This window comes from Chelonoidis abingdonii, chromosome 3 (genome assembly GCF_003597395.2).
Source record: "Chelonoidis abingdonii isolate Lonesome George chromosome 3, CheloAbing_2.0, whole genome shotgun sequence".
Lineage (NCBI taxonomy): Eukaryota > Metazoa > Chordata > Testudines > Testudinidae > Chelonoidis > Chelonoidis abingdonii.
This window is the reverse complement of record NC_133771.1, coordinates 151,411,104-151,483,192: the sequence shown is the minus strand read 5'-3', so window position 1 is coordinate 151,483,192 and position 72,089 is coordinate 151,411,104. Positions and strand designations below refer to the sequence as shown.

Genomic DNA, 72,089 nt, shown 5'->3' with positions numbered 1-72,089 from the left:
CCCAGGAGGTCCATCCGCCTAGCCTCCTTGGACTTCGGGGCAGGCGCCTGCTGACCATGGCGCTCCCTTTCGTTGACCGACTGGACAACTAATGAGGAGGGAGGAGGGTGAACGTACAAATACTCATACCCCCGAGAGGGTACCATGTACTTCCTCTCAACTCCCTTCGCCGTTGGTGGAATGGAGGCTGGCGACTGCCAGAGAGTGTCGGCAGTGGCCTGGATAGTTTTAATGAACGGAAGTGCCACCCAGATAGGGGCATCCGCGGCCAGGATGCTCACGACAGGGTCCTTGACTTCCGGGACTTCCTCCACCGGGAGGTTGAAATTAAGAGCCACCCTTCGAAGGAGGTCCTGATGGGCCCTGAGGTCTATCGGCAGAGGCCCTGAAGATGAGGTCCCCACCACAGCCTCATCCAGGGAGGAGGAGGATGATACCCCGGGAATGAGGGGGTCCTGGATAGCCCCATGCTCCTGGGGTGGTTCCTGCTCCAGCTGCCCTGGGGAGTCCGGAGGATGGGCCACGTGCTCTTCTGACTCATCCGCGGGGGGGCGGGAGATGGTGGCCTCTGGAGCCCGATGCTCTGAGGCAGCAGAGCGGGCCTGGACTAGGGGAGCACCCTGGGCTTGATGCTATGCCCAGGGTGTCCAAAAGGACCACTGTTGAAGCCCGACGTCCTGAGGACGTGTGTCCTGAAAGACCCCTGTGGGCACCTCCGTGTCACAGTCACGGTCGTAGTAGCTGTCTGCATGGGAGGAGACGGACGTCTGTCTGGACGGCCATGGAGGAGCAGAAAACCCGGGAGCTGAAGTGCCAACTGATCTTGCACCCCGGGAACGTGGGGACCGGTGCCGGTACGCAGAGCGATACTGAGAGCGAGACCGGGACCTGCGACCAGCCCGGTGCCGGGAGGTCGACCGAGATCTCGAGTCCCTGTGGCGTGATCTGCTCCGGGAGGAATGGTGCCTGGGATGCTGCCGGGAGCCGGAGCGGTACCGGGAGTAGCGGGATGAGGAATGAGAGACTGATCGGTGCCGCGAGCTCGACCGGTGCCGTGGAGGTGACCGGTGCCGGGATTGGGAGCGGTGCCAAGAGCAGGAACGCCGCCTTGATCTGGAGCGTCTGCGGGATCGTGACCTTGTGCGGTGCCGCTCCGCCACGCTGACAGACGACGGTCTGGCCAGGGTTGACTTGCCCATAGAAGATGGTACCCGCACCGGCGGTGCCGGGGGTAAGGGCGGTGCCGAATCAGTCATGGCGATCAAGTCTCTCGCCGCAGAGAACGTCTCCGGAGTCGACGGCAAAGTAAGCTCTACCACAGCAAATGCCGGGGAGCTGCCAGGCGCCGGACTCGACGGCCCTCGCGGGGCTGGAGTCAACGGTGCCGGCTTAGGCGGTGCCGCGACAGGTGCTGGTGCCGGGCGGTCTGACCTAGGCGCAGTCTCTGGCTGCGACGCGGGTGTTGTCGAGCCCGTCTGAGCCTTCGCCGTCTTCGACCTCGGGGAGAGGGAGCAGTGCGGAGTTGACTTCAGTGCCGGCGGTGGCCGGTGTCGGGAGTCCTTAGGCGTACTGATGGTGCCCGGTGCTGTAGGGGTAGTCTTGCTCACCTGCTGGCTCGTGCTCGGTGCCGAAGGTGAGGGCGTCAGTACCGCTTCCATTAGGAGCTGCCTTAACCTAATGTCCCGCTCCTTTTTGGTTCATGGCTTGAAAGCCTTGCAAATTGGGCACTTAGAGGATAAGTGCGATTCCCCGAGGCACTTCAAGCAGGAGTCGTGGGGATCTCCTGTCGGCATCGGCCTGTGGCAGGCCGCACATTGCTTGAAACCCGGTGAGCCAGGCATGAGCTCCTGCACCAGGTGCGGGGAAGGGGCTACCCCCAAACCCCGCTGACACTTAAAACTAACAACTACAACTATGAACTATGGTGCTTCAGTCATCGGTCAAGCTTTAAGAGGCAAGCATACAACCATGGCAGCAGAATCCGCAAATGTATAAAGGAGCAGCGAATTGCTTGAAATGGATGGCACTTGGTGCTAGCACGAACAATGATGTTCTCCCAGAAGATTAGATGAGACTCAGTTTGGAGAAAGCTCAAACATTCAATGAAACATTTGAAGATGTGGAGCAGGCACACAGAGAAAAAGAGAATGGAAGCACAGAATGGTCTGGCAGATGTCATGAATGGCACCCAATCACCCCACCATTATTTGCTAAAGCTTGTTTAGGGGTCTTCTCACAGATGGAAGGGGTGAGGAGAGGCCCCCCAATGTGCTCGGGTCCAGGGCTCCCGGAAACCTTAATCCACCTCTGCACATCACTGAGAGCAGGTGTGTTTTGTGAATGCCACAAGCACTGAGAACCACTAAGTGGGGACTGCAGAACAGGTATCAGTGCATCCCAGAGCCTCACACCCAAAACCATGGTGAAATTGTCTGTCTGTACACATAATCCAACATTATGCCAGACACTACTGCCTAAGTACCAAATATTGCAATAGCTGAGACCTGAGGTTTTTTTTTTTTTAATTAAAGCAATATCTATTGGTAAGTGTTGGAGCCTGGCAGTCAAGATGCTAACTAACAGTGATACTTGATTCACTTTTTGCTTGACTGTAATCTCTCTGTGTTTCACTATACCCACGTGTAAAATCGGGGGGAGGGGCTGCGGAGGGCAGCTCCATGTGGGATGGAGGGGGGAAGAAAAAGGGGAAGGGAGGGCCAAGTTCTGCACAGGAGTGAGGAGAGGGGTTTGGGAGGGGATAGCCCCACATGGGGGGGGAAGAAGGAGAGGGGCTCGACAGGTGGGGGCAGGGACTCCACACAGTGGGTGATATGCTCAGTGCTCACTCTACCACAGCACCTGCGTCCATCTGGCCTGACCAGGGAATGGAGCCTCAAGAGGGAAGAGGAGGAGCATGGCGGCAGGCCCCTGGGGAGTGGGGGGGGGGGGGGGGGGGGGGGGGGGGGGGGGGGGGCAGGCCCCTGGGGGGGGGGGGGGGGGGGGAAGAGGAGGAGCAGTGGGCAGAGCCAGAGTTACAGCTTGCGGGGGCCCCCCAATTGGCTGGTGCCCCTGAATACAGGCCCCGTGGACCCATATGAAAATCCACCACTGGGAGGTTGGGGTGTCCAAATAGGTGTGTGAGATGCATTTTGGAGCTCCCCTTTCCCCCTGTGCTGCTGTGAGAGAGGGGCAGGGTGCAGAGTCAGAAGAATTCTAAACAAGCTTTCGCAAATAATGGTGGAGTGATTGGGCCCTGTCCATGACATCTGCCAGACCATTCTGTGCTTCCATTCTCTTTTTCTCTGTGTGCGTTCTCCACATCTTCAAATGCTTCACTGAATGTTTGAGCTTTCTCCAAGATGAGTCTCATCTAACCTTCTGGGAGAACATCATCGGTCATGCTGGCACCAAGTGCCATCCATTTCAAGAAATTCCTTGCGTCATGTATAAATTTGCAGCTTCTACTGCCATAGTTGTATGCTTGCCTCTTAGAGCATGACTGAAGAACCACAGATCAGAGGTTGTCAACCAGGAGTACGTGTACCCATGGGGGCACTCAGAGGTCTTCCAGAGGGAACTCAGATCATCTAGATTAGTGTATCTCAACTTGGGGATGTGGGGGACTCATGGGATGGGTATGGTGGGTTGCAAGTGCAGGCTTGGCATTAGCAGGAGGTAAGCAGGTCAATTACCCAGGGCTCCACTCCACAGGGGCCATGTAAAACTGAGTTATATGCTTCAGCTTCAGATGGCAGGGCTCTGGCATCAGACAAGGCTCACAAGTGAAAAAGAGGGTCAAGTATTACACTGAAATGTAAGTACAATATTTATTTTCCAATCAGTTTATTTTATAATTATATGATAAAAATGAGGAAGTAAACCATTGTTCAGTAATAGTATGCTGTGACATTTCTGTATTTTTATGTCTAGTTTTGTAAGCAATTGGTTTTTAAGTGAGGTGAAACTTGAAGTACGTTAGTCTGGAAAGGCTGAGAACCACAGGTCTATACCATCTACAGACCTGACAGAGAGTATGTCCTTTGCTGGAGACCTTTCTCTCACTACAGAAACTGCCTCTGCTCTACAAAGCTTTCATAAGGCTAGTCAGAGAAAGGCAACTGCACTGATTAGTGCAGTACTGCTGTGACACACAGCTGTGCTGATTGAATTTTATTGCATGGCTCCAGTCACCTCAGCTAGGTCAGGGTTACAAAAGGTTATATTGTGGCCACATGACAGACATCACTATTTACTGACTTCAGAGGTTCCTGTTACAGTTAGTGCCTCATACACTCTGCTGGGGTCCAGACATCTTCTGCAGGCATTTTTGAGCATGGAGACATAACCTGTATATCTCACAGTTCCCCAATGCCTCTCACGATGGAGGAGCATGTCACCTGGATTCTCTTCAGTGCCCAGAGGTGTGTACAGGAGCTAGCTACCCATTATCCACCACACACCTCTCAAGTCTCTGTGAAATCCTGAAGTAAATGGGAGTTTTGCTATTGATTTCAGTGGGGCCAGGATCTCACCTCATAGGTCCAAGAGAGGAAGGCAGGATGGGGAGGAACCCTGTGGTTCTACTGTCAGACATACAGAAGCTAAGTATAAGTATATGAGTTGGACAATATGGGGACTTCTGCAACCACCTATTCCCCCTAGTAGAGGAGAGAAGGTGATAGAAACAGGTGCAGGCTGTAAGGAGCAGAACCTCATGTTAGCGTCCATGTTTGCTTGTGGCTGGCAGACAAGAGTGAAGCTGGGAAGAGCAGTTGTTAGAGGAGATTTGGGGTTTCCTCAATACAGTACCAAACAACCCTATTGATCTGTTTAGATTTAGGAGCTAACATGACCAGAGCCCACAAGACACTCCATTACATAAGGCTGACTGGATCTGGCTCTGTCGTTGCAAGGAAAAAGACTGGTGGGCAACTTTTCAAACAGTGAAAGCTTAAATGAAGTGGAGCTGATAATGTCACAAGGCCCCTTAATTGCAAGATTTTACACTGTGAGGGTCACAGATAGAGCCACACTTACAGGAACTTGAGGCAGAGCCATGAATTTACTTGGGCAAGGCAGGCAGAGGGCGTATGTGAGTATTTGAAGGTAGTCAGAGCTATTTGCAGCTGAATATCATCAGCATCGAAATAATGATAAAATAAATACAATGTTTTAAAATGTTGAAAGGATGACACTGTACTTGTGTTCCATAAGGGCAATAGGAATAAACCTGACCATTTCCCCCCCATATCAAGACTAAATATTTTTAAAAACCAGTGCTGACATTCCTTTATTGTTGTCTAATGAGGGCTGGCTTGCCTGGCTAGGAAAAAGTTATGTAACCAATTGCTCGGATTTCATTGAAGAATCTGAAGTAGGCAGCAGTTGCAAATGTCACCATTCATCTTTAGAGTTTGTTTAATTGAAGCCCAACTTGTTTGCATGGTGTGCGGTTTTTTGTTTTCCCCGTGCCAGTGACATGTCACAGCTCTGACTATTGTGGAGTTCACAGACCAGCCACACTGCTGTCCCTGCTGAATTAACAAGGGGCCTCATTGAGCCATTGTTCAGGGAAACTGTCCACGAGGGAGGTGCTGGCTACTTAGCTATGCTATTCCCAAACATTCCCAAACATTTTTACACTCTGCTTCTTTCATTAATTGCATTATTTGTTTTTGAGCTTGTTGCTGAGCAAGTCAAATTGTCTCACGCCTGGTTAGCAAAGCCTGAAATAATTGTGACTTGGTTCAAAGTGGTTTTTTAAGGGGATGAGTACAAGCACACAGCCCAGTTTGGTTTCCTGGGCCTGCTGTGAATATTTAATTCATGCTGGCTTTATCCAGATCTCAAGGAAAGGCTTGAATGAGAACCAGTGGTTCAAAATGTGTCCACTACGCGCTTGACGGTCAACTCTCTTTTTGTTTTGTTTTAGCTAAGCCACTATAAGGATTTACTGACTGATTCAGATTAACCCATCTTTCTTGTAGAAGTCCAGCAAATATTACATTTCTTCATCTCGAAGAAATTTGCACCCTAGCATTAGTCATTCTAACAATCTTTAAATAAGTTAAATGCAACAGGAACGAGGAAGGTGAAATTGCTGGTTTAAAATGGGAACTCCCACCTCTGGGAGTCCTGGTGGCTTTTTCTGCTGAACATGCAATTGGATATAGAGTAACAGGACTTTCTGCTTTTGAGATTTGAATGATTGTATCGGGTCTGTAGATGGATCAACTGAATGACTATAGTTGCCCGTCGTGCAGCAGGTCATGGCATACTTTCAACAGGCTGGGCGCATCTGCTTTTAAAATCTCACCTTTCCAGGTCTGCCATACATAAGTTGCATATATAACTTTTACTGCTACAGTTTTAGTAGACGTGCTCAGTGCTACTCTCTTAGCAGTCAGTAGCAAAGCTCTAGTGGCTTAAATGAGAACAGGATTAGGACCATTATTAGAATCTCCATGAATGCGAATAACTCTCTTACGATACGAGATCTTGATTGGTTGTAGCTTTACATTACACTGTGGAGACACTTTTGTCCAGCAAGAGGGAGACTCTAACATTCAAAATTAAAGACAAAGCTGAAACCTGTAAAAAAAATGACAAAAGGAGGCAGGCAATATATAAATCACTTCCTTATAACAATGGTTTTCTAAGCTCAAGTAATCAGTCCCCTTTCATGGCTGCAAGTAAAGTACACTACAATTTGCTTTAATGCTGTGAAAGATCCTATACGATCCAAAACAAAAAGCCTGATTTTACACATAAACTTTGTAATGCGATAAAACCATTTCTGACCCACAAAAATGAGAGACCACACATCAGCCATCCCCATTAAATGGTTATTCATGTGATTGTGCCAAATAAATTACAGCAGCACATTCTGCATGAGGGACACATGGGAATTGTTCCAATGGAGATATTAGCAAGAAGTTCTGTGTGGTGGCTGGACAAGTTCAGCGGGTAAGACTCAGTCCTGGGGTGGAATGACAGCAAGGAGTTGTTTGGGCTATGAGCATAAGCCAAATATGCCAGCACTAACCATGACATGTATGACTGTGGTTCAGGACGGACTTTGGTGGAGAAGACTTGTGGATTTTGCAGGAGCACCTTGGGAAGAAATGTTCTTTGTGGTGGTTGATGCGCATGCTAAATCTGCATTATTTATAGCAAATAGTGTATAAACAGCCTTAAAGGAGTACTGTGCTTTTTTTAAATACAGCCAGTCATTTCACAGTTTGCATTATAGGAATTTGAAATCTTTTTCATTTCAATAAATAGGCTCAAATGTCTGGCCTGCTCCTTTATAGGTGCACCATTTCCATCACTGGTTTAGGGCAAAGAGTTTTAAGGGTTTAAACTTTATTTAAACGACAGTACAAGACAGTACTTCAACCTGGTACTCAAACTTGTTGACAGTCTGGTTGCCTACTGTAATCTTCTTCATATCAAGGCATCAGCCATGTCACTTTTTGGTAAAAATTTGACGTAAAACTGTATCAGGTATGAGCTGAAATTAAGCAAGATGTTGCAGTAAAAACAAAAGAAGTTTGGGGCACATAATGCTGGAGTAAGAATTTGAAGTTCAGACGCTTATAGTCTAGCCAGGAGCTCTGCAACCCAAGGGAGAAACAATTGGGTATTATCAAAAGTTGTGGCACAGACAGAGCCAGTATCTTACAGCATCCATTCAACTTTAATTCTGCCCCCTCGTGCCCATGCATTACAATACAGTATTCAAATATAGGATGGAAACTATTTTTCCGACAGGACCCCTTCCTGAATCAGTGCACAGGATGGACAGTGTTCTGGAAATCAGGCAGCTGTTCAATAGTTCTCTTTCTCTTCATAATTTGATGTATGGGCCCTGCCTCCTTCTTCGTGCCATGTCCAAACTCAGTACAGAATTATTAATTTCCTCATGGAATTTTTTTATGGTGCTCTCACCATATATCTACACCTCCCAGACCAGAGCTTCTTAGAAGGGGGACGAGGGGCAGTTTGACCAAGGACTCCCTCAGAAGGGCATTGCAACTTGGCGTCTCAGCATCACTTGGATTTGGCCCCTCTGGCATGAAGGAGGAATGGCCAGGCAAATTTGAGTGAGTGGCATTGTGACCTGGTGCAAACCTGAGTGGTGCTGTAATGTCGTGCACCAGGTATCAATACTTGGAGTGGGGAGCTCAGCCACAGTGGACAAGAGCCATGGCTGTGGGGTGAATGAATGGCAGGCTTATTCTCCAACCCCATCTCCCCCTGGGCTTGCCCTCATTGGTAATTTTTTTGGAAGTGTAGGGGGTTTCAGTTTCAAATTTTGCTCCAGGTCCCAAAAAAACCTCTCTGCGGCCCTGTCACATACACCAATGAATTTATCTGCACATGTCTCCTGTGAGGTACAGACATAGCATCCCCTTTTCACAAATGAAGAATTAAGATCAGAGATAATAGCCCAACATTTACAGAAGTGTACACTAATTTTAGGTGCCTAACTTGAGAGACAAACGCCTGAATTTTCAGAGCCCATTGATTTCAGCCAAACTCCCATTGACTTCTACTGGAACTGGGAGTGTTCAGCACTTTTGACAATCAGACCCTCAAATTCTCAGGCTGGGCACCCCAAAACAGTGGACACTTTTGCAAATTTTGGTCTTATTCTCTTAGGGCCAGAATTTGGAAGGTATTTAAGCACCTAGAGATACAGATGGCTGCCTAAATAGCTTTGAGGATCTGACCCCTTTGTGCCTCAATTCCCCATATGTAAAAGGGGGATAATAATTCCCTCTCTCACATGGCAGTTATGAAAATAAATCCAGTCATGTTTCCAGAGAATGAGGAACACAAAATCAGTGACTACCACTGAAAATTCTAACTGATGTGACTTACCCAACATCTCGTAGGAAGTCTGTGGCAAAGCCATGACTGAACTGGACTCTCCTCACGGTTCACTGTCTTAAGATCATCATTTTTTTTTAGGAAAACAAATTAAAGGCAAAGGAAGAAAAATAGAAACAAAAATCAGGAGTCTCAAAGACTCATTGGCTTTAAGGTCAGAAGGGACCATGGTGCTCATCTATTCTGATCTTCAGCACATCGCAGGACACAGAACCTCATCCACCCACTCCTGTAGGAGACCCCTAACCTCTGCCTACATCACCAAACTCCTCAAATCATGATTTAAAGATTTCAAATTACAGAGAATCCACCATTTACTCTAGTTCAAATTAGCAGGTGACTTGTGTCCCTCGCTGCAGAAGAAGGTGAAAAACCTCCACGGTCTCTGCCAATTTGACCTGGGGAAAAATTCCTTCCTGACTGTAAATGGCAATCAGTTAGACCCTGAGCATGTGGATCCACCTACCAGACACCTGGGAAAGAATTCACTGTAGTAACTCAGAGTCCTCCCTAGCTCTGGCAGTTGGAGATACATTTTAAAAACCCTCCATGACTGCAATTATTTCATACTTTAAATCATGAAACAAATCACTTTATGTGCACTGAAGTGATGTTACACATTTTAGACTCTCCCCAACACACACACACTCACACACTGGTATCTGTGTGCAATCAGAAAACTGCTTCTATTCAAGGCTTCTGGGTATGGTGTCTTGAGCAACACTTAGTGACAAACATGCCACTGTTTTTGCTGCCCTTGCTGCTGCTGAGCCTGTACCACATGTTTGGTGTCTGCAGTGGTATCCCTCTGCCTACCTTGCACAGCCAGATAGACTGCCTTGTTGGTGCTCTTTTAATGGGAGCCAGGGTTCTGTGGCATCACTGTGTATTGATGAAGAACCATAGCTCACTACTGCACACAGTCCTTGCAAGATGAAGTACCATTGCTGCTTGCCCAAGCTTTTGGGAGAATTGAGTACATCTTCTCATCCATCCGCTTGCATTCTGCTTCTGCTCCTTCTCCCTCCTGCTTTCCTCACTCATGTCTTCCTTTTCTGGTGTCCTCCTTTCTACCACTACCATCCCCTCCATCATCTAATTCCACTATTTGTTTATGTATATGTGATTGTGTATCTATTAAAGTGGTCAAAAGAAGTGTACATTACAGTTCAGATTGAATTGTAGCTTCCACTCTTGCAGAGTTGGAAGATGTCCATGGAAGCGGGTCTTAACTATGCAAGACTATCCTTTGGAATGTCACGTCTGTTGTGAATTGCCATAGCAATTCTGTGTATCCTAAGGGCCAACTCCTGCAGTGAGTGTATTGGGAGAAAGGCATAGGGAACCTATTCACCCCCTTTTTCATCTTCCTGTGTGCAAGGGGCAGTGTGTTTCCCTTACGAACAACAAAGCACTAGGGGGAGAGCCAGGTTAGCTGGGTGGCTGGTGATTAGACGTGATCAGCCCATGAGCTGAATAGCTAACGTGTACACTTGAAACAGCAGCGTGCGTCAGCTGGGGCTGCATGGTGCCTCACATCAAAGGAGAAGCAAGGTGTATTCAGTAGTGCATAGCACCTGCACACACTGAGCCAGCAGCATGGTTCCTGTGCTAGACGCAAGCCTTTGCACCCCGCTACTCACCCCACTGTCACCCCTGCTTCAGTCCATCCAGTCAGAGTAGGATTTTGCCTGAAATCTGCTGTGGCTTTGATTCACTCCTGTAATTGTGGAATGCAGCTTCACCCAGACACAAGCAGCTGACCTATTTGCTTTTAATTATTTATGATAATGAAATAGAAAAAAGGCAAATTCTCAAATTTTTTCCACAAAAATGAATACACTTTCAGTTCAGCTCTATGGCCATGAAAGAAATCATAGTTCACTGCCATTGCTTATAAAGTGTATTTGTTTTTAAGTTCAAATCAGATGAAAATCTCAAACCAAATATACTAAATGGAGGAAATTAAGGTGGATTTTTTTTTTGATAACTTTCCCAAGAAACACACATGGATAAGCATACTTCTGCAAAACAAATACAATGTTTATGTACTTGGACACTCAGATGTCAGAGATTCATAACTAGTAATGGGGTTTGCAAACCATTAATTATTTATCTTGTTTAATGATGGCGCATACAGATGCCAATGAATACATGCAGATACAATGTTTCAAAGGGAACGTGTTTACTGTAAACATGCCAATACATTTTTTTTTGGGTGGAAGCCTGTGAACAAGAATAGCCCCATAAGGAGGAGGAAAATGGCCATGTCTCTGTTTGTTTTCATTTTCCAAAACAAACCTGACAGAATAGGCAGATTCTGCCAATAGCATGAAAAATAAAGCCTTTTTTCTGGTTGAACCCTGCAGCTTTGCTATTTAAATCACTGCCTTGTCCTATGATTTTATAGAGTAGCTATTTCTAGCTAGTAGTTAGCAGCTTTGTATCCCTGGACAGATATGCGGACTGCCCTGAGAAGAGTCAATAAAGCCTGGTTTTGGTTTTTAAATAATTTTCAAACCATACTTTATTGATACTCTTGTGAAAACGGCATCCTGCTAGATTCATTGCCTGTGCACACAGAGCTTGCCAACTAGCCCAGTGACATGGCTGCTACTGCACTCAGTTCTAGCTAAACTTCAGGACTCTTATTTCTACACCCACCCCCACCGACTCACCCCTCTAGTTCGAGTCGCCAGAGAGTATCATGGAGGTGACAGCGTTAGTCTCCTGCAGAGAGCATGTGGCTTTTGCACACCCTCTAGTGGCCGATCATGGAGCAGCATTATAGTGATCTTAGCAGACGCCGACTTCCCTTTTGGCCTTTGACTAATGGCAGCATTGTGGAGCCAGAGGAATGGGATAAACTTGGGACTGTTAAAGGGTAGAAAAGGCTGGGAAAATGTGCTTTGGGAAATGAAATCACCCAATTAATATAATATGGATATGAAAATATAGTGATTTTGGCTAACCGATTAATTTCCTAAATAAAGTCTTTCAAATGCTGTAGTGTAGATCTAGTAGGGTGACAAGATGTCCCATTTTTAAAGGGACAGCCCCGTTTTGGGGGACTATAGGCACCTATTACCCCCTCCCCGTCCCATTTTTTCACAGTTGCTATCTGGTCACCCTAAGATCCGGAGAAGGAAAAATTCCCTCTGGCACTAGATTAGATGTCCACCATTGTAATTTGCTGCACTGCATTTTATAACCCATAAATAATAAGAATTATATCTGTTTAGCATATCCTGATTTGCTTTAAGTCATACAGCAGTCGTCATTAGTTCTATAGTAAGAGACAGATGGAATGGGAATTAGGGAGATGCTCAGAAGTGGTGAGCTGAATCTGTTCTAGTTGTACATGTAGTGGGTGGGTGCACATGGTAATTGCAGCCTTACAGTCTATCACATTCAATATCAGGGTTGGTAGATGCAGAATCAAAGGTACCAAAATACACTTCCCTGTTTTTGGGAGGTGGGGTGTTGGTTGGACTCCCTACCCCAGAATCAGGACTGGGTGCAGGCTGGACCACCGCTGCATATTTCTCGTCTCTCTGAGAAGGAGAAGGCTCCTGCTTCTGCTTGAGGTTTTTGAAGCGTTTGAGCTTCACGGGGTCCTTAGTCTCCTTAGCACAATGCAGCAAGACGAAAATATCCCTTCGGAATTTGGAGCTCATTCCAAAGTAGATAATGGGGTTGTAGAAGCTGGCAGACTTGGCAAACAGACTGGCAAAGATACTGATTAGATTGGGCACAGAGTAGCCACAGGCAGACCAGATCGAGATGACAGCATATGGAGACCATGCTATAATAAAGGCTGTGCAAATGACAATAGAAACCTAGGAGAGAGAATGAAAACATCTTTTATTTTCTTAAGACAATACAGTACATTGGATCACACTAAAGAAGCAGAGAGATGCAGTGTGGTTTGATGGCTAAGAAACACCTGGCTTGTGTTCCCAGCTGTACCACTGAACCACTGTCTGACCTTGGGCAGGTCATTTAACCTCTCTGTGCCTGTATTTTCGCTCCCACACTCCATCTTAGATGGTGAGCAATTTGAGGCAGGGACTATCTGTTACTATATGTTTGTACCGAATCTAGCACATCTTATATGGAAAATGTGGTGAATGTCTGTTTTAGATAAGGAATTAAGTGTATGTCTTCATTGTCATATGTTATTGTACATGATGGAAACCATTTTAGGTCAGGGGGTGCTCCGGCACCCCCAGTTCTGCTAGTTCCAGCACCCCTGCACTAGGACACACTATGGGCCAGATTTTGCAACTTTTACTCTTGTTCATTGGTACTTATTCATATATGTTCTCTGACTTTGTTTGGACAGCTCAGATGGGTATTTCTCAAAAGTAAATCAAAGATGTAGAATTGGGTCCACTCTAAATATTTACTAAGATAAAAATAGCTAAGATCCTTTGTAGACCCCTGGTTTTCAGAAGTGCTGAGAATCTCACAAGCCCAGTTGCAACATCAGTAAGAGTGATGGGTGATGGTCTCATCTAAAAATCAGGCTCTAGGCCAGCGGTGGGCAACCTGTGACCTGTTAGGATAATCCATTGGTGGGCTGCCAGACAGTTTGTTTAAATTTGCACAGCCAACCGCAGCTTCCAGTGGCCGCGGTTCGCTGTTCCCAGAAAATGGAAGCTGCGGGAAGCGGCAACCACCTGTTGCTCACCATTGCTCTAGGCTAATATTTTCAAACATAATACTTAAAAAGTTTGACACGTTAGGCACTAAATAAATGCCCTGGTTCTTAGAAGCATTTGGCAGAGAGCGTTTCCAATGAGTGCAATGGAGTAGTGGATATTCAGCACATCTGAAAATCAGGCCACTTACTTGAGTCCTTAAATATAGATTTAGGTGCCTAACTATAATTTATGTTTGATTTTTTTGCCACTTGTGCTTTGAAAGAATTGGGATGAAAATGCAGGGAATATGAAATAAAAACAGTCAAGTCAGGGCAGGAAAAAGACATAGGAAGGGAGACGGGAAAGAGGACCATGAAGAAGAAAGAAAAAAGATACATAGTGGAAGGACAGAGAGTGGAGGTTGGGAGAAATGAAGGAAATGTAGGATAAGAATCAAAAGGGAAAAGAAAGGAGAGCAGAAGAAAAGGAGTAGGAAGAAACAGTTTTTTATTATATCCTGGTTTAATAATTATTAGTGGGATTTTTAAAAGCACTCAGCTTTTACTAAGTCTGCTATTAACTTTGATGGAACAGGAAGCAGTGTTAGGCCAGTGATTAGCATTTTTGAGAATTCCACCATAGGTTTCTCTCTGCACTGTACTGTCACTTCAGAAAACGAAGAGGATACAATCTTTGGTGATCCATAAATGAAGTACTTCAGTTTATTTTCTCTATATTTTAATCAACTGCATGATTTTTTTCATGTTCTAGTTTAATGTTAATTTGTGATCCAATTTGATAACAAGTCTTCAATTTCTTCATTGAACTCTAACGCTATTTCTATAAAACATAGAAGATTATTTTCTGATATACTAAGCACCCAGACGTACCCGAGTGACATTTCGCTCCATTCGCCTCTGCCTATCTGTTGGATCACCCATTCCAGTTAGTGCATGGCTTGACTTGACAGTATTGATGATGGACACGTATGAGAAGACCATCACAATCACAGGTAGGAAGAAACAGCAGATAAATATAGACACAATATAGGACTTGTAGATTGTAGAGAAGTTGGCTTTTGCCCAGTCTATCTCACATGTGCCATACATGCGATCTAGAAAACAAAACAATTTGGTTAGTTTTTTTCCTTTTTAACGTATTTCCCTTTATCAATCTTAAAGCATTTGATTTATACATTTAAGACATATAGTTTTCTTCTTTTAAAAAGCAAAGGATCAAGTGATCATGGTGATGTAATGAATTATGAGGTAATGTTCTATAGACACAATTTTCTAAAACCTCATGGATTGCAACAAAATGTATTACAGGCTACTTGCCTCTGATTTAGATTTCCACTGCCTATCTAGCATGAAGAAACCATTGTTGGGGGGACAGAAAAGTGTGATGATTTTAGTTCCTACTCTCAGAAAAATGGTTATTAATTCTGTAGGTTTTATACCATTGTAAGTTATGTTCTTCCATTTGCTATTACTTGCTACACAGTAACTTTTTCTAAGATCTCGGTACCAAACAGCATAATAAGAAGTTATTGTATCAAAGATAATATCCCAAGCAATTACAAAAGTCATGTTAACTAACAGATTACAAAATAAGAAATAGGAATACAAAATACAGTAACTCCTCACTTAAAGTCATCCCAGTTAACATTGTTTCATTGCTGATCAATTTGAACATGCTCATTCAAAGTTGTGCAATGCTCCCTTCTAACGTTGTTTGGCAGCCGCCTTCTCTATCCACTGCTTGCAGAAAAAGCAGCCTGGTGGAGCTAGCTGGTAGGTGGTTGGAACCAGGGTGGACCGGCAGCCCCCCTATCAGCTCCCCACTCCCCTAAGTTCCCTGTGCAGCAGCTGCCCAGCTGGCTAGCAATTGCAGTTGTCCCTCCCCCCACTGCCATGTGCTGCTCCTGCCCTCTGCCTTGGAGCTGCTCCCTGAGACTCTTGCTTACTGAGTGGGAAGTGGAGGGGGAGGAAGAGAGGGGCTAATGTCAAGGTGTCCCCCTGCTCCTGCACCCCGCTTACCCCATCTTCCATGGGGGGGCACACTGCAGAGGGAGCTTTCAGGCAGCAGCAGCTGTGGTCTGGTCTCAGCTTGCTGATCTAATGAACAAGGCAGTGTACTTCTGACCCCACTCTTCATACTTAAAGGGGAAATGCGCATCTCTCTCTCTCTCACTTACACACACACACACAGGCACAGGGTGTGTGTCTCTGTCTCTGTCTGCCCTCCCTCTTTTCCTGCTGCCTTGTACAGTTAGAATGTGAGAGTTAACCCTTGAGGGCTCAGCCAATTGCTAGTTCATCATTTAAAAGTAAGGCATTCCCTGGGAAATATCCCACCATCTGACTCCACCACTTCAACCAAGCTTCACAATCATCATCACTGTGTACCAGTATTAAACTGTTTGTTTAAAACTTATAGAGTGTGTGTGGGGGTGTGTGTGTATATATATATATTAGTCTTTTGTCTGCTGAAAAAAATTTCCCTGGAACCTAACCCCCTCATTTACATTAATTCTTATGGGGAAACTGGATTCGCTTAACATTGTTTTGCTTAAAGTCGCATTTTTCAATGTTAAGTGAGGAGTTACTGTACAGCAAATGGCACAGATAACTGGAACACACCTGATAAAAACTGGAGTCAGACATAAATTGCAAACTAGAGCATACACAACTTTTTCAGTTATAAAGGGGCTACAGATGCTTAGATAATGGGCCAGATTTACAAAGGAATTTAGGTACCTGAAATCTCACTAGGTGCCTATCTGCATCTTAAAAGGTTCCTATGTAAGTTAGGCATTGAACAGAAGGTCAATGGGAATTAGACATCTAATGGGTGCTTTTATATATCCCACTAGGCACTTATCTGGATCTTTAAGCACCCAAACCCCTTTGTAAATCTGTCCCAGTAACAAAATATTGAGTTTGACTCATAGTGATAGAGCCTGCCTATATATTTCACACTTGAACAAAGGTTGGAATGAAGGATTCAAGGACTCCCCAAAATGAAATGAGCAGCAGGGTTTTCTATAGACTGTAAATACTTTTTAAAAAATTAAGTAGGTTGACTGCTCAAACAACCTTTGCAATAAAATATATCACAGATAAGAAAAGCATGAACCAAAGTTTTAGCTGTTTGCACAGTCAAGTATTTACAATCCCTGGAAAAGTTAAACAGGTGAAACCTGCATGATTCAGCAATGGAACTCATATTAGCATCAAATGACAAGACCTAATCCAAAATAACTTCTCTTAATTCTCCATAACTGATGACGTTTAAATGGGATGAATTAACTTTCAGAAGACAGAGATAGAAAATTGATTACTTACCCTGAGCTAAAAGACATTGGTCTTATCCATATTTAACATCAAAAAGTTCTGATGCACTTATCTGGATACATTCAGTAAGAAACTTGCAAACCAAAGGTGAAATCCTGCCTCTATTGAAATCAATGGCAAAACTCCTACTGACTTCAGTGGGGCCAGAATTTCATCCCACAAGTATATTGTATGGGGAAATATTGGAAAGGATGTATACATCTGGACAAAGTAGCACAAAAGCAGTACTTTCATCCATGTAATGTAATATCACTGATTAGTAGAAGATGTAGAGAAAGTACCATGCCCAAAACTGAGATTTGAGGAATACCCAGAGTACAATCATAAGCATTCCCTGGATAAATTATTCTTTATTAATAATACTCCCAGCTCTACCGATAATCAGTCTGCTCAACAAGATAAGAGGGAAATCATCTTTGTTCTCTTAAGAGCAAATGTGCCAATTGTGTCACTGAAGGAATGCATGAGAGGCCTTTTACCTGTATAACTGCCCCATCCAAGAATTGGAGCCACTGACCAGAAGAAAGCTGCGATCCAGATAAGAACCAGGGCCACAGTGATGCTGCTGTTGCTAATGCAATGCCCTGGAACATACAGCACAGTGAGAAAATGGCACTTAACACACTGACCCTTTCCAGATGAAATCTATTCACATTGGACTATTGTAAAGACCATGGAGGGCTAATTGGGGGAATCCTGGTACTTGAGATAATTCCCAGACTAAAAAAATGTTTTTAAATGAAAGGTAAGGTTGAGAGTATATATCAGTGACTTGAATGTTCAAGATTTTGCAAGGACATTGGAGTTAGATGAAATTAGGGTAGATTAAAAAGTGATAGATAAATTAGATATGAGAGAATTAGGAAATTCAATGTTATAGCTACAAGAAACATATATGAACTTTGCAGTTTTGTAAACCTTTAAAAAGACAGGAAATTATAACCTTAATTTAACATGAAAAAAGAAAAACGATGGAAAGAATGGAAATTCACAAGTATAGCATTCAAATAACGTTAACTCTGCCCCCACACTGGTAGCCAGAGGAAAACAAATCAGAAACTTAAACTACCTTATTCATCCAGCAGAACACTTTCATCTCATCCATGATCAGAGAAACCAGAATAACTTACTTTTAATCATACAGTGGTTGTGCCAGTTCCAGCCTTTTTTAAAGGGATAGAAAAGCCACAGAAAAAGACATCCTTTACCTGACTAGATTAGCAAAGTACTCACCTCACTTTTCATTAATTCCATATGCCATCACTTACACAAATATCATTAGGCGCATGTGCTGTGGTCTGCACATGCAAACCTCTCAGTGCCAGACAACACATAGGAAAAATATTTTAACCTATTACATTTGAAAGAAATTTCTGCTTTCCAGACAATAGGTGTAGACAACTGGCTACATATATTTTTCTGGGATTGTCTGGTTGTGACATGTGATAGGATTTAGCCCAGTGTCCAGCCCGCTCAAATATCATGAGTGCTTTCTGGAATGACCCTTACATTTAATTCTGGCACAGATATCTCAGATATGTATTTTAATAAAGTTATTGCTTTCCCCATACTTACCATTTTTCCTACAGAATTTGAGCCTCAGGTGTGTCAAAGGCAAAAGGCTTTTAATTACTCACATTTCTAATGGTTTTAATTAACGAATTCCACTCTCTTCTCTTCTTTGTCCTTGATTCCCAAGCTGTTGATGATGTCATTGGATGGGAGGGGTTCTGAATGATCCTACTTATTAAATACAGGAAATGTTTTCAGCCTGAGTCCCCCAAGTGCTCCACTGTTTCCTCCCTTATTCTCCCATACCCTCCCCTGTCAGGGATAGTTGAGCACAGTTTCCATAGAGCTCCCTGAGTATCTGGCCTGACTCCAGTGATAATGAACCTGCAGTTTCTGCAATGGCTTGGCTGCATCAATGGCCCTTGATAATGTTGCAGGCAGCAGCAGCAATAAAGGAATGGGAAAAACCATGTGGGCCAAATTCTGATTTATACGGAGGCACTTTACACTATGCAACAGTATAAAAGTGGCCTTAAAGTGAGAGTAAATTGCATTTACACCCCATTACACTACTGGAGTGGCATAAGGGGCCTTAGAATAAATGAGAATCTGGCTTATACATATGTTTAATCTTCAGTTGTGTAAGTATTCAAAGCAGGCTTTTTAAGTACTCTCCTCTAACCAGCAGAAGTTTTGGAAGCGTGGCTACAATGCGTGCAGTTCTGCTCCCTGCGTTGATGCAATTAATGTGGTTCTCATAGGAGCAGTGGTAAGTTGCTGAAGAGATATAACTCTAAAAGAGGAAGATTTCTTTAGAGCACAGAGAGCTGTCCAGGACACTAGACTACCTGTGGTTACTCAGGGCTAGATTCACAAAGGAACTCAGCCACTTTGGGCTAGATCCACAAAGATATTTAGACTCCTCATTTCCACAGAAATCAATTTCTTGGGCATGGGGTATTCTGGGGCAGATTTTTGTCAATCTCTCCCGGGCACCAGAGAGAGAATTACTGTCAGAGGTTAGGGCACTCATGAGGGATGTGAGCGAGCCAGGTTCCAGTCCCTCTGCTTCAATGCATATGTCATAAAGCATAAGTCCCAATTCTGAACCTTAGTGTCCAAAATGTGGGTGCCTACATGAAACCTCCAAGCTTAATTACCAGCTTAGATCTGATAGCGCTGCCACCAGCCAGGAATTCCAGTGCCTGGCTCACTCTGGTCTCCCCAAAACCTTCCCTGGGGGACCCCAAGACTCAGATGCCCTGATTGTCTTACAACAAAGGGAATACCCCCTCCCTGGATGACACTGGAAGATTACCACTGTTTCAGTTCCTTGAATGCAAAACCAGAGAATCAGGTTTCTCTCACCCCTCGCAGTCATCAAGCTTGCATTGTAACTCTAACAAAAAAATTTTCTTCCCCCCTGTCTTCCTCCCACCAATCCATGGTGCAGCGCAGACTCAATCCCTTGAGCCCAACTGAAAAAAAATCCAACAGTTTTAAAAAAGAAGCGTTATATAATAAAGACAGAAAAAAGACATAAAAATGGTCTCTGTATCAAGTACAATATACAGGGTATTGGCTTAAAAAAAATGAAATAAACAAGCCTTATCAAAAAAGAAATACAATTTTAAACATCCAGCAACTAATACATGTAATACAAAAAACAATATAAGCCTATTGTCTTTCTACCTTTGTACTCACAACTTGGAACAGAAAATTAAAAAGCCTGGGAGATAGAGAGATCACTCTCAGAGCCGAGAAAGCAACAGACAGAGCACACAAAAAAAACCACCCAAAAACTTCCCTCCCTTGAGATTTGAAAAATCTGGTTTCCTGATTGGTCCTCTGGTCAGGTGTCAGTTCTCTGCTTGTAAGCCCTTTGCAGGTGAAAGAACATTAACCCTTAACTATCTGTTTATGACAGCATATTTAATTGTTTATACACAGTGGAACAGCCTCAAATGGAAAGACTGAGACCGACCCCCGAATAGCCCATAGACGAATGGTTAGGGCACTCTCCTGAGATGGGTGGGAAACCAAAATTCAAATTCCTTCTCCATATTAGACAGGGCAGGGGGATTGAACCCAGATCTCCACATCCTGGGTGAGGGCCCTAACACCATTGGGCTAAAAGTTACAAAGGGGGCACGATCACATCCTCTGGCTGTTTTGTGTGGGTCTAGGTATGTCCAGAGCTTGCCTACCAAATTGGGCCCCATAGGCAAGATAGGTGGGGGAACATCTAATCTGAGGATCCTTCTGGGGCTTAGCTATGATGCCCAGGCACCTAGGCTGAGGTGGCTGTGACCTTGCTCTCTGTTAGAAACTTAGGTGAGAGAGACGTACATTTAAAATATGGCTAGATATGATACAATAAATACAAAATATGGAACACAGTGCAGCCTAATTCTGACTGCTCCAGCACCAGACTGAGTTAAAAACGGGCCTTAACAGATACATCAGTGACAAGGTGCATTGGTTCTGGTGCAAAGGTGGAACTTCCTGCGGAATATATATTGCATTGTCAGGGTTGTTATTGCCTGTGCAATTAGAAATATTTATATAACACACTAAATTTATATGGTTCTTTATATACAGAGATTGAGACAGGATCCCTGCCCCAAATCTTACAATGTAAGTCACCCAAACAAAGACAGAAGACAACACTGGAGTTGTGAGCTAGCATGGGAAACTATTGACTGGAAGAAGATAGGGAGAATTTCTGGAAAGAGTGGGTTTTAAAGAGGGATTTGAAGTAGGTGAGCAAGGGCTTTTGGTGGGAGATTTCTAACAGGATAGGAGATATGAAATAAATAATGAGAGGACATCAATGATTTGTTAAGTGGGATGATTGGAAAAAGGGTGAGGAGCACATTGGGCATAGGTGGGAATAAGAGCAGAAATGTAGATGGCAGCATGGTTATGTAGAGTTTTGTAAGTAGGTGACAACAAAGAGTATGAATTTAACAGAATAAGAGATAGGAAGCCAAAGTGTTGTAGAGCAGTTGGAGAGGGAGATAACTTTAGTAGTGGTAATTTGTATAGATTGGAGGGCATGGAAGTTAGAGAAGTATACCAGTAAACCAGCACTTGGGGTTTTAGGGGCAGGGGTCATAAGGAAAGGGTGATTTTTTGAGCTATTGAAGAGGAAGAAATGACAGGACTTAGTGAGAGAACTGGAGAAGGGAGAAATAGAGAGGAAAGCCAAAAATGGCATGCAGATTACAGGTCGAGGAGACAGGAAGGAGAGTGGCAATGTCAAGGGAGCTAGGCAAGGGGTCTGGAGGAAGGTTTAGGAAGAAAAGTTCAGTGTTGAAATAGTGGGCCTGATTCTGACCTCACATGATGTAAAAAGTACATTGTTGATCAGGTCCACTGAGTTTGAGATGGTGGTAGGGCATCCTAGAGACAATGGCAGAGAAGCTGTCTGAGATGCAAGACTGGATAGTGTTGCAGAAGTTTCAGGGAAGATCAGTAGATTTCAGTGTCTCTGGTGACACCTACTCCTATTCACAGTGCCTGTTGCAAGCAGGCAAAAGACCACAGAGCAGGCAAAACACCATTGAGAACAAAAATGCATTTGTGGAGGGAAGTGTCCCAAGTCAGGTCTATTAATGGCTGGCAACTGCCCTACACTTCATTTCTTACAAGATGAAATTCACCTCTTTGCAGAGGGACAGTGGACATATGCACCACTGAAGTGCCATTTACACTCTATTTGGAGGAACTTAAGTGATACATAAGCTTAGTGTTGGCCCTCTGCACAGAGGTGAATTCTACTCACAGTGAAGTGAATGTGCCAAGAATAATCCTTCTCTTATTTGGGTTCATTTGAAAAATGTTTGATGGAAGCTGATTTCCAACAGAAGTTATTGGGCTTGATTTTGATTTCCCCACATATCCATTTGACACTGTTACTCCACTGACTTCAGGGGAGTTACTCTTGATTTTCACCAAGGTAACTGAAGGCAGAGTCAGACCAGCGCTATTTTTAATTCCTTCAAAAGAAGACCTTACCTCTGTCTGGATGGCAGCCCTTTATGTAGCGAGTCACACTGATCACTGTAAGGGTATTAATGCTAGCCAGGCCAAACAGAAGTGTCAGAAAGCCATCAATCTGGAAAAACAAATAAAAAAGGGGTTTTGTTCCCACAACCAAACTGCAGAATGACAAGGGTGTTGGACTGAGGGGAACTGTTGGGAATGCTCCAGTGGTTTTATATTAATGTTCTTGAAAGTTTTTCCAAAAGCCCAAATGCCAGTGAAATATAAAATGTCAGGGGTCATTACCATCTCTGTGATCAGTGAACAATTAGACACTGAAAATTAGATGCGGTGTGTCATGTGGGTAATGTGAATGTAAAACAAACAAGCAAACACCTTCTGAAATACATCCTCCCAAAATACAAAGTTACGGAATGAAAGAGAAAAAAGACTGAACAGGAGAAAGGGGATTGGATGCAACAATCCTCATTATATAGAGACAAATATGTAAACTGAACACTTGAAGTTTAGGTTAAGGTGGCAGTAGCAATAGGAAGAATGCAAGCTGTAATCAATTTAGCTGAATGGAAAAAAAGATTTTGAAAACATCCAAACCTAAATTATCCAGATTATTTACCTTTGAACAATGCTAGTCATATTTATTACAGGTATTTGTAAAACTGACTCAGGTCCTGATCCTGGAATTTCATCCACACAGGTATGGCTACACAAACCCTTTTGCCTGTGTAGAGCACCAGTGAAGTCAATGACCCCACTAGCAATCTATGCACAGGATCGTTACAATTAAACTAGGTTAATTCATGGATATAAGAAAGAAGTTCCTGCTGAATCTAGCCAGCTGTTAGTGAATACTGTGTGACTGGGAGGTGATCTGCATAAAATCTTTGCAGGCTTAATCTAATTTTCAAAAGCTTGGAATCAGATGCAAACATAGTTTGAGCTAGATGGTCACTTGGAGGTATAAGTTCCACATTAAACTGAGTAGGAAAACTGATGTAAATGGTCCCACATTGTACCTTGCAAGAATTTGGTATTCAATGGTTCTATAAATAAAAACCCTGCAACTTAAACCAGTTCAATATTCTGGCTAAATATATTCAATCCTCACATAAATGGCACAACTCTCATTGAACTCATGCTCAAATTTGGCCTGAGGACATTGTGAATGAGGTGAATATAAATTAAAGTAGGTGTGATATGCTTTATCTTACACCCTTCTCTTGATTGCTTTTCTTGCAACAAGCCCCCTCGCGCTTTCTCAGAGTATTGTTTACATTCATTTTGCAGAATCACTGAATAGTAAATCAGTGCAAGATGCACTATTATGGTATTTACACAGCTCCTTATGTCAGATTTATGATCAACTTACACCTGATGTGTAACTGAAACTAATGTACATGTCACAAAAAATATGAACCAACAATTTCCATGGATGCAGCACCTGCTTACTCCAGATTGCATTTGCCTGAATTTGTCTCTCAGGATTAGTTAAACACCTGGAAATGCAAATGTACTGTACACTTCATTAAGCTGATGGAAGCAAACAGCTGCTGCTCTGCTGTGTGCTATATCTGTACTGCACCTATCCAGATAACAACATACACAAGGACTACTGTAAATCCACGCAAGTCATAAGCTTAAAAATAGTACTAGTTATTGCTCAGAACCAAACAGTGTTTCAGGAATCATGTGAACAGTGGAAAATCTGAACATAAGCCTAAGCGGTAACAATAAAATACATATAAAGTGTCAGGGCCAGATCCTCAGTGGGTGTAAACTAGTATGGCTCCACTAAAGTCATTATGTGTCTGCTGAGGATATAACAATATACCTTCTTTGCCTCCAAAGATGACAACTGTTATTCTCTCATCCCCATTTCCCCATCATTAGTAGACATGCCATCATCATTTCTCACTGAGGGACAATTATATTTCCTGATCAACTCAATCTACCAATGGAGCACACAAAAAATGGCAGGAAAATGAGACTAGTCATTCTGATTTAAAACAAAATAGTGTATCATGAAAACTAGAGCTTTGAAACATTTTCAATGAAACAGCGTTCCATCGGAGAATGCTGTTTGATTAAACTGAAACGTTTCATGAGAATGTGTCAATTTCAACTAAATTGGTGGTTTAGATAATGTGAATTTTTTCACCTTTATCATTTTGATTAATTTAATTTTGACTTTTATATGAAAACGTTATAATTCATTATTATATTTAATGTTTAGCATTATATCCTAGTATAGTGATTTGATATTATTAAAACAAAACATTTTTACCTTATCAGAATAAAACACTTCACCTTTTCTTAGCTGAAATTTTCAACATTTCTATTTGACAGGAAAATTTTTAAATTTTGATTTTTCATTCTGATTTGGAACTGCAAAAAATGTTACTTCAGAATTTCCTGCTGAACAGAAATTCTATTTTCCAATCATTTCTAATTATAAACAAGGAAGCAGGACAACACTTACCAAACAATATACAGCAAGTAAGTAATCACTACCTTTCTTTAAATATCACCTTCTTTAAATGCACATCAGCATTTAAGTTACATCAGTCTAGTCTCCTTCCAATAGCAGTTTAGGGAGACCTGGTTCCCCATTGCTACATACCAGATGTAGATATTTAAACATGTGTGGAGTGGGTGTAAAATGCTACCATTCTGAGTTGCAAAGGTATAGATGACTACACAAGGTGCATTGGATAATAAAGGAATCTATGAACCTGATCCAAAGTCCACTGAAGTCAATGGAAAGACTCCCCAATTGATTTCCATCAGCTTTGGTCTGGACCCTGCATGAGCATAAAAGATGCTTATTTATGCATTTTGCCTTCTGGATTTGGCACCTTATCTAATACCCTCTTATTCATCTTTGTTTCTGTTACATCCACAGGGATTTTACTTTGTAAGCCCCATATGTGGTTTATTGTGTTTGAATTGGGGACAGTATTTGATAGTGTCTCATGCAGCCTTCCTCTCAAAATTAATTCAACTCAGTTTGGACAGACACACACCTCATATGGACCAAAAACAGACAGCAGGCCCAAAAACAATAAGTAATGACAAATTGCAAAGTACTGAGGTCCTGGGAGGTGCTTAGTGGGGTACTGCAGAAATAGTATTGGACAGATCTTAATGTCTTCATTAACAGACTAGAAAAGAGATTAAACAGCACATTAATGAAATTGCAAGAGGATATCAAATTCAGAGGAGCTGAAACCATAAACAGGACAGTGAAAGGCTACAAAAGAGGCCTAATGGGTGGAAGCAGGGACAGTAAATAGCATCCTAAGATTCATCTTGGAAAAACAGCAACATATGTTTCAAGTACCTAAACACCAGGGTTAAAATCATATAAGACATATAGACCTTGGCTACACTGGCGCTTTACAGCGCTGCAACTTTCTCACTCAGGGATGTGAAAAAAACACACCTCTGAGCACTGTAAAGCACCAGTGTAAACAGGCTCCCAGTGCTGCAAGCTAATCCCTGTGAGGAGGTGGAGTACGTGCAGCGCTGGGAGACCTCTCTCCTAGCTCTGGCGCTGCGACTACACTCGCACTTCAAAGCGCTGCCGTGGCAGCGCTTTGAAGTTTCGAGTGTAGCCAAGCCCATAATGTCTTCAGTGTCCTCTGCTGGGGTAGAGTGCCTGCCTTGTACTCCTAACCATCCTTAGCATGGCCCAGCCTCACAAAAGGCAAAGTGGAGCCCCAAATGGGACTTCCCAAATGTGTAGTAGACGGTCACTGAAAACAACATACATTTTGCAATTTGCATACTGCAGTAACTGTACATTGTTTCTGCCTATATATTTTACCAATGAAAATACAATATTTGCTCTTTGGTTGTGAGTTAAAAGAGAAAGGGGATTAATTAAAGCACTATGCTTAGCACTAAGGAGCTGTCAGACCCACTAGCTTAGCCAGCTTTAGCCTTTTCTGCTCCTGTCTGGCTCACTCCCAGCTGCAGGTTTTAACTGTTGGTTAGCTCTAGGGGCATTGTTCCTTCTCTTCTTTATAAACTCAAGGTCAACTCAGGTTTCTCTCTCCCTATTCTTTACTCCTCCTTCCTTTCAGTGAAGTTACTGCTGGCCCCTCAGCTGCTCTCTTCTAGGGATTTACTCCAGTTTTGTCTCTCCATTCTCATTCCTCTCTCAGGAATTTGCTGTCAACATCTGTGGTGCTGGGCATGCAGGGGGCTTAGAGCTTCACAAACAGAGCTGAGTTGCAACAGGCTCTGCATAATTCTTTCATAGGTACGTATATAGCCCCCACTACCATAGCTGAGTGCCTCACTGTCTATAACACATCTATCCTCCCACTTTTACAGATGGGGAACTGAGACTAGGTGACTTGCCTGAAGTCACACAGGAAGTGTGGTAGAGCAGGGACTCAAACTCAGGTCTCCCAAGTCATAGGTCAGGGCCTTAACCAGTGAACTATCCTTTAGATTTACAAACAAGGGAGCGGCTTACACACCAGGAAGATAGACAAAACATTTAGGCTAGTACAACAAGGTATTATTAAGTGTAGCAGAATAAAATTAAGACAGGAAAAATATTAATAGGGATACAATTGGGGATCCTCCTGCACTAGGGGGAAAAGGTCCAATAGCTCTTTCCAGCCTCTCGCTTCTATAGACCTAGGAGTTAGAGCCTGATCTCAGTTACATCCATATCTATGCAGAACCAGTATACGGATTCTGCTACAGTTATTCCAGATTTACAATTGCATTACTGAGATCAAAACTGAGCCCTAGATATCCACTCCAGTGCAAGGAGAGGAAGAGGAAATAGGAGGTGTCCCTTGAGGAGAAAAAGTGTGTCCAACACTAGTTATAGTCCATGCGCTTTAGAGACTTGCCAGAAAGACCTTTCTCACCCACCTCTACCCCTAAAAAGATAGCATAGATCACAGGTAGCAACAGAGACAGATCTACAGAATCCAAAGTAACTAGCAACCCAGAAAATACTAATTATCCAACCACAGTATCTTGAGTTGATAGCTAGAAATACTAATATAAGTACTGAGAATAAAGTAATCCATTTCTTTTCCAAATGTAAAGATAATTTGGCCCACCAGCTAAGGAAATACTAAAATATGTAGGAGAATAAATAAAATGTCTCTAATCTAAAATGTTTGTGTATCTTTTCATGCTTTCCCCCTTCAGCCATTACTTTATTCTCTTTTTCTCTTCTTCTACCTCCAGCCCATTCTTTCCTTCCATGGTCATAACATTGTCTGTTATTTCAGTGTAAGGCAGTGGTCCTCATAATGTGACCTAAAGACCACTAGTGATCTGAACCCTAACGCTACCCAATTAGTAATTCCTAGTGTTGAGAGGGGACTCCAAGAACTGCAGACCCCTCACTTCATAAATTAATAGAGACAACATCAGGAAGTTTGTCTGATTTTAATTTTGACTCAACCAGATTTTATGCTAATATTTCTTAACGAGCAGGGAGATTAGCCAGTTTAAAAGCTTTTCTTTCAGGACTACACCAAAGCTGTTCCTTCTGCCACATAGATATTGACAGATTCTGCTTATCATCTTTACTGGTTGCCTACAAGCTAAGACATGAACAAAAGAAAAATGTCATCCTTATTCTACTTTCTACTTCTCATGCTTTAGTTTAAATCTCATTATGTCCACAGTACACTATTTAAAACTCACAGTGTGTAAAGCTCATAATGCCTCAAATTAGTTTCTTAAGCTTTGCTCTAAGGTAGGAGGTGTCAGGAATCTCCCATATACCAACAAGTTTTAGCAACGGACAGGATTCTCCTCTCAGTTAAACTGCTGTAGCCCTATTCACTTCAGTGGAGCTATTCTTATTGACATCACTGCGAGAGAAGAATATGTCTCAGTGGTTCTGATCTTAGATTAACAGAGATAGAATGGTATGAAAACAGATTGCTAAAGTAGCAATTGTGCGTCAATTTAGGCTGAAACACTAATCTCCCCGTTGCTGACTGCTCAAGACAGAGGACACAAATCTGATTCTGTGAATCTACTGTTCCTTCCTAAACTGCATGTGCTTCTCCATAGACTAAGCTGTCCCGTTGTTGTCCTCTAGTTAATATGATGAATCTATCAAGGAAAACCAACCAAATGACAGAGATTATTTTCCCCTGTATATATTAAGCCTGTCACAGTCTAGTCCTCAGAAATAACATTTAGAAATGCAAAAAAAGGATTCCATTTTCATATCATGTAAATAAAAAACAACGGAATCCCCAACCCAGAAACAAAAGGAGAAATCTAAATACTCCCTATTCAAACCACTTCACCAAAAGAGACTAAGGCAATAGAGAGAGTCCTCAGCGTATTCCCCAAACATCAGCATGTTCTGTTGTTGGTTTTTTTGCACCAAGTGGGGAAGTAAATTCCATTTATATCCAATAAAAACAACCTTCTCCTCACCCTCCTACCAATTCTCCATGAGTGTATCAGTTTGAGTAACATAGCTCATTTCAACTGTGCGGTCAAACAGAAGAGATCCCAAGCTACACAATCCAAACCAACAACTTGAACTGCATTTGGAAATGAATTAGAAACCACTGCTGTCTCTGACTTCCTCCATGCCCACAGCATTGCTAATCGGGGTGGTTGCATTCTGGATTAGCTGAAATGTCTGAGTGGTCGTCAAGGGCAGCCCTACATAGAGATCAGACAATAATCCAATGCATTAAGGGTCTCTAAAGCAAAAAGCACTTAGTTTAATAGTAAACCAAGTTTAAATCATTAAGTGAGAACAGGTTGTACTCAACATTTTATATTCATCAGATTAATGAATCATTCTGCCCAATGAATGTAAAAAAACTTGTTCAGTATCATTACATGCAAAAAAAGAGGATATTAATGCAGTACTGAGGATGCACAGTTAAGCACTCTAAAGTAGAGAAATACAAAATTCAAGGTTGGACAATCAACCATAAGTCTCTCCCATTGCATGTATTGCAATACAATACAGTCTTACATTCTGTGACCATACACTATTTCCAGACTAATACAATATCATATTGTACAATGGTTTCTACAACCTTAGATACTCGCATCTAAGATTAATGGTATGATCAAAAAATTAAAGGCATTATTGTAATGTATACATACACTGGGATAGAATTAAAGCTGTGCAATTATGCACAATATTCACTGATACCTGAACTCTTAAATGTTCAGCCTTGGTCTTGCATAAATACTTTTTCCATTTAATTTTTCATTTAGCTTTTTCTAGAGAAAAATGTGTCCCGTTGCATACTAGTAGTTGCCAGACATCAAAGGTCAATTGGTGTGTCTAAAAATATAATTAACAACAGAGAGCAGATTCTGATCTTCTTATTTATATTAATCAGGACTCTGCTGATTTGAATGGAGTTAGTCTAGATTTACGCTGGCGTAACTGAGATCAGAATCAGGCCCTATCAGCTAAAGGTTGACTCATAGCTATTGGTACTGCAGTTTATTCGTTTAGTTACTTGCGCATATACTGGTATATAGCCATGTAAGTGCATGAGGTCAAGTTGGTCCCAGGACGACATCATTTTAAATATGCATAACATTAAAATGACTGAACTGATTTTCTTCAAATTTCCCTTTATCTCAGTAAGAACTGGAAAAAACAAACAAACAAACCCCACATTTGAAGAAAATGTGTTCAGTATTTTGAAAGTTATGAATATGGCAAGTATTTGAAAAGTATGTTCTGGATTAGATAAAAGCATTCTGTGGGCTTGATCCTGCATAGGACATGTGTGGAAAACTGTGTGTTGAAATCCAAGGTTAAGCCTCATGAGCAGAATAGGAAGCACAGGGGAATCTTTTCCTGCATTACTGAGATATTGGTATGTGGCTGCAAAAAGGGTGTGTCCTGGTCACAGAGTCATCTTTATTTCCAGGCACCAGTCACCTGACATGGGTCAGGGTTATACAAAGTTAATTACCCTATCACATGACAGTGATCAGTATCCACGGACTCTAGCACTAGAGTTATAGTAATTACTAAGTTACTTCTGCTTAGCAGCTGGAATAAGACTAAGGGGAATGCATAGATAAAGTTTAGCAGACATGGGATTTGAGCTAAAGGAAAGGAATATTATCCACTCAAGTCCCTTGCAAGAAAGGGTAAACATCATGGACTTGAGACTGATCACCATTCAGTGTGGAGGAAATTACATAGTACTTAACTTCACCTGGGTTAATGATTAGCCTTTACTTAGCTTTGCACTGGAGGGCAACGATCTCATATACATTGTGGTGCACCATGCAATGTCTAAATGCACACTTATAAATTTTACAAATAGAGAGGATGTCACTATCAGAACTTATGGTAGAACTCACTGGCCTGATTATCTTGTCCCCATGAGCACAACTGGATACACCCAGAAGTTCTTGGTTCCCAGATCTGTGCACACATTACTAGACCATTACACATTTCTCACATCTCTCTCTCTCACACACATACACACATATGTATAACTGTTGGTAGCAGTTACACCTGAAGAAACAATATCTTTTGAGATTAAGGCAAAACACACTTTACTGGTAATCTGTTCAGCAGCTAAAAAAAGCTGCATCACAGCCAACAATAAGCATTTTTTTTAAATGTAACTCTGACAGAGTCAAATACCTTTTTATTTGTGATAGTGCCATCTAGTGACTCCTGATAGCATTACAACATACATGCGCAAAATTAGTAGAACCATGAACAATTTGGACTTCATATAGCCAAGAATAATATCATTTTCAAATAATTAAAGATTTACAGAATAAACAAATAGCCATTTGGAAACACCTTGATATCAGTGGAATAATAAAAGCATAAGAAGATAAGAACAGCCATACTGGTTCAGACCAAAGGTCCATCTAGCCCAGTATCCTGTCTTCAACAGTGGCCAATGACCAGTGCCCCAGAGGGAATGAATAGAACAGGTAATCATCAACTGATCCATCCCCTGTTGCCCATTCTCAGCTTCTGGCAAACAAAGGCTAGGGACACCATTGCTGCCCATCCTGGCTAATAGCCATCAATGAATCTATCCTCCATGAACTTATCTACTTCTTTTTTGAGCCCTGTTATAGTCTTGGCCTTCACAACATCCTCTGGCAAAGAATTCCACAGGCTGACTGGGCACTGTGTGAAAAAATACAGTCCCTACTTTCAGTATTTTCCCAATTAGACAACACACTGTAGACAATAAATACACTGTAGACAATAAATCCTTCTGAAAAAGTGGGAAAGTATTTACTACGCCCAAGATTTAATAATTATATACTCATAAAATAAGAACCACTGCTGGATGAAATATTGATAATGAAGCATACATTATTTCCAAATCTTACAAAAACTTCATTGGAATTAATATTTCAGTGGTGTGAAATCATATGAAATTCTTTGGCAAAAATTCACATAATTTTTTCACCAAAAAATTGGCTAGTGGGCCTTCAGAACACTATCCACCTCCACATGACACCTAGTAACTACTGCCGGTTGAATTTTTTTGTATGAAACTTTTTCCTCAAAGTGGGGTTGTAGTGAAAAATCAAAATTTTCATAAAAAAAATTGTTCTTGGAAAAAAAATTCAGATTTTCATTGAAAAACTGAAAAGGTTTTTTTCCCCCCCCAGTTTTTGGAAATCAGAAAACTTCCTGTTTGAAACCTTTTGGTTGTCAACAACATTTTGGTGTTTGGATTTTCACTGAAACCCTGAATTTTTTTGCAGAGATTTTTTTTGAAAAGTTCATTTTTTTTTCAAAATGCATTATGGGAAATCATTTCCTAACCAGCTGTACTAGAAATGCAATGCAACCTTGTGCGTTACACATATTTTACTCTGACAGGTGTTTTCTATGTGTTGCCGCAGTAATGGAAAATGCTGGTGAAGTGGTGTTCATTCAGACAGAAGGAACTATAGCCATTTACTATGTCTGGGCCTTGTCTCCTTGATATAAGTAAATGCTAAGTCAGCTATTCAACTATCTGACTCACAATCCCCCAAAAGTAGTAACCCTGGCCTTTACAAAGTATAAAATACCTTGAATGAAATCAGAGTAAAATTATCTGGAGTCCTAGGACCAAGAAAAATGGTGGGTGGTAGATCTTGTCACCTCTGAACCAGACACAGTGGAAATATGTCTGAGCCAGAGTGGAATGGTGTTACAACATTCAGCCTCTATGTATTACTGTAGAGAGAAATTAAGTATTAAATAGTGAACTATGGAGTTTCCCCCTGAGAACTTGCATAATACACTTCAATGGGTATTAGATCAGGTTCACTGTATTTATTATTATTATAGAATGTTAAAAAAAGAACATATCCAGATGGTTTAAAACCTTCTGTACTTTTTACACATCTATGGAAATCAGGGCTTTCCTTTGGTGCCTACATAATCCCAATAATAGGATCCTTTAAACGTCAACAGAAACACAGCTTTCATGTGAAAGTAAGGTAATTATATATATTTTTTTAGTCCTCAGAATGTGCTTTTTACTGATCTCTAGGATTATAAACTTGTCAGGTGAGTTTTCCTAAAGACCATTGGTTATTCATGGGTTCTGCCACAGATACCCATGGGGATTGCCACAGCCACTTTGTGGCCTGCAAAGCACGTGTCTATCAGTTCTCTGGGCTGATTCTTGGCTGTAGTGAAGCCATCTATGCAGTCACTGCCAGGGTTGACAGGGAGTCACTTCTGCCTGCTCGCTAAATGCCTCAGATGAGGTGATTCTTCTGCAGAGCTGCTAATGTGGCTTCTAGCCACAAGAGATCACAGCATAGCAAAGGTGTGAGCTCAGCTCCCAGCAGCTGAAGCACGGACGTGGTATGTATCTGTAAATCGGAAGGTATGAGATGGCTGTTTGGAACTCCTTTGTTACATTGATACTGCTGGCTAGTATAGATTCTACATTGAAATAACTGTAAAAGATTAACAATAACTTAAAACTCAGCAGAAAACATGAAATACTACAGTGGATGGGGGCCTAATGGCCTCAGATTACAATGTTTATTCAGAAGCAACAAAAACCTGGTAATTTCCAACTGAAGCCACATTGCCAAAGAGCCACAGTGGATTGAAGAAAGGCTGAAAAAGTACAGGGTCTTCACACAGACTGCCCTAGGCCTTTGGCAACCGTCTAGACAGAGAACTATAGGCTCCAACCCTGTTCATTATGTTCATGAGCAAACACATCCTTTTCTGTGGGAGGAATCTTGTGCAAACTCTGTGAGGCAAATAATATAGACAACCTGTGCCAAAGTCCATTGCAGTCACTGGGGATCTTTCCCTTGACTTCAGCCAGCACTGGGTCAGGCTGACTGGATCCAGTCCCCTATGTGGGCTTTTTCCCTATAAGGGACTATTTGGAGAACTGACCCTTGAACATATTTTCAAATGTTGATACTATATATAAAGTAGCTGAACTCTAGAGTCTGAAACTATAGCTTGGAAGGGTGTGAACTGCCCTTTTATTTAACTGGGTGAATTCACTCTGAAACCTACCAATGTACATTTAACTTTAGGACAGATATCCTACAGAATACATGAGGCCTGGGTTAAGAGAGAAACAGAGTTGGAATAAATGATCAATTTGCAACTTGCAAGACAGTTAACAAGGAGTGCACTAAAACTGGTGTCACTGAATATATTTGTTAAAGAATTGGAAGAGTAGACAGAGAGGTTACTAAATTGGAAGATGACACAACATTATTTAGGACAATCAAGTCAGAGAGAATTGTGAGGAACTACTGAAGGATCTAAAACAAATGGTAGTATCACATTGATTTTCAATTTTAATGGGAAGTTCTGCTTAAAAATCAGTGAGATGATCTGGCCAGACCAAGGCTAGGAGACTGGAAGACGTTATCATAGATTAAATTCTTTGGTCCAAGCGATGCACTGAAGAAACTGAAAATATTCAACACACTGATGATTTCTAAACTAAATGTAACCAGTTAGGAAAAGACACAGGCATGATAGGAATGAGACTGGTAAGCAAGTATTACCACCCTTTTACAAATGAACTTAAGAACATAAGAATGGCTGTACTGGGTCAGAACAAACGTCCTTCTAGCCCAGTATCCTGTCTACTGATAGTGGCCAATGCCAGGTGCCCCAGAGGGAGTGAACCCAACAGGCAATGATCAAGTGATCCCTCTCCTGCCATCCATCTCCATCCTCTGACAAACAGAGATAAGCGACACCATTCCTTACCCCTCCTGGCTAATAGCCATTAATGGACCTATCTTCCATGAATTTATCCAGTTCTCTTTTAAACACGGTTATAGTCCTAGCCTTCACAACTTTTTATTTGTTTTAAACTTGCTGCCCATTAATTTCATTTGGTAGCCCCTAGTTCTTGTATTATAGGAACAAGTAAATAACGTTTCCTTATTTACTTTCTCTACATCATTCATAATTTTATATGGGGAAATTGAGAAATTATGTGACAAGACAGAGCTAGGAATAGAATTTAGAAATTTTAGTTTGCTAGACCTGTGTGCACACTACTAGCCCATACCTCTCTTGTGGTTATGCTGATGTGTAGGTAGATCATCAGATTTGTTATGTGAAATAATATCTGTGCAGCACTGGAGAGGCTATCTCAGATTTGCCAAGCAACCAAACAGAACCTTCAAATTATTTCATTCTTAAGTATTAAATACATAACTTCACTGACTGTCACAAAGTCAGCAACGGCTATAGAAGTTTTTTTTAAAAAGTACAAGAAACAATGGGTCAGACCCACAGCTAGTGCAAAACTGGCATAACTCCATTGAAGTTATCCCAGCTGAGGATCTGGCCCAATATCCTCATCTGTGATGCTAAAGTTTATGCTGGTTCCGACTAACTCCTCTTCCCTCAAATCAAAGTTATTGTCTTTTCCTTCTATGTTACTTAAAGGTGAACTAGAAAGCAAAAAAAGAGGTGAGTGGGGGGAATCTTTTTCCATTTTGTTTTTTCAATCTACATTGTCTCCCTGCAGAGAGAGCTGCAGCTTAGGTTACAGCCTTATGTGACTACGCTGTTAAGGTCTTCTAAATATTGCTAAGGTCCTCCAGTCAAGAGACAGAAGTGAGGACTCTTCCTATAGTCATAATATTTCATATGTAAAATCCTCACGGAAAAAAAGTAATTTTTTGAGGGGATGGAGAAGCCACAAAAGGCCATCTTTGAACATCACACAGGAGCAGTAGAGGGCAAAGCCAGTCTTTTGGTGTTTTACTTTGTAGTTCATCTTCAACATACTCCATTTTTAGCTGAGCAGGATATAAAGGTGAGCTGAATACAGATCTAAAGTTACACAGCCTGTACTCAGCACCTTTAACACCTGCTTTATCTGTTAATGCTCTTAGTGCCAGTTCCATGATTTGGATTTAGGTTATTTTCATCTTACATAAATGTCAGAAATGATAAGCTATATATAAACAAAATCCGAGCAATATCATACTTCGACTAATTCTGTGTGAAGCTCGGCAACAGCTAGTTCTCAATCCCTTTTTACATTCAGTGTAATTCCTTGTAGGAGTTTCATATATAATTCAAACAACTGAACTGCATATACATCCAATTGTATTTCTTCATATACCTCAGGGCTGATACAATTCTGTGAAAAATCTGGTTTCTGTACTTCTTAACGAGCCACTGTCAGTTCTATTGCAAGAATCTTAAAAATTGGGCTAGGCTGGGCTGTGATCATGCCAGCTACGTGGGGTTGAGCTCAGGGCTGGTGCAACCATTTAGGCGACCGAGGTGGTCGCCTAGGGCGCTGGGATTTGGGGGGCATCATTTTCTTCAGCAGCGACTGCGGTGGCTGGATCTTCAGCCGCCCCGGTCACCGCCGGCATTTAGGCGGAGGGAGCTGGGGCAGGGGAGCATGGGGAGGGCCGCCTGCAGCAAGTAAGGTGGGGGGCAGCATGCAGGGAAACTCCCTGCCCCAGCTCATCCCTGTCCTGCCTCCTCCCCAAGCACGCCGTGGCTGCTTCACTTCTCCCGCCTCCCAGGCTTGTGGCGCCTAAGCTGATTGGTGCTGCAAGCCTGGGAGGTGGGAGAAGTGAAGCAGTGATGATGTGCTCGGGGTGCTCGTGCGCGGAGCAGGGGTGAGCTGGGTCGGGGGGGTGCCTCAGGGCGGAGGATGGGGAACTGCTGCAAGGGGGGCGCCTCAGGGCAGAGGGGGGTAGCTGCCGCTGGAGGGGGCGCCTCAGGGCGGGGGTGCGGGAGGGAGTGCAAGGTGGAAGTTTCACCTAGGGCGTGAAACATCCTTGCACTGGCCCTGGTTGAGCTGGGTCAGTTTTTGGATAAGAAACCTTCACCAATATCTGCCTGCTGCAGAAAGCATTATTTGTGATTCAGCTCCTTTTTCTGCAAGCAGAACTACATGCATAGCCTCTTACTGCAATGTTTATGAGCCCCACTGAAGCCAGTGAACATCTATCTGTTCAGGAACATAAGGGTCAGTGTAATGCTGGCAGGGGAAAGCCCCAAGGAGAGAAAGAGAACATCATCATGTGGATGCAAGGGGAGAAGATGACTGGCTCATAGATCCCTCTAGGTGCCAAAGGGACAGAATTCTGCAGTGGGTGGCTGTGTGGACCAGTGCTGGGGGGAAGTGAGTGATGTGTGCTGGGGGAGTTGCATGGAATTGATGAGTTCATCACAAGATGGAGTGAAGTGAGTGCAGGGATGATTGGGCAAATGAAAAGTGAGTGGGTGCTAACTGGGAGAATAAGACTCGGATGGGGTGAGCTTGACAGGGATTGAGACTGAGGTACATAGAGATGCTGTGCACCATTTTCTTCAGCAACTCATGAACTGAACAGTAGAAAGGAAACCCCTGAAACCTGATGTTGGCCTGTTCTACCCATTGTTCTTGCCTTAATTCCTCAGTCATTTGCCTGAAGTTCTGTCACTGCCTCAGTCACCTCACCTGGGACCATACAGGAAAACTGGGAGCACAAAAACATTATCTTGGTTAGAGAGCTATTATAAAAACAGAAAACAATGTAAAATCAAACTAATTCAATGAGCTGGTAAAAACCTCTAGGGATGTGGGAGACAGGACACAATGGGCAAAAAGGTGAGAGGGAGAGAAGATTGGGGAGCTTGTTAAAACACAGATAGGGTGGTGAGTCTTTAAAATTTTGCCCCAGGCCCTGTAAATCTTAATGAACTGTGGTATGTTTTAGATTGGTTTGGATTTTTTCTGTTATTTTCCCTGTTACCTTTGCAAGGTTCAGACGGGTTGCATGTCAGAAAAATAAAAACGATACATGAATACAGGGTCATTTTCAATTTTTTTTTCCAGGTGGAGCACTTAACAGCCAGAATGTCTCGTGGGACTGCCCTCAATTGTGAAAACAGAACATCTCTGCGGCAAGTATAGCATTTGCTCACATGAGGAACTATCATCATGAAGGTATCTAGGCCAAAACTTTCAAACCTGGCTGCCTAAAATTAGGCTCTTAATGCCATAGCTAGGCATTTAAATATAAATGGCCTGATTTTCCAGAGGGCCAAGCATCACTGAATTTAATGGGAGCTGCAAATTTTTGGCATCTTTGAACATCAGGCTACTTTTATTAAGGTGCCTAAATGTAGACTTAGGAGCATAACATTAGGCTAACCCTGGCCGTAATACACTTTTAGCTGTCTTTAATGCAGTTTAGCAGCCGTAATGAAAAAAAAAAAAAGGCCGCTAGGGCCATATAACCAATGGGCTCTCCCTGGACCACAAGCAAGTGCTTTGTAGACCACTAGTCATTATTCCATTTTAGTTATTTCAAGAGTCTACAAACCTCCCCCATTTCCCATTGGTGGCGGCAGCCTTCTGAAGCCAGCAGCTCTGTATTGGTATTATGATTATTGCACAGGGGAGGCTTTGTATGTTTGCTGGGAAGTAAGCTTTAGTAGAATTTGAAGTGCTCACACAGAGAGCTGTAGTGTTTCTTTCCCTCCCTTTGTAACATCACATTACTAAGACGTTTCACTGCCTCTTTCATACGAACATCTATTGCAGTAGAACATATGAATAGGATCTTTATAGAAAGGACAGATATGTTAATGGTTGTTAACAAGAAAGCTGGCCTATGGGGGACTTGATCGCTCAGGAGATTTTCTAGGTCACTGGCTCACATCTGGACCCAGCCACAACTATCACAGTTGATGTGAACTGACCCACTTGTTGGCACTCCCAGCAGAGGCCAAAGACTACATTTGCCAAGAGAATGAACTGCTGCCTCAAGCTCTCCAGGACAGGGTTGACGCACACTGGCAGGGCAATGAGAGGATAGAGAACTGAACTACAACAGGACAAAAAAAGTCTTCAGTTTTCTCCAGATTTTCTGAACAGAATGGGAGAATCCCAGAGGGGCTCTGGTCTGCAGCCAGACTACAACTTTGACTTCTTATCTTGGTTCAATTTGACGGCTGAGATACCTTAGCTCAGCAATTGCAACTTAGTTGGAGCAGCTAAATGTTGTACCAGGGATTAGGCACAACTAGTAGAAGTCAGCCACTGCTGCTCCAACAGGCAGAACAAGAGGCAAGGTCAATTGATTCCATGGTATCAAAGTCACCAGATTCCTGAGAAGAGAGCCTCTGTGAACCCTCAGAGAGAAAAAAAATCTCTCTCAGAGGAGAGTGGAGGTGCCTCTTTCTTCCAAGGGGGGAAGAATTGATGGAGAAACCTCTCCCCCTTCAAATGGAGATGAAAATGATAGAGATACTTCTTTTTTACCTGGAGACAAGTCTTTTGTGTATGTGTGGAAAGGGTCCAAAGGCTAGAGTGTTTTGGAACAATAAGAGAGGAGATCTCATTTCTCTGTCATGCTCTCCTCCAGGAACAGGACTAACTAGTTCTGGTAAAGCCTAAATCTTCATCTTACCATGGAGATCAAAGAAGGGCATGGGCAGAGAAAAGAAAAATAGTCAATTAGATCAAACGACATGAGTGCATGAGATAAAGGGAAATGACAACCTGACTTAGTAAAGGAAAGTTTCCTTAAACATGTCTGATAGTGACAGCTGGCTACTCAGAACTAGGACCAAAATTGTAGTCAAGCAGACCATGGTGGAAGGCCAAAGTGAGGCAGAAAACTGGCTCAGTGAAAGCAACCAAGTGCATGAAAATAGAGATTGGTCATGCCTGATGAGATAACTGTATGCATATGTGCCACCCAGCCCAAAGAGTGATCCCAGGCAGTTTCAGGACTGGCTGCCAGTGAGATGAGGACTGGCACAGATTAACCTGCCAGACAGTGACTTGACGGCGATATGCCAAAGAGCACAGCCAATCAAAATTAGTAGCACCAAGTCTAACAGCAGACCGACAGACCTGCAGCTAGACCAATGGCACCAGGGACCAGCAAACAATAATCTTCCACGGCACCCTAGGCTCAGTTTATAAATATTAAGTTACGTGGAACAATGGGACTGAAAACTGAGCAGCTCTCCTCTGTCCAGGCCGTGGGTTGGTTGTTTGTCTTAGTATTTAGTATCTATCTAGATAGTTGTTCAGCGGTCACAGTGCTTGCTATACTCCCTGCCATCGGATGAGTTCTTTGGAGTATATAATGCTGATGGCATTTCCTTTATATTCATTATTTAGTAACTTTCCATGTATTTGTGTATTCTTGATGGCCCTTCCGTTCACCCCAGAAATAATTATTTAGGAACCATTTCTCTCTCTCTTCCTAATTTTATTTCCCAATCAGTGTATCATAAAAACAGTTGACGACAAGCACCTATGTGGAGTTACAGAGAATCCTGTGGCACCTTATAGACTAACAGACGTTTTGGAGCGTGAGCTTTCGTGGGTGAATACCCAATTCGTCAGAAGCAAGTAGTGGAAATTTCCAGGGGCAGGTATATATATGCTAGCAAGCAAGCTAGAGATAACGAGGTTAGTTCAATCAGGGAGGATGAGGCCTTGTTCTAGCAGTAGAGGTGTGCTTCCTACCTCTCCCAAATGTATAGTAAAGACCCAAGGGCCTGAAGTCTTTCCAGTGATTTCAATGGAAGCTGGATCAGGCCCCAGGTGGGTGCAAATGAAGATGATTTGAGTCCTGAGGCTAGCAGATGTGGATGAGAGAGAGCTCATTCCAATATTGTTTGAATTATAAGATGTATATGAAGTTTGGGCATTAAATAGTAAGAACATTATTATTGTAATGAAGAACTGAATATTTTAAAATGAGTTTTAAAATCACACACACATATTGTGCCACTGGTCTTTTTTACACAACCCTGACTGATTTGAATGGTAGCTCATAATATGGCCATAAATTACACAATATGTTAACATGTGTTTTCTTGTTTTCACCGCATTCTGTTTTGTCAGATTTAAGAAAAGGAATATGAGCATGGGTATGAGCTTGTCCTTAGAAGCCCAAGTCCCATTAAAACTGATACAGAGATAAACCTCCATAGAAAAAAGCATACTTTCTGTCATCTGATACATATTGCTTATCACTTAACAAGTGACAGCTTGCTCAAACTGTTCCTCTTGAATAATCAATAACTTTATTCAGAGACATCTCTGCTTTTCCACTTTTAACTTAAAAGTTTACTGAGCTCTTCGATAAATAGGAAAAAATAACTTTTTGTGTGAGATACATTCTGTTTAGCTCAGTTATTTACATGCTCATATTACAAGGAAATATTTACACAATCCCTCACACAGCACATGTTTGTGTAAAACTTTGACACAGTGCCATTTGTTTACTCATCCTGCCAAGAAAATTCTGATTTTTGTTACACTAGGTTTTGAGTCTGCTGTAACTCCAGTGCAGGCCGTGGAATTGCTCTAGATTTACATGATGTAAAGCAGATCAGAATTTGATCCAATAATTTGTAAATATCTCTCTCCTTACAAGAACTATGAGCTGAATTGCTTCTGTGTTACAACTGCCATTTTGTAAAAGAGAAACAGAAATGAGGCCCTAACTGTATTTTTCCATTTAACTTTAATTATGCTTAAGTGTTGGAATCGTTTATTAAGATTTTTGCCATATACAGAGGGGAAAGTGATGTTTCAATTGATAGAGAGTAACCTGAAATACTTTTGTTCAGAATTTTTATTTTTAACTTCCTTTGCCTTTTTTAACAATAAAGAATTCCTTATAACACTTACTAACATCACAATTAGCGAACATGAGAATATACTAGTTGCACTGGGGTAAATCCAGAGTAACTTCACTCAAGTATAAATGGAGTTACTCCAGATTTATGCAAGTATAAATAAGATCAAAATCTGATCTTGAAGAGTTATTTTTAGTCATGCTGGGCCAGATTCTTCTCTCATTTACACCAGCATAAATCCAGAATAACTCCAATGACTTTTCAGCAATGTTCTTCTGGATTTCTGCATCTGTAACTGAAAGCAGTGGCTTGCCCCTGTGGCTGGTTAGGGAATGTATTACTAAACGTAAAATATAGTAGCTACACATTCTTAATTACAAAATGGATGTTGCATTCATATACGTGAAACAATAACTTGTAACTTCTAGAGCTCACACACAGAATTATCAGACCTATTCATTGCAACAATGTGTAAATTAGAGTGTTCCTTTCCTTAGAATAGGCAACAGGTTGGCTGTTAATAGAGAGGGGTCTGAACCAGATTCTCAGATCCAAACAATTCCAAACTTTGCTTGGTATCCAAATTTTACAAATGGCTCCTTGTTTAAAACAGGCAGAACCAAATCTACTTACTTACATTGGCTCCATCAACATAGCATCCGGGCACCTTGCAAACTGTAAAGAATTTATCCTCAATACTCCTGTGAGGTAGAGAAGTACTACTACTTCCTCATTACAGACAGGCAACTCAGGCGCAACAAGATCATGGATCAGATCCAGCCCCACTACACCGGGCAAAAATGCCAGAGCAACATAAAGGGGCTCTACAAGCCCTGGTTCCAGCTGGAGGAGGATTCCTCTGTGCAGGCACTGTGGAAAGTAGCTATAACGGCTGCCTTCTGAGGACCCTCTCACAAGCCATATGGAAGGAGTTGTGCCAGGGTGTAGCTGGGGACAGAGTTGCAACTTCACACTGTAGAGATCCCAGGCTGCTCTGTGGCCATACCGCAGCCCAGGGAGGCTGCCATAGCATAGACAGGTGACAAGGGCTGTTTAAGCAATGCCAGGGTCTTTCCCAGCCCCCTCAAGTAGTCCAGCCCAGCAGGACGTAAAGGTGGCTTAAATCCAACTTAGTCCTTCCCTCCCACTGGGCTGTGAGTGCCACTAACTTCAGTGGGGCCAGGATTTCAGCCTCAGTGATTTGCCCAAGCCCGAGGTCAGGAAGACTGTGACAAATCTGGGAATTGAACCTAGATCTCCTGAGTCCACTTTTAATTTCCTACCACCACCAGCCTTCCTCTGAACAAACACATTTGAAATGCTTTAAATTCTGGATCTGAATTTTTCAGCTTCAGTGTAATTTTTTATTTTATGGTTACTTCTTAGCCATGCATTAAATAAAGTAAATGAAAGAGTTCTCCTATAATTTCTCTTAAAAACACACCCAAGAATGGCAGCTGTGAATATGCATGGAAAGCAAATAGAGGAATTTTGCTAAAACAACTAGCTTTCTTTAGATAAAATCTCTTTCTACTGACATGTATGGGCACGTATTCTGAAGGAGAACAAGAATATTTTGCGGAGATCAGAACAGTAGTTTTATGGTAAGTTAACTCTCCTGTGGAGAAGAGAGCAAAGCATGCCTCCTTGACAGGCCATGACTTAGTGTGAAAGGTAGGAACAGGCGCCAGCTGTAAAAATGGGCTTCTCTCAACTGTTGTCACCACTCCCTCCTCTCCTCTGCAGCAAAACTGACAAGACAAAGGAAAAGACATAGAAAAGGGGCTTTTGTTTTTGTCACACAGCGCAGTCTTCTATTAAGTATAATGCTTCTCCCAAATGTAAATGAAAATACCAATAAGCTAGATTGTACCCTAAACACCTTCTCACGGAGGGGGTCCTATATATGCACGTCTCCCTTTTCCCAGGGGAAAGACAGGTAGGGGAGTCAGCCTCTGATGTGTCAGTTTTCCCTTACTTCCCTCAAATCCCACACAAGACTCTCCATTAGAGCTGGGCAGGAAACAGTTTCCTATCCCACAAGTATTTTCAAGAGTTGAAAAATGTTTCCTGTCTCGAATCAGGACAAAAATGAGAAATCTCAAAAATATTAGTAACCTGAGAAAACAATGTGTGTTGTCTTGTTTCAGGTCAACTGAAATCTTTCCTTTCCATAATTTCAAAACTTTTAGTTTTGATTTCATTTCCACCTTTTTGTTTCAGTCTTCTTAGCTTAAATTTCTAAACAAAACTGGAATTTTTCATTCTGAAAACGCTGAAGTGAGCCATTTTGACACTTTCAAAAACTTGTCCTCAGCATTTTTTTGAGTCAGGAAATTTCTCAAACCCAACACTTTCGATTTTGACAAAATGGCATTTTTCAATGGATAAAATTATTAGACTGCTTTACTGTCCATGAGTTCAGGGATCTGCAAGTTAGATAGGAGGAAAAGGGTGCGGTGGGTGTGATCCTGCTGAGACAAACACAATCACTGCAGGAAGAATGTTAACAGCCAAAGACAGTATTAGCTCTATCTTTCCTGAGAATCCCTTATCTAAATTGGTGAATCAGAGGGAGGTGGAACTGGGTCATAGAGGCAGCTGCTGGTTGGGAAATCACATTTCAGTTGGAATCATGACAGCATGACTTCAATGATACTCTGTTTGCAGAGTGCTAGGGTAGAGATGCAGGGAGTTGAAGACCGATGTGGAGGTGCAGGGACTTCAGGAGGATGGCACTATGTCCCTGGAGGATACCCAGAATCCATGCAGATCTAGACTCCTGGTTTCTTCCATGAGATAAGGTGGTGAAGCCAAGCCCTTCTAATGGGAGAATGCAGAAAAAAACCCACAAGAAAGTGGACCTACAGAGTTGTTTGCACATAGGAGTACGATGTAATATGAAGCAGAATCTTATAAAGCAGAATGTATTAGATAAGGATTAGGAGAAAAATCTGTAAAACATTAACACTAACACTCATCACTGAAAGATTCTGATGTAAAGCAAGAAAGCCTACACAAACTCTCCTCCCCCCTCCCCCAACATTATGTGAATTTCTACCTCCTCCCTTTCAAATGAAATGGGAGGAAGGATGCTGATGTGAGTAAGGCTTAGGCTACGTCTACACTGCACGATTATTTCGAAGTAGTTTAAACCGATATTACGAAACCGATGTTATAAAATCGGTTTTGCGCGTCCACAATGCGATCACAAAATCGATTGCTTGTGTCCATGCGTCCAAGGTACACATCGAATTTCAGGAGCGGTGCCACTGTGAGCTGTTCCTTCAGCTATCCCATAGTTCCCACTTCTCGTGTGAGAGCACAGTGCCTGAGGGGCCAGAAAAACATTGCCCCGGGTGGTGCTGTGGGTACAGCCTCACCCCTCCCTTTGTGAGGCAGCAGACAACCCTTTGGCGCGGGTTTTTCGCGGAGTGCATTGAGCAAACGCCATAGCACAGCAATCATGACCCTGAGATCACAAACGGTATCCTGACCGTTGTCAACACCTCGCGTACTCTCGTGCTGACTAACTGAAACAATGAACTGCAAAGGCAGGAGGAGAGGAGGAGGCCAGCTATTGCACTGAGCGGCGAGGACAGCGATGACGAGATGGAGGCAGAATTTCCATAACCGCTGGCCCCAGCGTTTTGGAGCTACTGCTATTAACGGCTGCATTACTACCCACTTGAACGCCTGAATTTGGCCGGAAACAAGCACAGACTGGTGGACAGCATTGTTTGACGGGTGGACGATTCGCAGGGCTGCGAAACTTTCGCATGCGTAAGAGCAACTTTCTTAGAACTTTGTGACGATGGCTTTTCACCTGCTGAAAACACCGTAATACAAACATGAAGCAGCCCTCACAGGGAGAAGCGAGTGGAATAGCCCTCTGGAGCTTTGCAACCCAGGACAGTAGCCGGGTCAGTTCGGAATCAATTTGGATGGGCAAATTCTACTGCTGGGGGGCTGCAGTTGATGAAGTAGCCAAAGCAATCGTTAAGCTGCTGCTACGAAAAGGTTGTGACCTGGGGAAACGTGCAAGGTGATAGTGGAGGCTTTGCTTGCAATGGGTTTTCCGAACTTGGTGGGGCCATAGATGGAGGAACCCTATCCCTATCTTGGCCCCAGAACACCAGGACCCAGTACGTGAACCGCAAGGGGTACTTTTCAATGGTCTGCAGCACTGGTGACCCACAAGGCGTTTCACTCACATCCCACGTGGGATGGCCAGGAGGTTTTCATGACGCTCGTCGTCTTCAGGAGCACTAGTCTGTTTTAAACGCTGCCAGCAAGGGAATACTTCCCAGACCAGAAATAACCGTTGGGAATGTTCAAATGCCTATGTTATCCTGGGGGGACCCAGCTACCCTTGATGCCATGGCTCATGAAAGCCATACACTGGCAGGCCTGGACAGTTGGTCAGAGCTGTTGCAACTACAGGGCTGAGGCCACAGTGCCGGATGTGTAGATGTGATTTGGCCGTTTAAAGGGTCGCTTGGCGATCGATTACTTACTCGCTCAGACCTCAGCCAAACCAATGTCCCGCCTTGCTATTGCTGCTTGCGTTGACTCCACAATCTTTGTTGAGACGGTAAGGGGGACATTTATGGCTGGGTGGGAGGCGGAGGCAAATTCACCTGGCCGCTGGTGAGCAGCAGGACAAGGGAATTAGAAGAGCACCCTGGAGGCGCTGCGCTCAGAAGAAGCCTTGAAACAAGTTTTCAGCACGGCCAGGGTACGGGTGACTGTTTTGCTTCCCCTTAATGAAACCCTCGCACTTGATGGACTTATTCAGTGTAAGCAACCCACCCTCCCCCTTTTTCATTACAGGTTGGCGAAAAATAAATTCGTATCGTTAAAAATCATTTATTATTCATTAAAAGTAATTTATGATCTGTTTTAAAAATCATGATTTTTTCCTAACTAGATTTCCCTGTAAGCAACCCACCTCCCCTTCGATGTATTCTGTATTACAAAGGAACTATTAAAAAAAAGGCAGAGAATGTAGGAAGGTAGCGTCCCTGACTGCTGGGCTTTGGAAGGAGGGGGTAAGGGAAAAGCTACTACACATTGTAGCGTAAGTACAGCCTTTTCCTGACTCTGCAGGGGTGGTGGAGGAGTAGCCGGGTGACCAGAAAGCCGTTCCACCACGCGTTCTTACCGTCTGGGTGAGGGAGATATGGGACGGGCGGCTTGCAGGGAGGTTATAAGGCTGCAGTGGCACTTGCTACTGTGCTGCTCTCCTGAAGCTCCACCATTGCTTGGAGGATTTCATTTGAGACGCAGGCGATCCAAGCGTTTTCTTCTGTCTCCAACGCTTGGTCTTCCTGCCTAGCCCCTCAATCGGTTTCATGGATCTTTCTGTACTTTGCTACCAATCCTTCCAATCATTTCTGTTTATCCCTCTCATTGCGTGTTACTCAATAATTCTGTGAACATTTCATCTCCGTCTTTCTCTTCCTCCGCCGTATCACAGCACACCCTCGTGATGCATTAGGACTTCTGAGAAATGTGCAGCTTGCATGGGGAAGGCAACCAGGGGTGAAATACAGTATGTGAAAGCATACCTTTTTAAAGAGCAATGGACAGTACTCTTTCACATAGAACACTATCACCTTACAGAGCACATGTATCTCTATACAAGGTCGCATTTGTAGCCGTTTAAATATTCAGTTGTCTGTGTGACTGGTGTGACAACACAACGCAGGTACGGCCAAACGTACGTCAGCGCGCGATGGTAAGTGAGGCTTTAAAATTTTGCTTCTCCCGCCGTTCATATACCAGTATCTATATGAGCCTTTCTCCTGTTAAGAGACTGCAAAGCCCAAACCTCCCTCTTTCACATACCACCAACAGCGGCATGGCCTTTATATACGCTCATGCTAGTGATCACCCCTACATCACCCCCCGCATCGGTTGCTGTAGCAGGAAGAATCCTGCTGGCCAGACGCTGAAAACTCGTCGCTATCGCTCCTTCCCATCCGCCCCGCTCTGGCCATAGCAAAAATCGCCATACAGGTCTGGCCCCTGTTACATTCCTGACTGTCTACAAAGTAACAATGGATGGATATCTTCTCTGACAATACCACCGCAGCAGGCAGTATCTTGTATGCAATGCTTCATGCATGCCTTCATGCCTGCAGTACCAAATGTCTTTGCAAATTGCAAGGCGTGAAAGTACCTACTATGGGGGAACGGGAAGGCTGTCTGGCCAGAAAATGTTCTCATATAGCATAAGGGTTTTTGAGTTTCCTCCACGATCGATTTCATGGACATTAATTGGAGGATTTTCACTCATCCCCAGACATGTTAACAAAATTTTCCTGTAACCAGAATGGCTGGCGACTGCAGCAAAAGCCCTGGTGTCATGGATCTACAAAAACCGTCTTTTTTAATCCGGGTTTGGTACAGAATGAAGGACACTTACCGGAGGTCGCTTCCATGGCTTCCAACTGTCTGGGCTTCTCGCTTGGAGCGCAGGGACTTGATTCTTGGGTTCAAAAATCCTGGCTGTTGGGTTTACGGACTGCTGTTGCTATCACCACGGTCATCTTCATCCTCAAATCGTCTCCTCTCCCCCTCGGCTACATCGCAGACAACACTTATATTCAATTCCCAAAGTCTGAATCCAGCGGACAGGGTGGGGCACTTGGTAGCGCTGACCCAAAATTGCATGTAGTTCAGCATAGAAGGGCATTGTTTCGGCGCGGCCTGACCTTCCGTTTTGCTTCTCTGCTTTCTGTAACCCTGTCTAAGTTCTTCAGTTTCACTCGGCACTGAAGGGAGCCCTGCTTGCCTTTGATCAGCCACAGGATTGAAATTCTTCAAAACTTTTTCATTTCGTCTTTTGAACCAGTGCTGATGTGGCACTGAAGTCCTTCACCCCAGATAGCGATCAGATCAGAACCTCCTGTGGTGGTCCAAGCTGGCGCTCTTCTTCGAATATCAGGAGACTGCAGTGTGGACGAGTGCAAATGAGCTCTGTGTGGCACCTGTGTGTGTGCTGACCACTCACGGTGACATCAGGAAAGGAATTCAAAAGTTGGGATTCAGGCTTTTTCCTGGTTTACCTGGGCCAGTCATCAGTTTAGCAACCCACACTGGCTAATAGTATGATGTGTCCGATGTATCATGAGTGCCCCTCTGACAATGCGTTCTGAAACCCAAATTGGGAGGGCTCGACTTGGGCAGATCAATCGCTCCCTTCTGGTTTCGGTGAAAATTGTAGTATGTCCTGCTGGGGACGGTCTAGCCACGACTGCCTGCCTCCAAGTGACCCCCCCCGTTTATGTCACAAATAAGTCTATGTTTCTTATTCTTGTATTCCTCACGACTGCTGACAGAAATGGGGGTGGGCCCTGCCACAGTAGCTGCAGAGAGTTGGAGAGAAGTGAAGCAATGAGTGCGGTTCTTTGCGGGGAGAACTCTTTAATACGCCATGGCAGTAGCTGCGCTTTCAATTTTACACTTGACTCTTCCTTCAGAGAGTAGCCGTTTAGCTGGATCTGTAAAGCAGCAGAGATCCTGTGGCACCTTATAGACTAACAGACGCCTGTTAGTCTGTAAGGTTGCCACAGGGATTCTCTGCTCTTTGACTCTTCTTGTAGTCAGGACTGACTTATTTTTAGACAGCTTAAGGGAGGATTGACTCAGGGCCAGTGAGTCAATCCCAAGTGTGCTTTTGCGTGTTGCGCCCCCGGCTGATTTTAGACAGGGCACTCATGATAGCAGTGGACAGTTAGAGAAGGAGTATAACCGTCATGTCATTGCCAGTTTTCTCTGGCAGTAGACGGTACAGAACGACTGGTACCATCTGCTAGCATTGCAAAGATTGAATGCTGGTGGTACGCTCGAGGTCGCCTCTGTCTCCACGCATCTAGTACACCAATGTGACGGGGGAAAAAACAAAAAGCGACGGGTCTCTAGTGCTGCGTGCTATTGTTTCTGCAAGGGGCAATCCGGGAGAAAAATGTGTCGAAAGACTGGTCTTCTGATGTTTCCCGGAGCCAGATATGACTGACAACGTTTACCCAGAAACCCCCGTGACCATTAACATTTGATCAGGGGCCGGGATCATGGAGACAGAACGGGGTGCTGAGGACTCCCGCTATCCCACAAGTCCCAGCAGTCTCTTAAACTATTGCATTCTTGGCTTAGCGCCCAGTGGTCTGTTTTTAGCTTACAACACGTTCTTTATTGGTTCACGGAACAGCTATTCAGTTTCCTTCCCTACCCGCACGAGAAATGAAAGTTAAATAAAGCAATCTGGTAGTACTTACAATGTCACCTCTTTTTACTGAATGCTACTGACAGCGATCGCAGCAGCGAGGAGCATAGAGCTTTGCACCATTGGCAGTATCTAACCAATGAAGTAATTCTGAGGGGTTGATTATTGCTACTGAAATCGTCTTTCCTGGTGGTAGATGTCAGTACTACTGGGAAAACGTAGAAACTGGTTACCATCTCCCCTCTTTTTGGTACACTCACCAGTAAATGGGACAGAACGGATAATAACCCTGTGTAAATTTTGAAAGGAAAATGGGGGATTAACTTCACTTGGACTGGGTCAATCCTGCCCTTTACGTGATTAATAAAAAAAAAAAAAAAAAATAAATAGAGTCAGTCCAGACAAGAATAGATACAGTGTATTTAAAATCGCTGTGTAGGCACAGCGCAGCTGCTCCGCATCAGTATTCACAGAGGGAGCCGCTGAAGTAACGGCAACCGTGCTGTCCCCACCTTACCTGGCTACACAAGCAGTGCCCCCACCCATTGTGGCATGATGTTTGGAAGAATAAGCATGATATAAGAAATCACAGAAGTAGGTACTGGAGATCAGATGAGCGGGAGGAGCCACCATGGGCTATGACAGTCCATGTAGTCAGAATCTTTTCTTTACGAAGGAGAGAAGGGTCTCGATGAAGCTCAGCCCCAGGGGTTGATAAGATGAAGACAGTTACCAGGCGTTTCTGTACCATTCACGTCGAAAAGGGAGGTCATTCCATTTTCACCCCGGAGCCCCCGGCCACACTCTGAGGAGCAATCACTGGGCAGCCGTTCTACCCTGGGAGGGACGAGGAGGGATACTGCTCTTCACCGCAGCAGCATCGCGTCTGCCAGAGCATTCAGTACACAGAGTGGTGACATTTACCCAGTACTCAAGGAATTATTTATTTCACTTTTTTTTACCGTGCGTGAGAGGGGAAAACAAATGACGAGCTGCTTCCGTGAACCACGCAACACACCGTGTATTACCTGCAGACTGGCGCGCAGCAAAATGCCAAATATTTTTCAGAGACCGCTGTGGAGACTGGTAGCTGTAGTTCCATTACCCCTCCTTTCCCTCCATGACCATCCGTTGAGTGTTGAGCTTCCGTTACTGTTGTCACGCACCGCTGTGTATCCATGTAGTTTATTTTTCAAAAGGCTTGGCATGTCACGTTCTTTAACGGAAGGCCTTACATGATAAAAGAGATTTGTTCTCACCTACAGCGACTGACATCTTGCTATCTCCCGTAAGGTCAATGCAGGAGATACTTTGCATTTGAACTGCATCGCCACCCGTGGTATCAGAGCTGGACACGTGAAGAGGAAATGTCACTGTAAAGCTCTCGGGGATTTCTCCTGTTTACCGGCAGCTCGCATCCGAGTTTGATTGCGGACCAGAGCGGGTCAGTGGTTCGCACGTCCTGCCTAGGAATAATAGAGTGCAACAGAGATCAGTGTATCAGAGAGCACAGGTTGCCGTGGTCAGTATTCACAGGGGTTGCCCCTGCAAGAAGCCACCCGTTGCTTCCTCCTCCCTCAACCTTCCTGGGCTACCGGTCATTTCCCCTCCCCCGTTTGTGTCATGAATATTAAGGATACCAGAAATAAGAAACAGAGACTTGTTAGTGAGAGAAAATGCATGCGGGGGGGAGCACGGTTGGAGGGCAGCGCCCGGGGCTATGACAGTCCAGGCAAATGGACTCTATTTTTAGATACCATAAGGAGGAAGTTGACGCATTGCCAAGCGAGTCAATCCCAAATGTGATCAAAAATTTATTGAGCCCCCAAGTTTCAATGATAGCTGTTATTAGCCGTCTGTCCTATTCTACTGCAGCTCGGTGCAATGTGTTGCCCTCGATGTTAAGCAGTTAGGCGGTTCTTCCTGGATGTGGGGGCAGGCTGCAGAACTGTCTTACACAGAGAGAGGAGCAGAGACTGCGCTTCAGTGCTGTGGCGTCCCGCTCTACCATGCAGCATTCAGTACACATAGGGTGACATAGAAAGTAGTCAAGAATGATTTCTTACCCTTTTTTTTCACGTTGTGGAGGGGGAAATAAATGAGGAGCTGTTCCCGAACCACGCCAGACACTGTGTTTTACCCTACAGACATGGGAGCTTGCGAATAATGCAAATTAATCTTCATAGACTGCTGTGGACTGTGATAGCGGAGTCCTCAGTACCCGCCTCCCTCCCTTCATGAGGTCCCTTGAGTCTCTGGCTTCCCGTTTACGCTTGTCACGCAGCGCTGTGTATCCTGCATTTTGTATTCAAACGCTTGGGCGTTTCGTTGTTCTGTAACGGGAGCTGGATACAACAGATTATGGTCTCCGCCTAAGCAATCAGACCTGTATCTCCCGTACGGTCCATGCTGAAGCTCTTTTTGGCGATTGAGACTGCATCGCCAGCCGTGCTGATCGAGCTCCACGGCGGACAAGCAGATAATGCCATTCCAAAAGTTCGCGGCGGCTTTTCCTGTTTACTGCACTGCTGCATCCGGTTCAGCCTGCTGTCCAGAGCGGTCCACTGCAGCACTCTGGATGCGCCCGGAGGCCAATAACGTCGATTTCGTCCACACGAACCCTAATGCAGAAGTAATCACTATCGATTTTAGCGCTACTCCTTCGCTTGGGAGGAGTTCCGAAATCGATTTAAGGAGGCGGTAAAATCGATATTAATGACGACGTCATGTGAACGGATACAGCGTTAAATCGGTATATCGGCCATTAAACCGATTTAAAGTCGCAGTGTAGACCTGGCCTTAGGATCATGAATCAGAAGGTCAGGAGTCTTTGCTCTTTGCCCCAGACTCCCTGTGTGATTCTGGGCAAGTCACTTCATCTCTGTTTGTGCCTTGGCTTACTTATCTGTAAAACAGACTGTGTTAGAAAAAGTACGCTCATCATGAGCAAGTGTGGCAGAATCTAGCCATGAAACGTTTGTCTGTCGAGCCACATAGCACTTTGCTTCATCACTCCTTCCAGTACCACATAACCAAATACAGAATTAACAAATACCATAATATTGCTCATCATTTTCCTCAATCAATTTAGTTTATCCAAGAGACGTTTCGGAGGTGACTTGATCACAGTCTTCTCAGTACCTACACAGGAAGAACGTTTCTGATTGTACTCTTTATTCCAGCAGACAAGACCATAATAAGGCATAACAAGATCAAATGGAAGCTAAAGTTAGACAAATTCAGGCTAGAAATAAGGCACAAATTGTTTCCAGAGAGAGTAATTTACCACTGGAACAACTTACCTAGGGATATGGCAGATTTATCACCAGAAATCTTTAAATCAAGGCTGGATGTCTTTCTGAAAGATACAGTGTAGCTCAACCAGAAGTTATGGTGCAGGAAATACCTGTTGAAATTCTATATCCTGTGTTATGCAGGAGGTTAGACTAGGTCATAACAGTCCCTTCTGGCTTTAAAATCTGTTAATAAAATAGGTTTTACCCCTAGACGCAAATTGACTTTGACAGAACTACTCATGTTAAGCATCTGGTTTAGTGCTTTACTGGGTAAGAGCCTTAGTAAATATCAAACAACAAAATGAGGGCACAAGATGAGTAATTTTTGCTCTAAACTCTATTTGAGCAAGTGGTGCCCTGTGCTGCATTGTGTCCAACTTTAAAGTCTTAGGACTTTTCTATACTTACGGCTAAATCCGCCCTACTGCGATCGATGTAGTAAGTGTTGATTTAGTGGATCTGGTGAAGACCTGCTAAGTAGATGGCAGAGCGCTCTCCCATCAACATCTTGTACTCCAGCTACCCGAGAAGCGTAAGGTAAGTTGGCAGGAGAGACACTGAAGTAGCATAACTTAGGTCAACTTACGTTGTTAGGGTAGATCAGCCCTTAATGAGTAACTTGGCCAGGACCTCCAAGAGCTGGAGAAAAGCAGACTCTGTAGGCTGAACTTTATAACATCATTCATAGCAGTGAAATGATGCTAAATAAAATTGAAGTATTAAAAATGAAATCTGAGCAGACAATGTTAGAATCCTTGGTCTCCCAAATAGTGGAGGAGACAACCTAGTGACTTTCCTAGAAGAATGCAACTTCCTTCACTCAAGTGGTGCAAAGCTGAAGCTTCCAGTTGTTTTTCAAGGGTAGCCCAAAGTCAAGCATATTGCAGTAATACAGTTTTAAGAACATAAGAAAGGCCATAGTGGGTCAGACTATGATCCCTGTGAACTGTCCCTCGCTTCCTGTATCCTGTCCAGTATCCTGTTTCCTGAAGTGGTCCATACCAGAACTTCCAGGGGAGTGTATAGCACAGGGCAATGATGGAATAATCAACCCCATCTTCCACTCCCAGCTTCTGGTAGTTAGAGGTTACTAAGGTGTGGAATACTGTGGCATGATAGAGGAAGAGCCAAAAACCTCTGGGCCAGACCTAAATGAAAAAAAATTACTAGGTGCCACGACTGTCACCTGGACATGCAAGAGCAGCAATGACTCCCAGACAGTATACCTTCACCACTGCAGCATAAAACAAGAGGCTCCTACTTACATTTGTACTTCTGTTAGACATTGTGAAAACAAAGAGATTTCAGTATCTGGGTTCAGTGAAAAGCACATGAAGATCTGAGCGTCCTTCACATATTGCAATCCATTATATGTGTAACCCATTGGTCACTACACTTTATGTGTCTCCTCTGTTGCAGAGGATCAGAGTCTGACCTCAGCTGCAAAACCTGGCTCTTTATCTCAAACGGTCCCTTCTATCTTCAAAAATGCAGCCATCACACAAAATGTTTCACTATTTTCCTGAGCAAATGGAAACTTGTATTTGAGACCCTATGGGAAGAAGACAGGTTCTCATTACCATTATTTGGCACCTCTCAGAGAACAAACACAGTAAAAGGGCTATTCCAGCCAGTCCAATAAAGTCTCATAGGCAAGTCAATAAAACTTCATGGTCAATGGTATCGAAGGCTCCTGATATTTCTAACAAAATCAGCAAGGACACCAATGGCTACCAATAGAAAGAGACCATCAGCCAGGTGTTAACAAGATTCTTTATATACCAAACTCACATGCAAAACATCAGACTGGGAGGAAACAAAGACATCTGGCAAATCAAGTTGCAACTGGAGCAGCTCCTACCAAACCGGCTCAATAAACTTGGTACTGTAAGATGTTAAAAGATAATAGACTAAAAATATAAACATGGGACTTCACAAATATTCCCAACAAAAGGCACTGGGTAGGAATATGCAAGCCCACTTGATTACCCCCTGAAAATGCAGGAGGAGGCTATGCTTAGATTGCTAGTTCTGTGGAGCTTGAACCACCTTTTCATTCCTTGTGTGAACAGTGCCTAATACAATAGGGCACAGATCCTGGCTGAGGCTCTAGGCACTACTATGCAATACAAGCAATACTAATTAACAGTGCACCTTTAAGGAGCAGTACAACATTGAGTGTGGTTTCAGGATCTTATTGGGTAAAGGGATTTTTGGGGTGAAAGATCACTGGGAACTGGTTAAGACTGGTTAATCTAGAGAAACACTTACATTTTTGGATGCTTATCTGAAACAAACCAGAACTATGATCCATTGGAAAGTCATTCGTCACTAATTTTCACTCTCATAACCCTGAGTGGTTATTTATATACAGCACATGTGCAGAAATAGCACTAGTTATTTTGTCTAATTAAATAATTCACCACATAATGCATTCCTACCTGGCATGTCCATATCGATGTGATGAGGAATCCATCATCTTTAAAGACATTGAAGATTTCAATGATCCCTCGGGAATAACCAAACACAGACACACTTGCGTCTGATACCGCCAGATTAAATGTAAGATAATCCATGGGCTGCAGGACAGCTCTCTGCTTATAGAGAACAAAAATCACAATGCTGTTTCCAAACCAAGACATCCATCCTGAAAAATAAATTAAATTCCATGAAAGTCAAATTAAAAACAAACAACAAAAAATCAGGAAACAGCATGATATGTAAATGCATGATGCCTATACGTTGATAGACAGTACAATGGCAGGTTATTTCATTAAAAACAAATAAACCTGAACATTTTTACTCCACTGTGTTGTGTACTAGGCCTCCTTGAGTACCCAGGTACATTTCACGTGTTAATTTCCTTCTTCTGAATAACACTGGTAATAAAACTGGATAGCAACAATGTACTTGTCCACAGAAGAACAACCATACACGGGTAAAGAAAAATTAAGTCTCTAATTAGATGGGATCCATGAAGCATTCCCAGTACAGAGACAAGAACCATCCTGCCAAACGCTACAGCTGTAGGCATGCCATATCCATCTGCCTGGTAATGTCTAGTAAAAGTGTGTGCAGACAACCGGCCAACAGCTTTGCCAGTCAGTTCTAGAGAGCCACTGCCCTGTTCAGCTGGCGAGATGGAATTGCTTTTCATGGAACAGTCTGTGATCTCCTTGTGACAAAGAATACTGATTGGAATACTGTTTAGGAATGCACATTTTAATCCGTTTGAAGTTAATATTTTTAAGGCCTTGTGTCCTATCTTTCAACCTCAAATAAATGAAGAAGCCCTCAGAAACTGGAAAGCCCTCTTTTCTGTTTAGATAGAATTGTGTCTCCCCTCAGATATTGAAGGTACAGTGATGTCTAGCAGCCATCAGTCTTGTTGAAAGAGAAGAGCATAAGGTAAGAAGGGAATTATGAATCTGGTGAAAAATCAGTCAGGCACTCGTGCACAGAGACCGTGATTTTTAAAGGCATATAAGCATTAGTCCACACAGTGTTGCAAGGCCTAAATCCCAGATTTTTAGGGTATTTAGGTGTCTATTTCCTGTGAGTCAGGTACCTAAATACCTTTCAAAATCTGGTCTAAGTGACTTAGATGGCTAAGACTCATTTTCACTTAGGAACACTTAGGAGCGTATGGCCCATTGACTTTCAATATGTCTTCAGCTCCTAAATGCCAAGCCATTTTTGAAAATTTAAGGACTTGTCTACATGGGGACATGGAGAAAAGTTAATTCTAATTAATTAAAGGTGTCAATTTGAAGTGGATTAGTTAAACCACATTCAATTCCGGTGTGGGTGCTACATGGGGACATGGAGAAAAGTTAATTCTAATTAATTAAAGGTGTCAATTTGAAGTGGATTAGTTAAACCACATTCAATTCCGGTGTGGGTGCTACATGGGGACATGGAGAAAAGTTAATTCTAATTAATTAAAGGTGTCAATTTGAAGTGGATTAGTTAAACCACATTCAATTCCGGTGTGGGTGCTACATGGGGACATGGAGAAAAGTTAATTCTAATTAATTAAAGGTGTCAATTTGAAGTGGATTAGTTAAACCACATTCAATTCCGGTGTGGGTGCTGTTAATCAGAATTAAATTTGTCTTAATTTGGTTTAGTTTAATTCACTTTGGAAGCAAATTAAATTAAACCACATTAAGGCCACTTTAATTCTGAATGAAGCTCTTGAGGTTTAATGTGGTTTAAATTCACATCTTTAGTTAATTCAGATTAACTTTCCTGGATGTCCCCATGTAGATAAGCCCCAAATCACTTAGGCCCAGCCCCTTAAATGTATTTAGGCACCTAGTTCTCATTGGAATCAATGGGAGCTAGCTGCCTAGATACCTCTGAGCATCTGGGCATTAGACTTTGCAACACCGAATACTGCAATGATTTTAAGTCCGGGCCAAAGGGTCTGATCCAAAGCCTAGAGGATGTCAGCAGGAGTCTTTCCATTGATTTCAACAGACTTGGGATCAGGTTCAAAGCACATGGGCACAAGTTACATGGAATGCCATTGACCTTATGGAAAATAAAATAGGTTCTGTAAAGCGAGGGCTGCCATCTCAGAAACCGGTCTAGCACAGACAATTGCTATTCGAAACAGTCTTAAGGGTTAAAAATTTGAGAAACTGCCTACATAGGCTCCAAAAGAGGATTTCTCAAACCCTGAAACATTAGATTCAACCTGCAGATGGGAACCATCTGTGTATTAGGAGGCTTAATGCTAAATGGAGCTCTGAAGAAATTTTTGGGCAGAGGGGCTGTAGAATATCCCTGCATAGTCTCACTAATCGCCCCCAAAGTGGGGAATCAATACATTAAGGATATGAGGGGACAGACTATCTTCCTAAAGGCTTGCAGAAAGCTGTCTAGCTCTGCAGAGTTAATTATGAAATCTCACTAATGGCATGAACAATTTATAGTCAGGACAAGTTAACTTGGAAGGTACTCATGAATCAAAAAAGATTTCCCATTACTTTAATTCAAAATGCTAACCAACTTGGGCCATCAACCCATAAAAGGCAAAATTAACAAGTATCTTCTACAACAACACAGAATTCACCAGAACATTGGGCAGCTGAAGACAGGAGTGAGTCAATGGAATTACTTTGGACTTGCACAAGTTTAATGAGAGTAGAATTTGTCCCTTGATTTGGAACTAATTACTTCAGTATACATACAAATTGATAGAGAATGTTTAAATGTTACAGTACAGAGATTCCTGAACAGTGGTTCATAAAGTCATTATGCTAAACGGCTGCCAAAGCACTGCAGAGGATGGGTGGGTTTCCCTTAAAATCTATTAATATGTAAATTTCATTTGCACACAGTGCATTTGCTGGGAATATACAGAACTACCTTTGTAGCACAGTGAATGAGGAGAATTTTCAGTTAAAAGAGAAGTTAAAAGAGAGAGAGGAAGAGATCTGTTCCCATGGAGAAACTCAGACCTTTCTCAGGCTACGTCTACACTACAGGATAAATTCGAATTAGCTTAAACCGATTTTATAAAACAGATATTATAAAGTCGATTGTGCGCGTCCACACTAGGCACATTAATTCTGTGGTGTGCGTCCATGGTCCGAGGCTAGCGTCGATTTCTGGAGCGGTGCACTGTGAGTAGCTACTGTAAAATAATGAGGCCAATAATGTCGATTTGCGTCCACACTAACCCTAATCCGATATAGTAATATCGATTTTAGCGTTACTCCTCTCGTTTTGTAGGAGTACAGAAATCGATTTAAAGAGCCCTTTAAATCGATATAAAGAGCAGTGTAGTGTGGACGGGTGCAGCGTTAAATTGATTTAATGCTGTTAAAATCGGTTTAACACTGTAGTGTAGACCAGGCCTCAGATTTGAAACTATAGAGAAAGCTGGAGTATGAGAGAGTGTGTGAGAGTGTAATGGGGGTACTTTATAATAAATGCACTTCTTGGTGAGTGAAATTACAGAACAACCTTGTGTATGGCACAGCCACAGTGGAGGGAGTTGATTTTACAGAAGCAAGCAGACAAGCTTTCTCTGCTGTGTCGAACACTTAAGATGTGTGAAGCGGCTTGCAATTTGAATATGTTAATATACTTAGCAACAAACTGAGGGGAAGTTATTCTAATTATATCAAATTCTAAGGCAAGCAGTGGCACCCTCATAAAAATACTCCAGAAACAAACGCCATCTGGTGTTTTTGCATATAACAGCAAAGAATTCCTGCTACCAAGGATCAACATTTATTTATACGTTTCCAGGCCATTAAGCATCTAACACTGAACCCCCTGTTTCATCATTGATATGCTTTATTAAAGTCACTGATTATAATGAACATAAACCAATAAAAATAGTTTAGTTTATAAAACAATTTAAAGATGGATCAATAAAAGACAAAATGCAGTATAGTGAAAAAGAAGAGCAAGGGCTTCACCATCAGTGATGTTGGGGGGAATTCCCACCAGTTGCTTTGCAGATGGCACATGTGTCAGATAGATCATATTTAGGAAAAAGCCTGAAAAGAAACATCTGGTATATGAACTACTAAGAGGTACTTGTATTCCCATGTGGTGTGTCAATAAAATAGAAGAGCATAAGGTAGGAAGGGAATTATGAATCTGGTGAAAAATCAGTCATTCACAAATGTCCTCACAAGAGGCTACTTAAAAAAACAGAGGAGTCCTGGAGTGAGGGGCAAAGCTCTGCAATAGATCAGAAACTGGCTAAGAGCGAGGAAATAAAGAGGAATCTGCTAGCAATCAATATAAATCAGAAGTTAGGAACTGTAGAAAATTGATAAGGGAAGCAAAGTGACATAAGGAGAAATCTATGGCCAGTCTCTCAGGAAGATGTTGAACAGAGCTACTAAAGTTAGACATTTTTAAATCAGCAGGTTAAGATAACTCACATCCAAGAGTTTTAAGAGAGCTGGCTAAGGAGCTCACTGGACCATAAATGTTGATTTTCAATAAGTTTTGGAGCACTGGGGAAGTTCCAGAAGATTGGAAGAAAGCTAATGTTGTGTCAATTTTTTAAAAGGGTAAACACAATGACTCAGGAAATTATAGCTGTCAGCCTGACATTGATCCCAGGGACGATAACGGAGCAGCTGATATGGGACTTAATTAATAAAGAACTAAAGGAAGGTAAAATGTAATTCATGCAAATCAACATGGGTTTATGGAAATAGGTCCTGTAAAACTAACTTGACACCCTTTTTTGATGAGATTTCAAGTATGGTTGATAAAGGTAGTGTTGATGTAATATACTTAGACTTCTATAAAGAGTTTGATTCGTACCATACAATATTTTGATTAAAAAACTAAAATGATATAAAATTAACAAGGCACATATTAAATGGATTAAAAATTTTCTAATTGATAGGTCTCAACATACAACTGTAAACAAAGAATCATCTTTGAGCAGGTGTATTTCCAGTGAGGTTGCATAGGGCTCAGTTCTTGGCTCTATGCTATTTAATATTTGTATCAATGACTTAGAAGAAAACATGAAATCATCACTGATGAAGTTTTCAGATGACAAAAAATTGGGGAACTGGTAAATAATAAAGAGGACAGATCACTGATTCAGAGCACTTAGATTTCCTGGAAAACTAGGCACAAGCAAACAGCATGTGTTTTAATATGGCTAAATGTAAATGTAGGAACAAACAACATATGCCATATCTACAGGCTAGCTGTCTCTATCCTTGGAAGCAGTGACTCTGAAAAAGATGGTTTGCCAGAGGCTGGAAATGGGCGACAGAAGATGGATCACTTGATGATTACCTGTTCTGTTCATCCCCTCTGAAGTAATTGTCGGAAGATAGGATACTGGGTTAGTTGGACCATTGATATGACCCAGTATGGCCGTTCTTATATGTGGGGCATGGTGGATGATCATCAGACCATGAGTTCCCAGTGTGACACTGTGGCCAAAAGAGCTAATATGATCATGAGATGCATAAACATGGGTCTCAAGTGGAAGTAGAGGTTATTTTACCTCTATATTTTGCACTGGTTCAACCACTGCTGGAATACGAGGTCCATTTCTGGTGCCCACAATTTAAGAAAGATGTTGATAAATTGCAGAGGGTTCAGAGAAGAGCCACGAGAATGATTAAAGAATTAGAATACGTACTTTATAGTGATAAGCCAAATAGATTGAGCTCTTTGAATATAACAAAGAGAAGGTGAAGTGGTGACTTGATTACTGTCTACAAGTATCTACATGGGGAACAAATATTTAATAATGGATTCTTCAGTCTAGCAGAGACTGCTATAACACAATCCAATGGCTGGTAGCTGAAGCTAGACAAATTAAATTGAGATTGGATGCTTGAGATTTATGCTTTAGGAATTATTCTGAGGAAGTTCTATAGCCTGCGCTATACAAGAATTCAGACTAGATGCTCTTCTGGCCTTGGAATCTATGAATCTTCAAAAAGGCCAACATTTGATGATAGGCTAGATCAATGTGGCAGCATTTTAAAAATAATTTACTTCTGCTGCTGTCATAGGTTTCACCCCCACTCTGAACTTTAGGGTACATATGTGGGGACCTGCATGAGAACCCCTAAGCTTAATTACCAGCTTAGATCTGGTTGCTGCCACCACCAAATGGTTTAAACACATGTTTATGGGAAAGTCATTTGGAAACTTTTACTTCCCCCTCCCCATCAATTCCCTGGTGAACACAATCCAAAATCCTTGGATCTTAAACCAAGCAGAAATTACTCATCCCCCCTTTCCTGGCAGGATTGGAGTTTAATTTCCCTTTCCCCCACCAATTTCTGGTGAGTCCAGATCCAACCCCCTTGGATCTTGAAAAAAGGAAAAATCAATCAGATTCTTAAAAAGAAGACTTTTAATTAAAGAAAAGGGATAAAAGAAATACCTCTGAGAGATTAGCATGCAAGCTACTCTCACAGAAATCAGATTCAAAACACAAAGGATGTTCCCCTGGGCAAAAACCTTAGCTACATAAAAGAAAACTCAATTTGATTATCCCTCTTATGCAAAAAGACAAATTCACAAAAGGAAATAAACCTAAGCTAATTCATTCCTTCTCTAATACTCACTACCCTGGTTGATTCCTGGATCTTTTCACTCCGGCACAGACCTTAATGAATAGAACAAGGGAAGAACTTCCCTCCTTCCTCTTGTAGCATCTTTTCCCCCCATTGGTTCGTCTGGTCAGGTGTCAGCTAGGCTAGGTGAATTTCTTAACCTTTAACTGCCTGTTTATGACAGCTGCCATGTATGTGACACTCCAGTAAGCGTTAATCATGTCTCAGAAGCCGCTCATAACTTGATGTCAGCATTATTCTGGCAATGACAATCTGTTCTGAGGATGTCATGTTTCTGCTATCTTTCATTCACTGAATAAGCTCTCAATCTGCTGCAAGAGAGTTTTGTTGGTTTTTTAATTGAAATAAACCAGGATATCCTGTCACACTTGTCACACATCTTGATTCAGATTGCTCATTGTCTGAGCAAGCTGCATAATAAAACAAAAGCTAACAAACAAATAAAATCAATTAAAAAAATCATCCTCAACCTCTTTACTGCAGACATAACAAACTTGGAACCAAAACTGGTACTGATGGCGGGTTTTGTTTTGTTTTTTTAGAAAAAACATGAGGTGGCATTTGTGAAAAGAAAGGAGAACACTATAAGGGTCCTTGGAAGACATCAGAAAACAACAAAATATTCACACTTCCTAGATTGCAAGTTCTTGGGAGCAGATTTCACACTTGGCTATCATATTTTCAGTGGCAGTATTCATGCCAGGTCAGAAGAGAACGGAACACCTCCTGCTCTGTCCTTTGACTTCTCAACACCCAGACTGGCACTATTGCGGTCTCCTAATTTGTGAAAAACTGTGTAGGAGCAGAGTTAGAACATTCAAATCACAACCCATCAATATGGCACTGTAAACAAACAGCACATCAATTGGAACTAGTGGGGAAAAGACAGTAGAAGTGAAGTGTCAGGCTCAGCTGTTATCAGAGGCAAATGATTTGCTGTTTGAGGCAGTAATTGGATTGGGTAGCTATATTTAGACAGGCAATGAATTAAGACAAATCACTGATGCAGTAGAGGAATTGTGTTCTAAATATACCTTTTTGTTCATTACAAGAAAGAGGCAAAACTGTAGGTTACAGGGAATGCTGCTCTAAAATTCTGCTGATTCTCTTATACACTGAGCAACTTTATGAATCATTGACTCAAGGAACTGGAATAGGAGGAGAAAATCTCCCATGTTGCTCACAGTGGTTGTGATTATGCTACGTTTGTAAGAATGCCATGTAATGAGGTTATGCTCCAACTGTATTGTAATTCATTGTGGTTTTGCCTGTATAAACAGGACAAAGCCAATTTAAGGGTACTGTGCTACAATCCTGATTTTTTTCAATCATAGGTTAAAGGGTGTTCTTTTTGTGTTTGGAAGTAGCCCTTTCTAGAGGTCAGAACACAATTTTTTTTTCTAATTATGCTGTCTGTCACTACTATAGATTGTTTGTAAGCTGCCTCCTTCCTCAACAACAACAACAAAATCCAAACAAAAAGCAAACGTATTGGAAGAGGTTTGCACAAGAAGTAAAATTAAAACACATTGTTTAAAAATGATCTAGGGGAAAATCTTTTTATTATTCTTCATTGTATCATTTTTATTTCTTTAGAGAAACCTGCAGCATCAAAGTGCTGGGGAGGAGTCTGGTAGGTACCAAGTAATCACAGTATCCCATTCTCAGTAGAGCTAATCAGTTAAGACCTGATCTTGAACCACTGAAGTCAATGTGTGTTTTGTCATTGACATCAATAAACACAGGATCTAGCCCTAACTGAGAATGTGTTCTAGTGTGGTTCATTCAGGAGCTGATTGTGCTGTGTGCTTTCTAGGCTGCTGATGCTGCATGCATGTGTTTGTACCTGCGCACACAGGTCTGGGGTAAATCAGAACATCTCTGCTTCCTTTTGACCACATTATTTTTATTCAGCTTCCTAATAAAGTGGCTGCTATTTTTTTCTAACTTTTTTCTGCACTGTCTTATTCTTTACTCCAACTGCATTATGTCGGCTATTTCTGTTGGTAAAGATGCCAGTTTCACATAGATATAAGGAAAGGCTTTCAAGTCTCTTAATCATGGCTATGTGTTTTCCTTTACAAGTATCAGGTGGTGGTTTGCAGCTGCTGGTGATAATGGGGGGAATACATGATAAGATTAGAAAAAGAAAAGTTTATTTAGCATGATTATTTAATTTACAAGCCTGTTTCTCAATGGTTGTAGTCAGGAACTATTTCTCTTTACATTGCTGTGGAGTTCTCATTATATGCAGCATCTTTTAAATGCAGTTTCATTTCTTTATCATTTATAAATGTAGATTGATCGATTAGATAGACTCACTATAAAGCTAAGATGTGATTGTGAATTATTCCCTGGAAAACAGTTACCTTTTGATATTGTTTCATATGAAGTCTGAATAATAAATGGCTATTTTTATTTTCTTTGTCAACTGGTACATCTACATCCTTTGAAATTTCATAAAGTCTGCCTACAGAACAACAGATACTGTAATTCACCATCATCCTGCACTGAGTTTGCTGTAAATTACAATACAGTACTTAATCCAAAAAAGTCTTAGGAACAAAGTGAGTTAATATGAGGTTCCATTTTCAATCTCTTTTAATATAAGTGTATAATAACTGCCTTGCAATGTAATCTGAATATCAAGTTTTTAGACTTATGCACATATTATTGTAACTACTGATAGTGAGTAATAAATTAGTACTTAAAGGAATCTTAGACTCAGATCAAGAAAGTTTCCTCTAAACGTATATAAAATATTAGATGGAAGAATTTTACAAACAAATTCTATTTCATTTAACTAACGTATTAGTTTTAGAAGGTGAACTATTTGCTGAACACAATCTGAATGCAGACTGCAGTAAGCAGAAACTAGAAGCATAGAACTAATTGAATGCCACTGAGACATTTTGAGAAAACAAGGTAATGTCATATTTTTCTGCACAAGATATTTTGTTCATATCCACATCTTAAACGAACCTTAGTTAAAGGAATAGCTTGGACTATATCATCATATCCTTTTGCCCCCTATACAAATGTTTGCATTTAAAAATAATAAAAAAAATAAAAACACTAGCTCCTTTTTTTTTTTTTTTTGAAAGAACTTTCTGAAGAAAAAGTTGCAGTTTATGACATCTTGTTCCTTTGTGGATGAACACTATAGGAATCCCTTTGAACTTCAGTCCAAACTTAAAAAGGAGTTTCATTTCATAAGCCACTCAGAGATACAGTACATACCTAAAGCCAGTAGGTAAAAGCCTATAATAGTCTCTCCTTGTTCTGAGACAGGAGGCTCTTTGTTCAGAAAGGTGATGTTGTTGTTCCTCCATGGTGCCTGTGGAGAAAACTGGAGAGACATTTTCAGGCAAAGTCTGTAACTCAGAACTTGCCCTTTCTACCCCTCGTGGTTAGTCTCAAATGCCCAGTAAAAGAAAATCGTTTCTGGCTTTCTTAAACTTCTACTCCTTGCATTCTAGGAAGCGGTGCACTGAGACTGAAACTAAACAGAGAGATCTCAAGAGACAAGAAAAAGCTTTGCAGCCCTCTGACCTGTTCTTATTTGCTAATCCTATCTATTAATACAACCCATGAATCTGTGACCAGACCAAGGCAGCTGATTTCCTTATATCCCTGGTGCTGCTAAATGCAGAAACCTTTAGTGACTAGAGAGAGTATATTAGACAATGTGATGATCATTCTTTAAAATACAACTATATGTCATATAATATAATATAACAACCCTTATGATATATATATATATATACACACACACACACACATGCACGAGTATATATATTATTGTAAAAATACCATAATGAACCTGCTCTGCCCTCACTGAAGACAATGAGGATTACCTTGAATTCAAATGTAGATGGTTCAGGCCCATATTTTACGAGGATAAATATATTTTATGGATGCATTTTACTACATTCTGTGAGCTACCTAGAAGTCTCCTGAAAATTGTCACTGAATAATACTGTACTCCACCGCTGGTCCATTTGCTCAATTGCACTAAAAATCATCAGTTTCACTTTGTGAAACTGTGAACTAAAGCTTTGGAACAAACGTTTTGAATCTGGGCAGATGATGCAGTTTCAAGGTGGATGTGCATGTTGATTTCTGAGCAGAATCCTCTCTGAAACAGCAGCACTATAGGAAGTGCCTAATGAGTCCTGTTATATGACGGGGGATTCCATGTCAGGTTATCAGTTTTCTTCAAAGCAAATACAATTGTTTCATAGGCAGGGCTGCTGATAATTAGAAAATAACATTATTTTCTTTCTGTTTTGTAGGCAATATGAAATAGTGTAGGTTTGATTTTCAGAGTGCCGAACACCTGCAGCTTCCACCAGAATTGGAGATGCACCGTGCTGCAGAAAAATCAGATTTCTCTCATTTTGAAAGCAGCCACTGCATGTGATTTCAGGGGCTAACAGTTTGTTTTATTTAGTCTTCACTGAAGATACAGTCTTCTAATGACTATTAGTTCTTTTGGATAGCATTGGCCCAATTACAGGTTGGATTCTGATATCAATTACACTGATTTAATCCTGGATTAACTCCTTGGAACCAATGGAATTACTTCAGATTTTCATCGGTGCAACAGAGATCAGAATCTGCCACCACATTTAGCTCTACCCAACTCCCTGCTCTGAGGTATCTACTTATAACACCCCCTGGATGTAACTGATGTCTTATATACAGTAGCGGTGGAAGTTAGGTGCCTAAATACTTTTGTGAAGCTCATGTTAGGTTTCTTTTTTTGTACTGGTATAGCAAACCCATGTAGCTCCATCTGTGCACAACCTTAGCATAGATACTTCGCACTGGTGTAAACTGAGATGTACACTGGTACAGTTCACACTGGTTTCAAACTGGGTTAAACCACAGTGGTGCAAGTCACAGTTTTTGTTGTTGTCTGCGCTAAGGGCTTGCACCAGTACCGGAGATACCAATGTAAAGATTATTTGAGCCTTATAGAGTCAGCCTAAAACTATCCCATTACATGAAGAAAAGCAGAGCTTCTGCTTCATTGGACTTCAGCTTTCAAAAGTTAAACCTCATCCTTACTGAAAAGAAGATGCTCCATTATGAATCCTGGGTGTGATGAGTACTAGAAAGAGGAAAGCCCGTTTCACTACAGAGGTGGTTTACTGGGATGGTACAATCAGCCCAATGCCTACCACAAACCAAGCTATTATTAAAAAAAAAAAAAAGCCCAGATCAAGGATGTCCTTGGCTCCATGCATGAGTTTGTCTTGTCTCCTTTGCTGCAAAAACTCTCTGGGCCCTTCCCCTAATGATCCTAGCCCTGAACTGATGAAGACAGTTCAGCTCAGCACTTACTAGCAGGTAATCCCAGCCTGCTTTGCTTCTTAGAGGGCTAACAGGCTTTTCTCCTCAGGCCTATTAATACAACATATAAATACAGAAAGTCATATCCTTTATAGACGTTCAGCATCATCAAGATACAGCATTATATACACACTCTAAAGCCTCTATGCAGCTATTAGAATGCTGAAAAATCCAAAATCCAAATTATAGTGAAGAAACTCAGGTTTTTCCCTCTCAGGGACTTCAAACAGCTAACCTACCCCACTTGTGCCACTCCCCAGAGTAAGAAGCCTGTTCCTACATGCCTCAGTCTCAGGCAGCAGACCAGCCTCAGGCAGCTGTATTTGGTGAAAGGAAGACAAACATTTACTTGGAAATCCCTCTTAATCAATTATTTGTTTTTATCTCTGTTGCCACAGACTAATACCTTACTTCAGGCTTTTCCGTCATTTGTCATTAAGCCTGTCATCCTGAGGTGGAAAAGAAAATAAAGAGGATAATAATAATAGAAGATGTTGCAGCATCTTAGAACAGGCAGAGGAAGATACATCAACTTTTGTCAGCATGTAGACAATCCCTTATCCTAACTGCTATGGGGGAGGGGAGAGAGGGTACCCACATAGACTCAATTCATCTTGTTTCAGAGACAATAGAATAGGTTTAGCCAAAGCCAATTGCTGTATCAGAAGAGGGAACTCTTGCTTTCACCTTAATGCATGTCTCTGAAATGACTTCAACCCCTGGCCCAAGATTTTCAAAGACAGGCACCTACCTCCATTTAGGCATCTAAATAAGTGGCCTGATTTCCACAAGTGCTGAACACCTACCAGCTCCCATTGACTTTACCGGGAGCTGCAGGGTTCACGTCTCAGCTCCATTTAGCACATGGTGACCCTGTCCCAAGTACCGAAACACAGTGCTGCAAACACTGCAGCAAAATGAATCAGGACCTGAATTATATAGGTATTCAAAACCCCTACAGGGAACTCGAATAGGCAAAGTACTGGGTGACCATGGCCACTTCCCCACGCCTTAAGTGCTCATTATATGTTATCCCTGCCAGAGCAACCAGTGAGGCAGCCTTGACTTCCCTCCATCCTCTCTCCACCACCATTGAGCTAACTAGTGATACTAGCAGTGGTTTGTCTTCCATAGCCTTTGCACTTACCTGTGGACAAGGTAATTATGCTCAATCCCTATGTATGAGTAAAAAGATTCTTTTGCCCTCAGCCCTCCTGTGCAACTATGTACCCAATCTTATCTAACCACTAGATTGTAAGCTATTGCAGATATATTTCAGTAAGAAGAGAACCTGTTTCCACTGACGTTAATGGTCATTTTTTCCATTGATTTCAGTGGAACCTGGATCAATCACTATTCCTAAATCCTCTATTTGAAGAGCTTGTCCCCAGTATCTGGCTTTGGTAGACATCAAATAAAAAAAGAGTTAGATTCACTGCCACCTATTACTCTACATGTAAACTAGGTACATTTTTTGGGGGACTTAGAGACTACTGTACTGTATCTCTGGCTACAGATTTCTTAATGCTAAATCATTTATGAAATGTGGATCATCATCAGTGCGAGTACAGAGCCCTGGGGGACACTGCTATTCCTCTCTCTCCATTGTGAAAAGTGATAATTTATTCCTACTCTTTGTTTCAGATGCTTTAACCAGTTACTGACCCAAGAGAGGACTTTCCCTTTTATCCCGTGACAACTTAGTTTGCTTTAAGAGCTGTTCATCTTGTAAATCATGTTCAGTTATGTGTCTGATAATTCTTTTTTTTTATTTGTTTTTTTTTTTAAACTATAGTTTCAACCAATTTGCCTGGTACTGAAGTTAGACTTACTGGACTGAAATTGCCAAAATCGCCGCTGGAGCCTTTTTTGAAAAATTGGCATCACGTTAACTATCCTCCAGTCGTCTGGTACAGAAACTGGTTTAAGTGATGTAAGCTGATTTATGTTATAGCTTCAGGATTGACTTACATCTGAATTATAGAATTCTTTGTCAGTACTTATATATAATAAAGAGAGAAAGCCTCTTCTCTGAGTAGAAAGCATAGTAGAGTTCTTCCTGGTCTAGCATCATCGTTACTGTCTATTCCGCCAGATTAGCGGGTAGTGATCGATCGATTTATTGTGCCTAGTGTAGACGCGATAAAATCGATCCCAGATGGCTCTGCCATCAACTTCTGGAACTCCACCGCGGTGAGAGGTGGAAGCAGAGTCAACGGGGGAGTGGCAGCGGTCGACTCACCGCTGTCCTCACAGCCAGGTAAATCAACCTAAAATACACCAACTTCAGCTATGCTATTTGCGTAGCTGAAGTTGCGTATCTTAGGTCGACCCCTCCCCACCCCCAGTGTAGACCTAGCCCAAGTCTTCATGTTTTGCAGTGAGGGACTGTAATTTGCTGTACTTCACAGTTTCCTCCATAAGCTCTGTGGTGGTGTTTTCTGTCAAGGTCCATGCTTTTTGGCAAACTCTCACACTGTGTTTCATGTGTCACCAATTCCAGCCTTTTATTCTTATTTCAGCACGTCACTTTAGTGGCAATCAAATTTACCAACAACACCCAAATTGTCATCATGTGGATTTGCTAATCTTACAAAGTGCCCTGGAGAGATTAGAACAGTGGGGCTGCTGGCAATGAGACAATTATAAAAAGAAGAAAAATAAAACACCATTGTGAAGTGGAAGAATCCATGTGTGTTCGTATGTAGCAATGTTTGGGTGGGCATCCACATCAATCTCAACTCACCCAACTCACCCAATGTTTGGGTGAGTTGAGATTGATGTGGATGTATATGGTGGTTTAACTGCTGATTTTCTGGATGTTAGTTGGTCTATGTTGATGTTAACTGTAAGATAACTTCTGAGACCCAGAGTTTAAGTGGATCTCATTTCTAGGTATTATTCGCTAAGGAAATATTTCTTCAGATCCACTACAAAATATCTCTCACTCAATGTCCAAGTGCCAAGGTGGTTCTCTGACTTGCCTAGGGCACTGATCCATGTCGTAGGCAGCAGTTCTCCTTCCAGGATATTTAAATTATATGATGGCAATTCTATGTTTAGTGATAATCCTTTGGAACGAAGGAAACATCATCTCTGTTCGCAAAGGTTTTTACCTCTGAGGCTGGGAAGATGTGTATTGTATTCCTTTTTGTTTCGGTTGTGAGTGCTTTAGGCCATAATGCTGCTGAATTTCTACTGAAAAGTCTGGATCAGATTATTACTATGACAACTCCTAATTTTCCATGGCATGGTTAACATCTTCAGCATGATGTCATAGTCTAACACTTTCACAGTAATTGAGTTTGGAGTGATGAAGTGCCTTGGGGTCTTGTTGGAACACACTACAGTATGCACCCTTTTGATACGTAGGGGGAAGACTCCAGGGTAAGAGGTCTTGCAAGATTGGTTCTGCATTTTGTGGAATCATTTTTCTATGTTTTCAGCAATGCCTTAGATCCCAACAATGGCCAATGACTTTCAGATAACAGAGCAGTAATTGAAACAGAATTGGGTTCCAACTGCAGGCAGTTAATCTCCTGATGGAAGGCATTTAATCCCTTCATTTCCAGTAAAGGGAGTCCAAGGGCCTTGATGTTCATCAGGCTACATGTTAAATCTCCCAAAAAGCTGGTGGAAATGAAAGGGTAAATCAAAAAGAGTTCACATCCACACTCCTCTTAGTCTCCCTTCATGGTGTATAAATTGCAACCTCCTGCCGTCATGTCCACCCAATGCAGAGATCTGCTAAGAGCTAAGGGGTTTTTTACTTCCCACACCTTTTCCTCTCCAAGTTTCATTGCTTTTACATCATGAATAAGGAAATAACATCAATCTTGATCCCTTAGCAGGATAATACCTCTCCCTAACCCAGTGCAGTGAAGCAGAAATAATGTCATAAAAATGGATTTTTCAAAAATGAAAGGGCCTGAAGCTCAGTATAAATTCTAAATAGTGAGGGCCATATGCTGCTGCTCTTACTCAATAGGAGCAGTGTCTTACTCTGCAAGTAAAGCCATTGACTTATCCTGGCATGGGGGAAAAACTGATTTTATTTTGATTCTTTCAGCCATAATGTGAAATTGATCTTCATAGGGCTACTTGCGGAGGAAGATACTACACAATCTAAGGGTGGCAGAACCTGAGCCTCTTGTGCACACACCATAGGCTTCAAAGGCACATTGCAACAAACGCTGTTGTCAGTCACACCCGTGTAAATCTGGAGTAACTTCAGTGGCATCACTGGAGTATGTGTGGATTTATATTGCTGTAAGTAAAAGCAGGATTTGGACCATTAACTGCGTAATTAAGAGAATTTTAGAGAATCTAGCAGAAGCTGGCCACTCAAATTCTGTATATAGGGTACACATCTTATAAGTAATTAATTTGCCTGACAATCTGGAAAATGCAAGCACGTAAGGGCAAATTAGCACTCATTACCACCTCTAGTAGATCAAGACAGCTTTTTTAAGTGAACAATAAAAAAAACCCAGACTTATGACAAGCTAATAAAGCACTTTTTTATGGACATTCTAAATCAGCCAAAGATCTCTGAGATAGCACGCAAAACTGACTTATGAAGGATGTAAGCTAACAGGTAGCTTCTCTTTGA

The 72,089-nt window shown here is 42.2% G+C and overlaps 1 protein-coding gene across 1 annotated transcript; it reads right to left on the bottom strand.

Moving 5' to 3' along the window:
* Positions 1-12,277: 12,277 nt before the first annotated feature.
* Positions 12,278-65,480, bottom strand: LOC116820146 (opsin-5-like). The gene is made up of 6 exons (XM_032772412.2): positions 65,360-65,480; positions 55,469-55,674; positions 22,430-22,529; positions 17,377-17,481; positions 14,432-14,655; positions 12,278-12,734 (listed from the first exon to the last, which is right to left on the bottom strand). The coding sequence occupies exons 1-6, from the start codon at positions 65,478-65,480 to the stop codon at positions 12,291-12,293; spliced, it is 1,200 nt and encodes a 399-aa protein (XP_032628303.1). The 3' UTR covers positions 12,278-12,290.
* Positions 65,481-72,089: the final 6,609 nt, after the last annotated feature.

Bases quoted from the DNA above. Each gene is read 5' to 3' on its own strand.
- LOC116820146 (XM_032772412.2), bottom strand. From the start codon at position 65,480: ATGTCTCTCCAGTTTTCTCCACAGGCACCATGGAGGAACAACAACATC. The intron at 17,482-22,429 runs GTAAGGTCTTCT...TGTATGTTCCAG, and splicing joins GGGCTGCCATCCAGACAGAG to GGCATTGCATTAGCAACAGC. The intron at 12,735-14,431 runs GTACGTCTGGGT...TCTCTCTCCTAG, and splicing joins TGGAGCGAAATGTCACTCGG to GTTTCTATTGTCATTTGCAC.